The following is a 72,089-nucleotide window of genomic DNA, read 5'->3' on the forward strand; positions in this document are numbered from 1 at the left end:
CCAAAGTGCTTAGATTTAGTTGAACGTTCAAGAACCTCAGGCGGTAGAAATTTCCGGAGCCACGCTCTACGGTCTCTCGCATATTCGTACAGTGGTTTGGGGACGTTATGCCCAAACAAATATAATGTGGCTGATTTCAGTAACGAGTACCGGCACCTGTTTGCCAGACATGCAAGACATGTAATTCATCTGGAAGGAGGAACAGGATGCAGCTTTCCCTGAACTACGGGAGCTTTTGCAGACACCGTGAGTCCTCGCTCACTTTGACCGAGATGCTGATACTGAGAGTCATATTGACGCCAGTAACATGAGTCTTGGTATTGACCTCGTCCAACTACAAGAGGGCACGGAGCAAGTGATAAAACTCTTTCTCGCGCTGACGTAAACTACTCCACGTCAGAAAAAGGGCGCCTCGCTGTTGTATGGGCCACGATTAAATTTAGGTCTTACCATCATGAACGCCACTTCAAGGTAGTAAACGACCATCATTCGTTGTGCTCGTTAGCCAACCTACAGGACCCGTGTGGGCGACTGGCAGGATGGCGTCTTCGTCTTCAGAAATTCAATTTCACGATCACTATCAAATTGGGCCGCAAGCACAAAGATACGGATTCGTTGTCCCACTCTCCTGTCGAAGTTTGTGGCCACGACAACGAAGATGACGGTAGTACTACAACTACGCTTACTACAAACGATCTGATTACACGACAGCACGCGGGAGACAAAATACGCACAGTTGTTGAAAACTTGAAAGACGTAACTTTTCCATACCTCATTGTATTTCTCGAAGTCTGTCGTCATACTGCCTGTGAGATGGGGCTCTGTATTAGAAAAACTCCAACGGCATTGAGAGAACTTATCTTCTTGTCGTGCCAACTGACATGCGTGACGACATCCTTATCGCCTGCCACGATGAGTTCACATCTGGTCATTTTGGTTCCTCTCGAACTCTCGCTCGACAAGCGTAATACTAACCTAAGCTTTACGCATCCGTTAAGTGATACGAGAAAATCTGCCAGGATTGTCAACGCCAAAAATCCCCGCCACTGAAGCCCATTGGCTTCTTTAAACAATCGAACCACCTAGTGTGGCGTTCGATCAGATAAGAATAGATTTACTGGGGCTCTTTCCGCTGACATCTGCCGGCAACAAGTGGACCTTAGCAGCCACAGACTATTTGACGAAGTAAGCCGAAACAAAGGCACTACAGCGCGCTACAGACGAAACGTAGTAAAAAAGGGCGTGCGTGGGCTTCGTATCCTTGGCTGTGCTGGCACAGAAAGTTGTCGCCGAGTATAGTGAACACTCATTCAGCCCGTTTGTCTGCGATAGAGAGGACACCAGAAAGCTAGCTGCTTCGCCCGCCGGAAGATGCGCCGAAGTGATTTGGCCAAGCCCGGGTGTTGTTCGGCATTGCGAGGGTTAGCAGAGCTGATCGCGCACGCGAACAGCGACGTCGCGCCTGGAACATCGATGACGCGCGGGCCAGGGAAGCCGAATTCAAGCGTCGGAGGTGAAAGATCAATGAAAGTGACGAGGTGCGAGTGCGAGAATGGAGACAGCTCGCGGGTAACACCGACGAGACGCAAGCCAGGAAAGCCAAGCGCAAGCGTCTTCAACGCGTAGGCAACGCCGACGAAACGCGAGCGAAGAAGCCAAGTGGAAGCACCGAGAGCGGAACGCCAACGCTGATGAATCCTCGACGTTGTCGTCGTTTGGAAACTTCTCGAAAGTGCCATGCGCCCTCCACGTAAGCACCCACCCACTAGCGCCAGGCTCCGCCGGGTGAACAGGAGGCGACATGTAAGAACAATCAGTACCTTCTCAAAGACACTATACTGCTCCGAGTGCGTTGCCGTGCGCATCGGTGATGTCTCTATCTTCGTGCTGTACGTCACTCCCAACCTGCCGAAGGAGCAGGTTCAGCGCTGTCTGGAGGAGACCCTGACCCATTGAAGCGAGGCGTGTCGATGTGCACCTCTTTTAGACGCGGGATACTTCAACGTTTTCTTCAGCGGAGAAGACATGAATGGCTGGTCGATTACATGCTAGACTTGCGTGTAAGTGCGTGTCGGCAGAACGGAAATCACCCACCACAATAAAAGGAATGCGCATCGATCTGGCCTTAGCCAACTGCGACGCAGAATGTCTGCAGGAACCTCTCAGCGTGCACTTCACCGATCACAAGGCGGCGATAATCAAGGCGAAACGCGCGCCTGCTCCGGTCCAGCGCCCGTGTCCACTGCGAAGAAACGACTAGACACACGCCAGCCATCGCTTCAAACGAATCTTCCAGCGCCCACCACAGCACCCGCGTTAGCGCCTTTCAATCCGTCACGCCACACGTGCACAACGCTGATGCTTCGCACCCTTTCAGGATTCCGTTCGGAGAGATCGTTCAAATTTTTTATTATTATAAATTCGAATCTCTAGTGCTTCTTCAACGTCCACCTAGATTAAATACATTGGCCTATAGCTTTTCCAGCTCAATCGGAAATGGGGCCGATGCAGAGGGGATAGGATCGCGAGACCTGCTGCTGACACTCGAACACCATAATTAATAGACCACCGTGGCGGGACTCAGGACAGCTGCTATTACTAAAAGCGTCTAAACAGTCTCTAAAAGGCCTTGTTGGCCGATTAGTGTTGTTACTTTGGTGTACTGACCATAAAATAGACAATATCGACAGACAAGAAATATTTGCGACTTAGGAATGTGATAGAGTAATAACATCCACTTAAAAATTATACCTGTACCTAAGAATTTTCCCTGTGTTTTTCACAGCATTTCTAGCTACCCTTTTTATTACAATGAACTTCCAGAGTCGCCATTGCTTTCGCGGCATTTTAGGTATCGCTACTTCACTAAAAGAAGAGTTGATTTCGTAATACATTGTGAGAGAGCAGCGTTTGCCTAAAGATGGCCTCTTGCTCATGCATGTCATAACCTACCTCTGTACCTTCTTGTTGGCATTTTTACGTATTCATTGCTTTCAATTAGCACTACTACACCCTAATTCTGAGCTCTTACTTTACATACCTCCCTGAAGGGCCTCTAAAGGGTGAAGGCCGAACATAATAAGCAGAGCCTCGGGGAAATTTCGAACGGCTAGAAAACAACGTGCTTAGATCAAGAAATTCTAGGTTACCTTATAGAGTATATGATCCGGATACTTAGAATATGAACAGGGCGAATTCACTAGCGAGTATTCTTTTTTGTTTTTCTCGCCTTTCTTTTTATTCCGCTGGTGAAGTGTTGCATGCAATTTGTCTCTTGAAGCGTCTATCTAGGAGGCATCCGCGTCGCTTCTCGCACTCATGATTTCTGAACGCCAAACCTCCCTAAGGACAACAACAACAAATATAATAATAATATTATTAATATAATAATAATAATATAATAATGATAATATCAATAATAATAATAATAATAATAATAATAATAATAATAATAATAATAATAATAATAATAATAATAATAATAATAATAATGAACTGACTCGTGACAAACTGACAGCTAAAGTGAATCCCCACATCCTCCATCCCTAGTGCACACGCCTCAGGCTGGGCTTAAAGCGTCATGGTTACCGGTGGGCAGTTACAGCACCTCACCGTGACTTCTTGTTCAAGGACAAAAAGCATCAAGCCTGCGCGGGCCGTGCAGCACTGTCACCGCGGAAGCAGTCAGAGCGGAATTTCTGAAGACTTCTTTTTATATGCATTGTGTAACTGCTACGAGCACACACGTAGGGTATTGATTATGCCATAAATAACAATTTTTTGTGGCAGGAAGGCATTTACTATGCCATTATTGGTTATAACGCAATTAGCAATGTGTGATGCCAGGTTGTTTATTTGCTGGTCTGGAACACTTTATTACTTATAATAACGCGATTCTTTTCTCGACATGAAAGTTGCCTAGTGTTAATATGCAACGAAGTTTCACGCACGAGGTTTAAAGCACCGGTGTAGCTTAGCGGTAAAATACTGGGCTGGCAGGCAGGGGACCCAGTTTCGGATCCCAGTCGGGCCTCGGAGTTTTTGTTTACTTCGCTTGTTTCTTTTTCTCCACAACGCACGATTGCGAATACGGACACCGGCGACGGACAATTACGGCACGAAGGCCCTTGCGCTCTCATAATATCTTTCTCTGTAATACATTTAACTGTCCGAAAACATGAAATTTACTAACAAAGTTAATGTATAGCTACAGGAGCCATTACCGCGGGAAATACTGAACTGAAAATTACGAACACAAAAGATAACAACATAGTCATGCAAAAAAACCCTCTAGCTGCGCTGAGCAGTAGTTATGTAAAACTTAATCAGCGAACGCAGAAAAACGGACGCAACCATTCACCTTTTGGCGCTCTAGAGTGCAATTACGAGTTTCTCAAATAGATGGCGCCAACGACTCGTGGAGGGTCAAAGTGAGTCAAAGCCATGGTTTGATTCTCTCTGAAAGCACGTCTTATTGTTGGTGCTTAGGCTGCGCAATTCTTCGCCGGGCTGAACTTAACCAGCACCGGATACAATAAAAAGTGATTCCGTACATGTCTACGCTTCAGTTTTATTGCAACCTATAGTTCCACTTGGTGATAGTTATCTGTACTTTTTTACCTTAATTGGAACATAGGCTTGCCAGTGCAATATTTATTTTTATTTACCTATTTATTTAAGTATACATCTGTATATTTATTTACTTATTTTCTGATTGATTGATACTGTGATCAGGTACACGATGTTGGCAGCTTGGTACATTATAAAGGTGCATCAAGTTAAAAAAGATAACACGGGAAAGACTGGTTTTGTTAGCACGTGTGCTTTGATAAACAAAACTAAAGGGCAATAAGCGTTAGTCCAGCATTCTTAGGCTCTAACAGGCGAGTTAGCACGAGGTGAAAGAGAAAAAAGAAACATACAAAATTATTCTAGCCAGAGAAAACAATTGCTTCCAACCGAAGGTGAGATTCAAATTGCGAGAGTTAACCTTGCGTCAACCTTTTACCGGGCTATTTGTTCCAATCCACTACCGTTAATACTGATTGATGTGTGGGGTTTAACGTCCCAAAACCACCTTATGCTTATGAGAGACGGCGTAGTGGAGGGCTCCGGAAATTTCGACCACCTGGAGTTCTTTAACGTGTACCCAAATCTGAGCAAACGGGCCTACAACAATTCCGCCTCCATCGGAAATGCAGCCGCCGCAGCCGGGATTTGATCCCGCGACTTGCAGGTTAGCAGCCGAGTACCTTAGCAACTAGGCCACCGCGGCGGGGCTACAGTGAATTCTAGGAAAGAAAGAATTAGGAACGTGTCGTGAATACAGTTGCAGCTAGTGAGTTCCTGTGTCTGGTATCATAACCTGACAAATATTGAAGGTGCGGCGTGTCGATCTTGAATTGACCTTTGATCAGTTGAAAGAAAGAATTTTAAATGGCATATACGAGAAGAAAGGATGACGTAATTGAGCCACCTTTGCAAAGCTGACCCGTTTTGAAGCCACCAGTGTCTGCCCAGCATTAGACATTTCACGCCAAGATCAAGTACACAACGATCCTTGCCGATACTGCGGCGCACTGGGGAGTATAGCACGCGGCAGATTTAATTCTAAATCCTTTTGTTCGGTGCACACCAGCCGGCCCACGCAGGAGGTTCAAAAATGAAACGCCACCGAAGTCATTAAATCCCACCGCATGCTCTGACATTTTGATCATTTGTTGGGCCGACAAGGTGGGCTTCACTCGTGTGATGATGCTCCCTCCTTTTTTCTTCCTTCCTACAGGCCCCGCCGAGACCGCAGCTTCAGCCATGAAATAAGGCGTCCAATGCTAACGATTTGAACTAAAGCAGCAGTTGTCCTCCTGTCTACTTTATCGGGTGTATTTGTGCGTCGACACCTGGGAGTGTTTGTCAGCGCTGTTCGTAGCCCTGATGGTTGCGTGCGGAATACTCATGTTTTTCCTCCTGTGTCTAAACAATAAGTGAATCCTTCGCGTTTCGTAATTACGCAACATGGTCGGTGGGGACACACCTGCCCTAGCGATGCACCACAATAGGCTGCGAAGAAGGTGATGGTCATGGAGACCTTGCCGAAGCGCAGAATCCTAGAGAGCACGGCGAACAGCGTCTGGCCGGGCACCACGACGCCGACGAGCACGTAGGCAACGTTGGCCATCTCCCCACCCTGGTAGTACATCTGTAGGGGCCCCACGCAGACGTGTTCCCCGAACGGTATGTCTCCCAGTGGCGTCAGCCGGTTCAGGTAACTGGACAAGCTGCAGCTGAAGACGGCTGCCAGGTTGCCGCCCAGCGCTGCAATCGGTAACCATCAGACACGCGGAGAATAGTATTTCACGGTTGGTTCGATCGCGATCCGAAACGAACTTCTTACACGTAAATGTTTTACGCTGGGATACACCACCGCTCTACTCACGCCTTTCTATCGAGGGTAATACGTTGTGAAACATACACACACAGATGACCAAGAAAAATTCGAAAAAAAGAACAAATTGTTCAGTCACCACTAGTCACACCTATGACACCTATATATAGCTCCGCAATATGCGGAGTGAAGCGACTCTAACACGGAACGCGCATTAATCAGCACACTAATGGTGAGCTATTTGTGTACGTTATTTTCTGTTGACGGTGATCATAGCTCGGTGGCACTTCAGCGTGTTCACATTTAATAACTGGCGAGATAGCGAGAAATGTGCGCTTTAGATATAACTTTAGAAGTCATGGCTCTTCCTCTGAATGTGTTCTTATGATCCGCACGAGTGAGCACGCCTCTGCAATACGTTAATTGCCGCTCGTGCAGGCGTGACCTTGATGCGGGTGGTTTAAACGTTTCACCGCTAGTTTCTGTTGAAGTTACGGAGAGCAAAAATGCCGATTCTCTCACTGCAGTGGCCGTCTTTACGGAAATGGTGCACTGCTCAAAAATTAAGAAGCAACAAATGTGAGAGCTGCTGATTCTTACTGGTCCTGTGTATACTTGAGCGTTCATTTTGTGCGTGTTACTTTGTGTCTGAGCAGCTAGTGAGAAGCTAGTACACAGTTCTTAGTTGGTGCTCGTCCTGTTGTATGTTCGTTTCGTGCGCCTGTTCTGCTTGAGCAGCGCGCGGCAAGTTTTGAGCTGCATGCCATTCTTCAAGTTAACCTAAATTAGCTGCTGCCGCCTTCATTCCTTCCCTGTTGTGGAATTGCGCAGTAAATGTTTAGATACCTCTGTCAAGATAAGTTTACCTTTCGGGTAAAAGCCTATTCTATGAAGGAAGGAATGGCCAATGCCTCCTTCTTTTCTTTCATAGCCAGTGCAAATGCGCGCTCCTCAACGGAAGCCATCGGTTTACCTTAGTTCGGAGAATGTTCGTGGTGTGTCGCCACACGTGCAGCTGCTGGCGCCACAGGTGCGTTCAAGCACTTTTCCTCGCAGGTATAGTGGACACCTTTATGTCTCGAATAATATATTTCTATCATATTTGTTATTGCTCCTAGGTTTGTGGCTCAGAACCTTGCCGATGCCACCTCATGGTACTCTTGAAGTCAGTGCATGAAGTAGTCTCGTAATGATGCTTCCCCATTGTTTGCTTACATTGCGCCATGAACGCCGACATGCTACCTCAGAACACCGTAGCATTTACAGAAGCAGCGTAAGCGCCAACATTGTGAACACCAGGAATGTAAGACACCACCCCGGGGATCTGTACACAACCGAACAAAACAATAGAGAGTTTTAGTGCTGGGTACGCATTCTCTTAGGGCGTTGCGGGCTTGGGAGGGCGCGGCGTTGCGTACCCAACCCATACCCAACTAAAATGCCTTTTAGTTGGCGCCACGGTTGCGCGCACGCAAACGCGTGCCGCACGAAGGTCACACGCGTTCGTTGCAACATAGCGTCCGGTCACGTAAGTATGTTTTAATTATTTTTTTACAATTTAAAGTGGTAAATTTGACGTGCATAGGTAAATGGAGTGAATTACTTTCAATAAATTCTTTTTAATTATTTTGACAGCTTTCAGCACTAAATACATTTTTTTTGTGTTTGCCGTAGTTGCAACTGAAGCCGGCACCGTCGAAGCCAAGCAATCCGGATGGCCGGTCGTAGTCCCACAAACGCGACAACAGAGCAATGGTGTAACTTTTAAGTTTGTGTAAATTTTACTTTGTACGTATACTTCTTTACTTTAACGTGTTACCGGATACCGGTTTGCATTTACCGTGTTACCGAAACGCGTGTCTTCCAACGTTTTCAGCTCCTCATACTTAGATGTTTACGTACGTACGTAAACATGTATGCCTTTGCGTTTTCGCGAACCATAAATGGTGATGCTAACTGCATTTAACTTACATATTTTGGATCGCCGATGCGACAAAATCACGATACTTTTTTTATCGTGTACAGTATCCTGGTATATGCAAAAAGATTAAAAGTACAAGGTTACTGTAACGATGGTGTCGACATCTTGTGACACTTTATCCAACCACAGTCTCAAACACGTTGGCTTACGCGTAAATTTTTTCGGCCTGAAAATGATTAAAAAGGTAACTCTATTTTAATCACGCTGCTGGCGTTTTTTTGCACAAGACGTACAACGCACAATGTTTCTGCAGTAACAGTTTTGTGATTGCCTACTTTACTATGCCCCCCGCTAGATTGCGCCACCTATTAAGCTGGTTGGGGGCTCGCACGTTTTTGGCTTCTATGTACTAGCGCATTCTAGCTTTGGTAATCTGGCTGAAACAATTTAATCACTATTGATCTACCGCCAGTACCTCACGCAACAGAAAAATGTCCACCTGGGGCGTGAAGTAAAAACTTGCACTGCTTCACCGTAGGCGGCATCTTATAAGGCGGCCGATCCATGCTGACCAAGATTTAGCGCCTTTGTGCTATAATAATTGTGTCAAGCTAGTGGCTCTGGTCAGTCTCGGCTTGGCTCGCCCTAAAGGTGAGTTACATCACGGGTAACATGATGCGCCAGGGCAAGTTATCTCCGCTGGGAGGCCATTGGTGACAGCGTTGTTTATGGCAGCACGGACGCATCGCCCCAGCGATCTTGCGACGCATCTGTTTGGGGGTTCACGCATGCGCAATACCGCCGCCCCAACGTCCTGGGTACGCAAGCCGCTTGGGTACCCAGCACTAAACAAACAGATGCGTCGCAAGACCGCTGGGGCGATGGGGCCAAGCGTCCGCGCGGCCATAAACAACGCTGCCACCACTGGCCTCCTAGCAGAGATAAGCTGCCCCGGCGCACATGCTGGTGCATCATGTTACCTTCAAGGCGAGAAAAGCCGAGGCTGGCCAGAGCCACCACTTTGACTTCTAAGTTTTAAGCACAAATATTATAGTGGCTAGCTGCTAAAGAAATAGCATGGCACAAAGGCGCGAAATGTCGGACGGCATGGATTGGCCACTTTCGCAAGAACTCACCGTATCCGCACTGCGGATACTCTGGACGTCGAGTTAAAGTAAGCCAAAGTGCGAGCACTTATAGCGATTACACGGTTTCAGCCAGCTTACCAAAGTTAGAATGGCCTGGAACATAAAAACTAAAATTATGCGAGACCCCTGACCAGCTGAATAGGTGACGCCATCTATCAGGCCCATAGTGAAACAGACAATCTCAACATTGTTATTGCACAAACATTGTGCATTGTACATCTGGCACAAAAACTGCGCAGCGACAATATTACAAATGAGTAACCTTTTTATTCTTTTCACCTCAAAAATATTACGCGTAAGCTAACATGTTCATGACTGTGGTTGCACAAGTGTCACAAGATTTCGACACTGTCGTTACAGTAACCTTGCTTTTTATACTTTTTGCGTCTACCAGGATACTGTGCACGATACAAAAAGTGTCCTGTTCACTAAGTATGTTTCATTTAACATTTTAAATCATAAAAATAATTCAATAATACTTACGCGACACAACGCTATGGCGCTGCGACCGCGTGTGACCTTCGTGCTGCTTGCGTTTGCGTGTGCGCCTCTATAAGGCATTCCAGTTGGGTATGGGTTAGGTACGCAATGCCGCGCGTCCCCAAGCCCGCATCGCCCCAAGAGCTTGCGTACCCAGCACTAAAATTTCCTATTTCGTATGCTTTACGTCGTGAGGCGCTACATGATGGGCTATCTCCCCCATAACCGCATAGCACAGGCCGAAGCTTGGCGATGGGCAAGAGCTGGAGATGGCAGCGAAGGGCTAGACCTGGCACATCTGGCTGGCCGATTGTAAAAATACAAGAGGCACTACATATTCGCTATTTATTTATTCAATTATTTCCCTCTCAAGTTATCACTGGGAGAGAGTTTCAATTCAAGCCCCGAACCTATGGTGCAGCCTCGTACACGGCTGCGAAAGTAGTTGTTTAAAGACATCGCGTAGAATGTGGTGGATTCCAGTGTTTGAATAGCCTGACTCACCATTTACGGCAGACAGGTGCAGAGCGATTGGCGGATAAGCGAAGACTGCGTAATCCAGGATGTACCCACCGAAGCTGCAAAAACCCATTGGCAATAAATGTTGCTAGCAACTTCTATTAAGGAGGTTTCGTACGAAGAGCTTTGAAAATTGTCGGGTAATTAAACTTGGAGTCTCTTAGAATAATTCACATTGCCATTACGAAATTCTATTCAATCATCCTTGTTTACAACACAGTATTAGAGGTGACAAGGCAAATGTTGAATATCTGAAATGAGGACTGCTTTTACTTTTATTTACTTTTATTTATTGTGCTTTTATTGTTTACCCGTTTTGTTTAGTTATTTCAGGGTTTATTCATTTATTAACAATTTTTTATCGAATTCCACATCATTGCAGGTAGAAGACACATTAAATTGCTACATACAATACCTAAACAGAAATAGAGAACAAAACAACATAGAATGAACCCCATAAAATGGATTCGTACAGAATAACCTAGAGACTGCTGCAAATGCTTGAATGATATGTGGTATCCAGAGCCCCAAAACCACCATATGATTCTTAGAGACTCTGCAGGGGAGGACTCAAAAAATATCCACCACCTGGGGTTCTTTTACGTGCATAGAAATATCAGCACGTGGGCCTTCTGCATTTTCGGCTCCACCGACAATGCAGCCACCGCAGCCGGCAATCGATCCCACGACCTGCCAGTCAGCAGCCGATTTCCTCAGCAACTAGAACTCCGCAGTAGGGCCTGCTGCCAATGCTATGCAATGGCGTTGGTAGACAGAATAGCAAGAGTAACAGCAAGGAAAGCCGATTTAGACGTAGTACGGGGAGAAATTTCACCTGAATTAACGCAAAAGCTTCGAGTGTAACACTCGCTTTCCTAAGGAGCAATGGGTGCGTTCTCTGCTCGCTTACCTAGAGACCGTGAGTGCGATAATAATTGGCAGCCACCCGACGCGCAGCACTTCCCGGGAGACGGTGTTGCGTCGTGCCAGAACTATCCACATTGGCAGCAGGAGCAGGCACAACGCGATCACCAGCGGCGCCAGATCTGCGTATGGTCGTCAAGCGCATATTGTATGCAGAGGTGTGGGAAGTTGGGTCAGTCGGTGCTGCCTCGTGGTGCAACCGCGCATGAACAGACGGGAGCACACAATAAAAAGAGATGAAAGAAAGCTGTATTGTACGTAGATAAAACCAGTAATATTGATACGGCAAGACTTTTGAATTTATGCGCAACTGATGCACACAGCTTTTAGTGAGTAATTGCTGGCCTTTGTTTGCAACAATTTCTTGTCCACTAGCTCTGGCACTTTTAATTATATACTATCAACGTCAAGTGGCCCAATCCACCCACAGCTCGTGTTCTGAACGCACGCCAAACTTAGCATAGAGCGGTCGCACTTGTGTCTGAAGCCTACGCGTATAATATCACAACTTGCACCATCAGCACCAATGGTGTCAGTATAGTAAACATTGTGATCAATTGATATCAACTATTCTTATAGCAAGTGGGCCCGAAACTTATTCGAACACCTGAAGCACGGCGGCAAGCACGTAAGCGTGTGCGCAGTGAACAAGCGTAGTGTAACTTGCACAAGAACGCATATCAACAGGCTTTACAATACTTTTGCAAGACCTGGTCGTTACATTGCTGATAAAAGTTGGCCGATCCTACGTACAAGGGGAATTGATGAAATGCGAAGCATGAATGAGAAAGGTTAATATGTCACTTTGAAATCAGCACAACGTGACGAGTTGAAGGCAAATGATGCCTTCTATGACTTCCGTGTCATGACTATCATGTTTGGTTGTGTCGTTTACCTTCGTCATCTATTGACGTCACAGGATACGAAATTTAGTATATGTGGAGCTAGCGAAACGGTGGCGAGCACGCTATGAGCGTGGTAGGTTGTCATGCTCTTACATGACACGCCGGTCAGGCTTATTATGTTTAGACCAGTCATATATTTTGTCATTCATTGACGTCACGTAACACCAAATTTGGTATATTTAGAGCTAGCACAACGACCGCGAGCGCATCATGAAGGGCACATTATACTCCATTGTAGCATTGACCCGAACCCGATGGGTACAGCGACGCTACATTAGAAAAACGCTTGCAATCTATAGCCTAACTTCCAACAGCCGATTCGCGGCTCTGGGGGTACACAACACCTTTGCAGAGATGCGCGATGCTCATCGCGTTAACCAAATCAATCGACTGTCGCAGACGCCTTCAGGGCGCCGTCTTCTACACAGACTTGGCCTTAACCCGATATCTGACTAAGACCCTCTGCAGCCAATACTAGAGCTCTGGCGTCAAAAGCTATGGGTGGAACCTCTACCCCGTAATATGAACCCCGACCTTCATCCCGGCCGTAGACTAGCACGCGCCGTGGCCCTTCGTACGCGACACTCCGATCGCCCTGGTGTTTTCAACGAGGACGTCTCGGGTCCCTCCCCCTCGGGTCACTTTACGGCTGCCGTGATTACAGAGGGCAAACACGTTTATGGCCTCTCCTTTCGAGTAGACACAGTAACGCACGCTGAAGAGGTTGCCATAGCTTTGGCCGCCTCTCACCCTGCCTCACGCACCATCCTGACGGACTCGCGCTCGGCCTGTACTCAGTACCTTCAGGGTTCCATTGCCCCGCTGGCGGCTAGCCTACTACAGGCAGCCTCTTGGCGCTTTAACCCTCATCCCATTCGTATAGTCTGGACCCCAGGCCACTCGGACCTGCCCGGCAACGAGGCGGCAAATGCCGCTGCCCGCGCTTCTCCTGTCCGGCCCGTTGCCCCTCCATGTCCCGAGACGGAATCTGGCAATACCAACCTGACCCGCTTTCGCGAAATTTTGGCTCATTTCCGGGCTTCGCGCCGCCTCAACCCGGACCCCGCACGCGGTTTGGAGAAAACGGACGAACGACTGCTACGCCGCCTGCAGACGAACACCTTTATCAGTCCGGCCGTCGCCAGGCACTTTTTGCCGGAAATCAATGACACCTGCTCGACCTGTCATGTCCTCGCCGACACCTATCACGTCGTAGCATCGTGCCCAATTGATCACGTCCCTTTTTCATCCCCTTTTCCTATCCCAACTAGAGAGGCTTGGGAGGAGCACCTGCTAGGCTGCTCTACCTTGGCTGCGCAACGCTCCTTGGTGGAGCGCGCACGGGCAGCTTCCAGCTCCACTGGCGTCCAGAAATAGGGTCTGGCCACTCTAGCACGCCGATGGGCCACGTCGGCACTCTCTAGATAGACTTTTTCTGAAATAAATGTTTTTTACCACCATCTATAATCTGACGCCAGGCGCGACCGGCGCGATCAGCGTCCGTCAGTGCGGCCCGACGGCAACCGGTGTAAAATGCGGCATGCTGCATTTCGTGCCGATGCGTTATCTAGACAACACTGCGTCTCCCTATTTTTGTGACGGAGGGATGCCGAACACGCTGAAACGCACATGCGTCAAAGCGATACAACGCGATGCGTGCCTGCGAGCATATGGCAGCACCAGTGCCTGGCGTGGCAACGCCGGCCTGACACGACGAAATGAACGCCAGAGAGCACGCGCACCGCTTCGCGTCGAAATGTATTGGCGCCTTCACTCTGGCATCATGAGCGTGGTATATAGTCCCGTTGTTACATGACACACATATGTTTTCATATTAGGGCCTGTCCCTTGTGTTTGCCATGCAATCATGTCATGCCATACCAGTTTTGCAAGAAGCCATGTGAACGAAACCACCGCAAGAGCTGCAGGACCATGAAATGTAAATCCTGATATTCATGACACACATGATATGATTTTCATGTTATGGCTATTCAGATAAGTTCTTCTTATAGTCATGTTATGCAATACCAAGTTTGGTATCGATACTCGAAACGGCCAGGAGAGCTAAATGTCGTAGATGGCTAGATAGATAGATGGATAGATAGATTGATAGATAGATAGATAGATAGATAGACAGATAGATAGATAGATAGATAGATAGATAGATAGATAGATAGATAGATAGATAGATAGATAGATAGATAGATAGATAGATAGATAGATAGATAGATAGATAGATAGATAGATAGATAGATAGATAGATAGATAGATAGATAGATAGATAGATAGATAGATAAGCTCAATGTCACCGAGTTTCGCTAAGAAATGCTTCGCATTTAAAGTGACCGTGGCAAAGACGCACACGGATGGTACAGCATTAAAGACGAGTAGCCGGTGAGCAGGAAAAGCGTGGTCAGGTCGCCGAACGAAGCCGCGATGGCCGGCGCGATGTTGTCCGGGTTTTTCTCGCACTTGGTGGACAGCACCACGACCATGGACATGACGAAGCCTGCGTGAACAAAAAAAAACAGGAATTGAAAAAGTGCTCTTTCGGAGTACGAAACATCAGCTTGATATATTTCATAGGGCAGCATGTAGATGAATTTTCGTAAATATTTCATTTGCTAACAATGTGACTGAAGCGAGCCGTTGTTGACATTTCCTTGTTCAAGTAACTACTGTGCTCGGATGAGTTTATTAAAAATCAGTGAAGGGAATCTCTATGTCGTGTGATTGACTTAACCCTGCACCCTTGCGAAGCAATATTTCTAAAACAAAAAGCTTTCCCTACAGGTATTCAACGTTTTTTTTTTCATTTGTTCAGTGATATGTAGTTGAGCTCACACTGTCAAATCCACGTGCTAAGTTTATTTTCAGAAAAAAAAAACATTCTAGTAAAAGTTCGGTTATATATATATATATATATATATATATATATATATATATATATATATATATATATATATATATATATATATATATATATATATATATATATATATATATATATATATATATATATACATATATATATATGGGTCCCCCTAAAATTTCATGAAAAGGCGCTATTTGCTCGCTGTCTTCACAATTGGTATTTCTGTAGCGGCAGGCAACTCAAGAGGGTTGAAGATAATTATTTTTATTTTTTTATTTTTTTTTAATTTTCGGATATACTGCCAGCCTTTAAAAAAGGCCTTTGGCAGGAGCGGGCAGAACAAATAAACGAAAGCGAGAACAGACGCAAATACGTCCACAAAACAACCGCAACAATGAGCGGGAAGAAAATAAAAATAAAAATATACAATTACGCAATCAACAAAGTGACAGCAGGTACTACTAACAACTTGTTTGGTACCAAGTCAGACCTACACTGATAGAAACAATTAATAATATACAAGACATGACTGGAAAGAGCAGGAGAATTCTGGATTGTTCAAGAGGACACTGTAATTAATAACACCACCGAGGTGCACCACTAAACAAAGCAGAGTTACAATGTGACACACTCAACATCAACAAAAAAAGAAAAAAAAGACATCAGAACGACATTATTGTTTCACAATCACATATCAGTTGCAGAAGTCGCGATACTAGGAAAGCGGAGTGACGACCAAGATACCGAAAAAATTATATTATTTGAAACAGTAAATTGGCAATAAAATTATTTGCTTTTTACCTACTGTAGTTGGACAGTTAGGCCAAAAGGCAGAATTTAAGCCCTTTATCCAAAAAGCCGATGGCCGCATTGAGATTTTACAAGAATAACCTGTAATATTAACTGCAAATAAATGAAAATATTCCCGATTCGGCGGGGAAACCAAATCCTAATCGCGAAACAGTGAAACCGAAATGAGGGAGCGGTATATCAACCATCTACCGACATCTTTGTGTGGGTATGTGACCTGCATAGTTATTACAAGAGGCCCTTTTTTCGAAATAGCAAAAGCAGCAATGAGCTATTCACATCAAGGACAATTCATCCAGTTCACCTAACTGCTTGAGTCCGCTAATTGAAATGGTGATTAATGTAAGTTTCCTAAGTACTGTTCCAAATGATGTTTTCAACCCTTTTAAAATACTTATGGCTACAGAAAAGACAATGAGCAAATAGCGTACTTTGCGGATATTTGAATAATATTGGACGCACTTTTCAAACGTCCTGCATACATACGTGAAGTATTGCAATATTAATGGAATCCACTAATTATGTGCACATGGATATTACAAAATATACACGCACATATGACAGAACATGGATGATTAACACTTTACTCTATCATCTTGAGGAAGCGTGACCGTTTGTACAGCAAGAAAGCTCCCGATAAAGTAAGCCATTCGATTCATATGCCTCTGTGAATAATGTTCAAAATATCAACCTAGTGTGTTAAAAGCCGATTGTCGAAATGAGTCATAATACAGTTTTTCGTCCTTATAATTCAGCTCCTATCGTGCCTTCTAGTTTTATAAGTTTTAAACGCCTGCGGTATACAATTCTGTGGGCACCGAAATAGAGCACCGCAATATGTATGTGCATTTTCACATGTGTGTCATCACAACAATATTCCTCATTTCTTGATGCCTACGAATTCGCTCGCTTTTAAAATTTGTTCATGTTTTGTAACACACCGTGCCTATTTCTAGTTTTGTCAACTCAATATTTATGTGTGAATTTCTAAACTTCTCAAGAATATTTTTAAATGCTTCACAATCGCATTACTTGTTTTTGTCCCCTGCTCCCATATGCAGTTTTTCAGTGATTGATGCTACGTAAAACAAATACGCAACTGAGAAAGAGACTGGCGGTGTTGACAGCGGCCAGCGCTCCAGCGTAGAGGAGGGCGATGTGGGAAGGGTCCCAGAGACCGTCAATTGCCAGGCCTTTCAGGACGGCAAGTGAACATGTCAGAAATGTCGCCACTGTCGACTGGCACTGCACGTAAACATAGATTGACAAAACAAGGTGTAGCTCATACAGTGGGAACCGATGACATGCGAAGCACTAACAAGGAAGGTCAATATCTCACTTTAAAACCAAACCAACGTTATCAAACGGACGTAAATTATGCACTACCCGACTTCCATCCATCATTGCTATATTTAGACGTCTCATTTACCTTCGCTGTCAATTCACACCACTTGATACCAAATTTGGTATATGTTGATCTAGCTTAACGGCCCTGAGTGCGCTATGAGCATGGCAAGTATTCATGTTTTACATGACACGCATGTCATGATTATCATGTCTGGGCGTGGCATTTACTTTCGTAGTCTGCTCACGTGGCGTGATACTAAATTTGGTATATGTGAAGTAAGCGAAACAAGTGCGAGTGCAACACGAGCGGGGAGTTTAGCCATGACTTTCATGATATGCATGTCACGATTTCCAGGTTAGGATCTTCGTCATGCAGTTATGTCATACCCTACCAGTTTTGCAATGTGTCATGTGAACGAAACCACCGCAAGAGCAGCAAAAGCATGTAATCTAAATCATGACATTCATGACATAGCTATAGGTTTTCATGTTATGATTAGTTATATATACTTGTCATATAGTCATGATATCGCATACCAGTTTTGGTATTGATACCATCATTTAAACTGCTTGGAGAGCTAAAAGTCGGAGATTGTATAATAGATAGATAGATAGATAGATAGATAGATAGATAGATAGATAGATAGATAGATAGATAGATAGATAGATAGATAGATAGATAGATAGATAGATAGATAGATAGATAGATAGATAGATAGATAGATAGATAGATAGATACGCTCAATGTCACTGTACTTTGATAAGAAATGCTTCACATTAAAAAAGCTTTCTTATTCAGGGCTCACTAGAACCTGGACTCACAAATTTTTTTCTCAACAGGATTACCTTGGACTCAAGCTCATGGCCAGAACAGACTATTATGAGTCTGAATGAGTTGAATAATGAATGAGTGATTCAACCCCTGCACGTAAACAGGTGATTAGTAATGACCTCACTTTCTAGCCCAAACAGCACTGAACGAACAAAATACTAGTTACTGTAGTTATGATTTAAATATTTTCGCGCACTATGTATGATATGGCGTGAATCTCAGGGTGATACAGTTATGAACGGAGGAAAGTCAAAGAATAGGTTACATAGTAGAATAGTTATCGCGAGTGAAAACTTGACAACATTGTCTGAGACCACTGTTTATGCGATTTCTTTATGTGGTTGAGGCCCCGTGATAAGCGCGCAAGCGACATTACGCTCACATAGAGCGTGCTTGCGGAAATAAAGACGAAAGCGCTGGGTTCATGTGACCTTAATCTTTTACTTCAGTTCCCAGTTGGTGCTTCTCATGTGTCTAGATTCGCCGAAGAAAATGTTTCATGTGTGATCTTGCTGGACTAATCTCAACATACTCAACTTTTAAATTGATACGCATACTCCACTAGTACACTTATTTCCCGATTTCTACTCTGCCCACTCATCGATTTCAAGCTGTACTGGAATAGAACTGCAGCAGCAGCAATCTTTGACAATAAGAGGTTGTCGCCATGCTTTTCCTTTCAAGTAAGCGTTTACTATTAGGGTTGTTTTTTAACACAAAAGAGTTTTATGCCGGGGTCGACTAAGATTTCAGTGACGTATTTACGTCACGGAAATGACTTCGAAAAAAATATTCACAATCAGAAAATGAAAAAAAATATTCTTTTATTGACAATTGAAACCATCACCCCTAGGTTTAGGACAACATATTCTGGGCACACTATCCCCTGTGCCATAGTCATATGTTTTGTGCGCTTTTAAAAATACGTCACTTATATCTACCACTGTCCTTTCATGTTCTTGGTGTAGAGCAGCAAGGCAATATGGCCATCGCATCTGCCATTAGTTTTTTCAACGCGTCGTTTCTAAGCATTCATACCATTCAGTGTGTTCCGTTGAAATGCGATTTTGTCAACGCCTTAACACAACTCTAGGTGACGCCCTTACCCTTACCCCACTCAGTTTGGACTGGCACGGTGAATGGACGTGTTTTTTGGGGCGCTCCTGATTGACTGCGCCGATAAGTGGTTTTGCATGTTTCGAGCTTGCTCTTATAACTATTAGGCAACAGTTAAAACCTTTGTAACACTTATAACATTTAACGGCGTTTTCGGAGTTAGTCTCCAGGTATTTACTTGTTTGTGTGTGCGTTTGTGTTTTTCCTCTTGCCACCTCGTGGGAGAGGTGCAGGTACATCGAACACGCAAACTTGTGTAGTAGAGCTTAGACTTCCTTTTTTCGTGGGGCATGGTATGTCGTATGCCGTGTTTAGTAATTATCGATTGGGACAATTCATAAGGACAATTGGTGTCAAAAAGACATGGTTAAAAAGACTATAAAATGTTCACGATGGGGAGTGGGTTTGAAAATAGACCCAAGTGCAGACGCGAATGAATTCGAGGCTGCCGCCAAGTGTAGACAATGTGAGATCGAGAAAAAAAATGGAGAAAATGATGGTTGTCCAGAGTGAACTGCTGATGAGAATCACTGAGCTGGAGATCGCGTTGGCGACAGAGTAAGAGAAAACGAAGGCTGAGAAAAAGGCTCAAATCCACCGAGAAGGCACTAGCGAAGGAGGGGCCGACGGAGAGAACGGTAGGGGACCGGCAACCAGAACGGCGGAGAAGAAAGAGCAAACAAGTTTGGGGAAAAAAACAGCTTCTGTCGATGCAATGGTCACAAAAGCTAGCTTCAGCGAAGTAGTAGTGGGGCTGGGAGGGGACACAGCAGCTGGCGTCACTGGTGCAAGAGACCCCCCCCCCCCGGTGCAGGATGCTCCAGCTGAAAAATCACAGCACGTGATAATCGCTGGGCACTACAACTGAAATCGATGCGCAGAAGCAATCAAAGAAAGGGCAAGATGTGACAAAAAGGTCGCAGTAGGAACGTTTCCAGGACGCTAGCTGGAAGCAGTCATGAAGCAAGCGAGCGCAAGACTGAAGACTACAGCTGATAGACGAAACCTCGTGATAAAATCGGGTGTTTTAAGTGATGTCTTAAATGAAGATATGGCAGGACTAGCGACCACACTGGCAAAAGGATTTGATGATATGTGCACCATTTCCCCTCAGGTAGAGGTAGTGATATGCACGATACCGGAGGTACCGGTGCGTGACGGCAACCTGCAAAGAGTGGTTGTCAACGCAAACCAAGAGATATGACGGATGAGTCGAAAGAAAGGCTTTGAGGTTGTGGAAATAAACAGAGAGATGCATAGATGGGGTGGTTTTCAACGAGACAGATTTCACTTCGATAGAAGGCTAGGCCATGAGGTGGCTTAGTGACTTGCAAGACGCGCAGTAGCTTTTTTGGGGGCACGCAGGCCCTTAGGGGTGCAGGATAGCTAGTATCGAGGAAAACAACCAAGAGAGTTCTTTTACAGGTGGTATAGACACAAATGATTCCAAAGACGCATCAATATTTAAGACACGTAGAGTCCGGGGCAGAAGTCGACGTAAACATGAGTGCCGAGCCAATTCGCACGTAGGGTGTATTAACATGCAGGGTGGCAGGAATAGGCTGGAGTGAGACAAGGTAGAAGAACAGCTAAGGAATGAGAGGCCGATGGTATATGGTTTTGCAGAAATACATCTTAGGGGCATGGAACAACCTCCTAACCATCTGGACTACAAGCGGGAGTATCTTATTAGAACAGATGGGCGCTGAAAGGGGGGTGGTATTGGAACGTTCATTCATAAAAGTACAGACTGGCAAAGGGTCAAGCAGGCATGCAAGGAACATTTATGGCTAAAAGGAAAAGTGACAGGGCAAGTGACGCTCCTCGGTTTTGTATACTTGTGGAGAGGGGCAAAAGGCAGAGAGGAAAGTCAATAAATGATGCACTGCAGAGGAAATGACTTTGACGAACTAGGAGAAGAGTTTGAGGTATTTATATGATGAGATATTATTGCACACATAGAAGATATGGTTGGATATACTGATCCAACAGGCAGAATGCTAATAGTTGTGTGTGAAAGGCATGATTTAATTATTTGCAACAGCACCGAGAAATGCGAAGGGCCGATAAAATGGGAGGTGGGAAGGCTGCAGTCGACGATAGATTACGCAATAACTTCACATAGGATGTATGATCGGCTAAGGGTAATGAACATAGACGAATTTGGGTCACGAAGCTTAGGCAGTGATCACAAACCTATCAAGCTGAGTTTTGGGGAAAACAAGAAATTGGAAAGGTGGCATTACGAGCAACCACATGGTACTATTTATTCAGAAATGCAAATAGAAATAGCAGCTAAAGAGATTGAGAAAATAATCACCGAGGATATTAAAGCAAAATGGACGTACACAAATATAACTCGATAGTTTGAGTTAGAGCTTGCTAAGGTACGAGTCAAATCAGCCGGGAAAAGCAGACACAAGCCCAAGAGCTGGCGTGATGATGAAGGTAAGGGATCCATAGTAAGACGTCAGGAAGCTTCCAGGGAACACAGGTATGCTAACCAGAGGTGTGAACCGGAAGATGATGTGAAAATAAAGTGGGATAATGTTTTCAGCTCCAGAAGGAAGCACCAAATTTGATCAGTGAAAAGATAAAAAGGGGGCCGAATGATTGGCGGAAGTAAACAGGAAGGTTAGAAAAGCAGCTGCAAACTTTTGGAACCATCTCAATTCTCTGAGTAATAAGACAAGCATAAAACAGAGGTATTTAACTACAGTTAAAGGGGTCAGACTAGAAGGGGATGAGGCAATAGAATTTATAATAACAATGATGACAGAAAAATTTAAACACTAAGACAGCGCTGCATGCACCGTACCAGATGAGGATGGACCAATTAGCTGAGTGGCTTCCCTGGGACAACGAAAGTGGTAAATGGCAGAAAACAAAGAGTTCCTAATAGCACATCAACAAGCCCTGACGGCATCCGAATCATGGATAATAAAGAAACTAGGACCAAACTCTAAGCAAACATTAAGAGAGGCAGCGAGCAAAGCAATAATGAATGGTGAGGCCCCCGATGGGCGGAAGCTAAGCAAGATGAGCATGATCTATAAAGGGGGCTAAAGGACGCTAAAGCCGATATATACTACTACCGTCTCATAACAGTGGCATCAGTAGTTTACAGGCTGGTGATGAAGACAGTAAAGAAAAGTTTACAGCCATGGGTGGACAACGACGGTGAGCTGAAGAACTACAAATTGGGTTTTGTAAACGAAGAAGGTTGGAGGACAACCTGTTTTCATTGATGCGTTGTAATAAAATAGCGGAAAAAGAACATATGCCCCTGTGACTCACTTTTCTAGATATCAAGAGAGCTTACGATAGTGCGATTCAAGAAGACTTGTTGAGAATATTGGACACACTAGATGTGGAAGATGGAATACCTAATCTTCTGAAGGGCATTTTTAAAAGTATCATAGTAGTTATCAAATGGGAAGAACAGGTATGTGAACCTATTCAGATACGACGCGGGCTTAAACCGGGATATCCCTTGTCAACTTTGTTATTTATGCTGTATCTCCAGAGACTAGAAGCCAAGTTAGAGGAGAGTCGACTCGGATACGGCCTCTTTTTTGCCAAGCAAGGGAAACACATTGAACAGTCATTACCAGCATTGATGTATGCAGAAGATATAGTAATAACCGACAACAAGGAATATCTGCAGAGATTGATAGACATCTCTGATAATTAGGGAGATAGGTTAAATTGGAAGTTGCGCAGGGAAAATTTTGCAATCATTTTTATTCATAAGAAAGACAGTGATCATAAGATACAAGAAGTCACGCAAGAAATAGTGGATAATTCCGAATACTTGGGCATATCAATAAATAAAGGGGCTAAGTACCTAACAGAGCACGAAAGATACACAGTAGCTAAGAACACCAGGAATAGAGCTGTAATGAAAAATAGGGCACTGTGGAACTACAATAGGTATGCCGTTGCGAGAGGAATTTAGAAAGGTGTCGTGGTCTCGAGTTTGACGTTCGGCAATGCGGTCATGTGCATGAAACCAGAAGTTCAAGCAAGATTGGAAAATAAACAAAGTGGCATTGGAAGACTTGCTTTGGAAGCATACGGGAATACTACAAATTAGAGGGTACACGGAGACATGGAATGGACATCGTTTGAATGCAGGGAAGCTAGCAGCAATGGTAGAATTTGAGGAGCGTTGAGAAAAATGGGAGAGGGGCGTTGGATTAGGAAAAATTTCAGTTACTTGTACATGAAGAAAGTCGATACTAAATGAAAGAAACGAACTCAAAATTGTCAAGCAAGTATTTAGACAACAGCAGAACACAACGGTTAAAAAGAAGGGGAAAGAAACAGAGAAGGGACATGTGAAAGATGGGATTGCTTACGAAATCATCGCTGGAGACCTACAGAACTTTTAAGAGAGAAATTGCAAGGGAACAGTACGATAATTCTAGAGGTATTTCTCTGCTCTGCGAGGCTAGAACGGGACAATTGCGGACCAACATGTACCCATTATATATGAAGGCACAGACACGGTATGTATTGCGTGTGGAGAGCAGGAGGAAACGGCTGAACATTTGATAATGTTTTATAAAGGACTTCGCCGTATAGCCGAAGATACTGGCGCCGATTTTTAAAAGCATTGGGGTTTAGCGCCAGTGAAGGCAAAATAGTCTTTAAACGGGTAGAAATAACCAGGAGGTGGCTACGTGATTGGTAGCTACAATCTAGGCGCGAGTGGAACTCAATCCTTAAACACACAGTAGTAGTACTTAACTTTATGGCTAGGTGGCTCGAGCCACCGCCTGATCTAATGGGTACAGCTGGATACAACCATTCATCCAGCCACTCGTCGGCGTCGTTCATAGCATCCAGCTATTTCAAAGAGATCTGACAGGCCCACCGACTTCACCTGGCTTTAACAACGCGTTCCCCACGAACGCTCACCCCGCGAACAATCGCCGCATACCGAAAGTAACTGGCGACGCGCGTTGCGTTTCTCTGTCGCCGGGCCAGGCATTGGTCTGTAAGTGGTGTTTATAGGTGACCTTAGCGAGAGTTTCTAGTCCAATCAGTCACACTTTACCGGCTGTCACATTCTATTCTCTAGTAGTGCTCTCCCCCATAACTACTTCAACTACCACAAGCATCTGTGGCTACAAGCGTTTGTTTATTCCTTAATTATGGGTGCCAGTCGTGGGGAAAGAGATGTATGACTAAGCGACAACGTGGATGCATCCATGTTAACCAATGGGCATTGTGCAAGCCCTCTTACCTCAATGTACTATTAACTTTAAACTAGTTCCCTAAGGATGCATATTACTTTCGTGTTTTACAGACTCCTATCGCGGAGGGATCAGCGATGTTTTAGGGGCGAAGCTTCTTATTCTGTGGGTCGCGCGTCCGTGATGTATGTAATAGTAGTAGGTAGCCACCTCTCGTTTAGTCTTTGGAATGTCCGCTGGATGGTGGTACTTTTATTGATGAATGTGTGATGAAAATACGCAAGATTGCAGTACTTAGAACGTTTATTTGATGGACGAACGAACGAATGGACGGAGAGATACAGATCCATGAACGGACACACGTATGCACAGACGGACACACGCAGGGACGCTCATATGAACGGACGGACGCACGGAATAACGCATGGACAGACGCACGGACAGGCAGACGGACAGACGCAGAGACGGATTTACGCATGAACGGGCACATGGACGGAGGCATGGATGGACGGACGTATGCACGGATGGTTGCAACGGTGGACGCGTGCACGGTCGCACGAACGGACGGAAGCAAGAACAAACGGATGGATGGGAGCGCGAATGAACTGAAGAACGTTTCGCCCCACTCATCATCATTCATTCTGTGGATGTGCTGTGATTTTTCAAGAACCATGGCAAGACGATTGTAACGCATTGTAGTATGGTGGTACACCTACAAGTAGCTTTCCTATCTCATTTTCACGGCAATAAAGTTACTTTCATACCAACAACGTGTAGTCTTATTATAAAGGGCTCAGTTGGCCTATTATAGAGACAAAAGCGGAGACACTTCCTGAACATTTACAGGAAATCCACGCAGTAACTGATGATGAGTGGGGCGAAGCGTCTGTCTGTCTGTCTGTCTGTCTGTCTGTCTGTCTGTCTGTCTGTCTGTCTGTCTGTCTGTCTGTCTGTCTGTCTGTCTGTCTGTCTGTCTGTCTGTCTGTCTGTCTGTCTGTCTGTCTGTCTGTCTGTCTGTCTGTCTGTCTGTCTGTCTGTCTGTGCACCCGCTTCTATTACACTAGAACGTGCATCATACAACTAGGCGCTTACGTACCACGAGAGATATACAAGTGATTAATAGACCCACGGCCTTAGGAGCTTCGTCTCTAAAACGGTATCCAAACTACTCATGTAGTACTTGTGAAGCAGCGGTTCCAGAGAAAACAAGGCTCCTGCGATTACAAGGAGCCAGAGAAGACAAGCGAACGCTGGGACACTTCCTATGCGTGCACCCAGCAAACCCAGCGCAATGGGCACGCAGATGAAGCTCATGAAAGTGTTTGGAAGGAAAGAAAACGACAATGCCACAAGCCAGCAGTCAGCGGCTAACAAAGAGGTCACATGGCCTGCAGGATTTTTGGCAAGCGCAGTGGCTGACAGGCACGTAACCTGCACACGAGAGAAGTATGACACAGCCAATAATTCTGTCTGTCTGTATGTCGGTCGGTCGGTCGGTCGGTCGGTCTGTCGGTCGGTCGGTCGATTGGTGCATCCATCCATCCGTCCGTCTGTCTGTGTGTCTTTCTGTCCATCCGTTCACTGCTATCACACTAGAGCACGCGTTAGATAAACAAACAGATGGACCGGCACTTCACCCCCACTCATCATTACGTATTCCGTACATATGTTGTGATTTTCTTATTATGAATGCACAATCTATCCTCTTTATTCATAAACTATATAAAAACTGCTAATACCACCTGGTGAGATTTCTGTAGACACATATACAATGCCATCTAGTGAGCAATTTTTAAAACTGGCTAAAAGAGGCTACTACAACAGACTATTAGAGAGGAGGGATAGACCCTCAACCCCAAAAGCTTCGCACCTAAAATATGTAATTCTACTGTTTCCAGCAATGCAAACTTTGCGCTAATGGTACTAGAAAGTACCACAAAACAGGAAAAGCTTCATCATTACACTTGGAAAACTGCTATTTGTAGAGTTGTGGCCGTTTGTGATTCTATAATAAGAATGTAAACTTTTCTGCTGATGTTCCGTTTCATGTTTTAATTTAAGTAACGTGAACTTTGTTATCGAATTTATTCAAGACAGCTACAGCGATTATTTACCATAGATGATAATTTAGCCTTTTTTGTCTCAACGGCACACTGAAGCCTTTATGAATTGCCAAACCACAATAAACCTTAGAACTTATACCAGTCAACCTACGTTTGACAAGTTCTTGCGACTTTGAAAAATAACTTTTTGCATATATCTCTCAAAGTGATGATTCTACTCGAGTGTGGCCTGTGTGAATACTTGTCAATTCTATCGTGCTCCCGAATCAAACTCTTTGTTGATCTTTTTGTAGAAAAATATTGCTGCAAAGTTTTACTGAGACCCGCGTAGTAAATATAAAAGAATGCGATTTCAACCTATATACTGAATATTTATAACACTGTTATACTTATTTTTATTGCTTATAAATTATTCTGATAGAACAACACGACGAGACAAACTGTACTATAAATGGTGTTTTTGCATATAGTTAAAAAAAGTGCGTCCGCAGATTGTGACCAATTAAGTGAGCAAATCAGTGTTAGCGTGCTTAGAGTACTTCGCGTGCTGCCTACCCAGCGAAGTCCTCGCACAAGCACTCTCTCCCTCCGGGAAGGTGCTGCACATCACCAGAGGACTCATGGGATCGCGCCCAACCGTGACCACTGGGACGCGATACGTCCGCAAGGAAATGAAGGCTTCGTCACTGGTGCCCAACTACCTCAAGGTCGCGGGCCATCGAGTAACCTGTGACTATAAAGGCATACAGCGAGTTTGCCGTCGATGTGGAGACAGTGGGCACTTCCGCATGAACTGCACAGCTCCGTTTTGTGGAAGGTGCGGCGTTTATGGCCATGACGGGAAAGGCTGCTCGTTGCCGTGTCGCCGTTGTGGGGACCCGCATGCCACCGTAGCCTGCACCATCAGGCCATCGTATTCGGAGGCGACATCCTAGGATTTCCCTCCACTTCAACCAGGAACGCCTTCTAAGAACAAGTGCGATGATTCGTCAGCGCGAGCCGCGGTAACCGACCACGACCAAGGTGCGCCATTCGCGACGCTGCACCAGACGCTTACTGCGTCCCCAACGATTCCGGACTTGGTAATCCCTCCAGGTACTAAAGAATTCAGTTCCCAGCGTCCCGTGGCCATTTCTGAGAAATCACAGGCCAAGCCCTCGTCAGACGAAGCGCCTCGTGAGGACGGCGTCTCGGATGGAAATATTGCATCTGACGCTCCTCGCATTGCTGCTCTGTCGACAACAAGCTCAGGTGTCATCGAGGAGTCTACATCTCAAGACGACGCCTGCATCTACGAGGACTCCAACAGCACCGCGAGTGAGGCGCCCCTACAAATTGACGAAGACACCAGCCCCAGTGACATGAGCCCGGACAGTGGAGACGCCTTTGTACCATCCTCGCTCAAGAACCTGGACTCCAAACGCCACCGGATAACTACTCGTGACTTGGAAGCCCCCAGCAGAGACAGAAGTCCCCTGTGGACTTCGACGCGATCCCGGAAGCCCCGAGCCTCCAGTGGATCGCCTGGCCGGAAAAATGACTCAGCCACTTGCGGCGCACCGGCTCCCGCCGTGATAAAGGTACCCCTGCATTTGCGTGATCCTATACCATGTTTTCATTTTCCCCATGGCTCTTACTCTAAAGGTTACTACTTTTAACGTTCAAGGTTTCCGTAATCCACCAAAACAGGCTGAGGTATTGGCATTTGCGCATTCAGTGCACTGTGATTTGCTGTTCGTGCAAGAAACAAATTTTTTCAAGCTTTCTGATGTACTCGCTTTCAAGCGCGTGTTCAATATTGATTGTTACTTTTCGTACGCCAGCACGCGTTCGACTGGCGTCGGAGTCATTATCTTTAACCGAGGTCTTTTACGTGACCATCATGTTTCTTTCGATGCCTTCGGACGCGTGCTGGCGTTCGACTGCACCTTTTTTTGTTAAGATTAAGATTTGTTGCTGTATATGCCCCAGCGGCACGCGTGAACTCAAACGCGTTCTTCCAATCTCTTGACGCGTCCCTTTTAAATTCCCAACATTTGGTACTTTTAGGGGATTTCCATTGTGTCTTAGACTCACACGCAGACGTTCGAGGTCCGGGTCGCGGCTGGTCAAACTGGAATGCCAGAGAACTCGAACGTCTAGTGCAGCAATTGGCACTGAGTGACATTCATCAAAGTGTGCATGGCAGTAATTATGCCTACACTTGGTGTCGAGCAGCATCGAGCAGCCGAATCGATCGCGTGTATGCATCCCCCAGTCTCAGTACCTACGTTCACGACACCGGGGTAATGTCATTGCCACCGACACCAGTGTACATTTGCGACCATCGGCCGGTTATGTTCTCTCTCCGCCTGCCAGCGGGGATGCCAACAATTCACAGACCATGGCGTCTCGATTGCTGCGTCCTCCAGCACTCTCAGGCTGCGGAAAAATTATCCCGAGTGTTACGCGCATCGCTCATTGGGGCGGATGTAGCTGATTGGGATCGCCTCAAATAACAGTGGCGCCATCATTGCAGTGTGTCGGGCAGAGGACTTTGCACCCATATGTCGAAAGATGCGTCATTGTTAATCCAGAAGATACGCATTGCCAATCGAGATCCCAGTCCTTCCACTGTAATGAGGGCATGGCAAGAGGAGCTCGTTGAACGATACCAACGTATCATGCGCGCTTCTTCACTCTCGGCTGCAGCCTGGCGCTTCACACGTGCACCATGTGCGCACCCTGGGGTGCTAAGGTATGCACGAAGAGCTCTGCTTTGTCCACCAGGCTCACTTGCCCACTCGCTGAACTCTCCCACCCCAGCTGCTGCGGGTACGCGCGACTTTCAGGAATTCACTCAACACTTTCAGTCACTTGCTCAATCTGGTGCTAATGTCTGTTACCCAGAATTTGTTTATTCGCATCCTCTGCTAAAAGATTTACCTCATAATTCCAACATGTCAAATGACATCCGGCTATCACCGCCATTCGATGACGGTGATAAAACTCTGCAGGGCCTGACGGACTCCCTGCAGAGTTTTATGTACAGTTCTGGCCCATCATTGGTCCAACTATGTCACGCGTCATTCGCAAGTGTTTCCAAGATATTACACTTCCAACCTCTTTCCGCAAAGGCCTTATAACACTAGTTCCCAGGAAAGACCCAATGTCCACGTGACCAGACGATTGGCGTTCTATTACCCTGCTCAATGTAGATTACAAGCTCTTGGCTAACATTTTGGTGCGCCGAATAAGTCCATTTCTTGCAACATTATACGCTCCCCACCAGGTCTGTTCTGTTCCGGTCCGGGAAATACACACTCATACGTGGTTAACGCGTGACATCATTCAATACACCATTAGCCAATGTGCGCAAGAACTGTTGGTTTCATTAGATCAAGAGAAAGCTTTTGATTTCATAGAACATGGCTACATACTAAATGTTTTACATGCATTCGGATTCCCGGATAAGTTCATTGACCTCATCCACGCGATGTATACTAATTTAGAAAGTACCCTTTACTTAGTTTCCCGTGAGAGTCACGCATTTAGAGTCCCGCGTGGGGTCCGTCAAGGGTGTCCCCTCTCCCCAGTGTTATTTATCCTTGCATTAGAGCCCTTCTTAAGGGCCGTTGAACATCACCCGTAGATTCGCGGCTTACCTCTACCCGGTAACACTCAAGTAAAGGTGGCTGCATATGCAGATGATATTACTCTATATGTACATAATGAACAGTCGCTGCAGCATGCTCTTGATACATTCCATGACTTCGGTATTATCTCCGGTGCAAGGTTAAACTTTTTTAAAAGCCAGTATTTTTTTATTGGCAACCCCAGCAGTCGTATCAACATCACGTCGCCTTTACAGTGGTCTCCTGAGATATCTAAAGCCGGAGTTACTTTCACTGTATTTGGTTTACAGGATAGCATCTGGTTATCTGTTCTACAAACTCTGCTAAATGATATCAAAGCAGCCAGGTACTTCGAATTCCCCCTCTTGGAACGCCAATACTTAACTCAAACGGTGTACCTATGAAAATTTTGGTGCCTTGGCAATTCTGTTAAACCACCGCTCCACGTCTGCAGGAAAGTGAAAAGCTGCATCAGTTTATTTTTTTTTGGTCTTCTGGCACAGAATTATTATCGCGTCCAGCGCTAGCTCATCCGCGAGATCAAGGCGGTTTTGCATTCCCCGACGTTTCCGTGATGGCTTCTACATTGTGCCTCCGCACTCTATTGCGAATACTAAGCAATGATGACATGCCCACCCAGGCACTGGCTCGCTACCATCTGGGGCCATCACTACGTGTCTTCTTGCCGGATAGCCAAATAAACAAAGGTCCCCAATCAACTGAATTACCATCTTTGTATCGAGCCCTTCTGGCATTTCACTGACGTTTGAAAGCTACGTGCCCAGAGATAGATGTGGCCGATTATAAAGTGGTGGACACAATGGCCGCCCTTCTACGGCTCTTGGTGCCCCAGCATCGTCAATCTGTATTGAACCGCGCTTGGAAACCAATAACTGCCGCAGTGTTGCCAGGGCATCTCAGAGACTTTGTCTGGAGGTTGGGCTGGGGCTTGCTCCCCACGCGAGATCGGTTGCAGCGATGGCAGGTGGTTAGCACTTCCACTTGCCCCAACTGCGTCATGGTAGAGACCAATCGACATGCGACGTTTGAATATATGGTTTTCCGCCTTTTCTTGCGTGCGGTTAATCCTGGTTTTCGGGGACAGGGTGTGCGAACTTTCGTGTCCAACGGCCGATTTCCGCGTAGCCGCTTCGCCGCTCTCTTAATAGTTGCGGGGCTGTTCAGCATTTGAAGAAACCGATGTGAGGCCGTAACTGCCAATTGCCGCCGGCATGCCTTGTGGCCGATACTGGGGAGAATGAGACGACAGACCCTCGCGTTCCTTTCCGTGAAGCTTTTCTTCCTCTGGGAGCAAGAGTTTCTGCGGCATTGGTCGTGTCCTTTCGTCAAGGTGGAACACGAAAGGATACAACTCATTTTTCGACCGACTTGGTGCTAAGCAGCGCCCGTTGAGTTGTTATATATGACTTCATTTGTTACAAATTGTGTTTCATTTAGATTTATTGTATTGTTATACCCTTGTATCGTGATCTCACATTGAATTCTTGTGTACATTAATGCCAACATAATCATGTATATTGGAGCAAATGTCTTCACTGTAACGTAGTGATGTTAGTCTTGAAAAATAGATGTGCCCAAGTGTATGTGCCCTGTTACTGGAATGATATGACGCCTTTGTGTTCTGTTCATGCTGTACATAAATTTTTTCTAAACAGAGTTGCATTTTTGACGATTACAATGGAGAAGTTTACCCCTACAACCTGTGCCACTGCCACACTTGTTTTCTGTTTCCACAAAATGGTGAGAGCTCTGCATCTACATGAGCAGCTTCCACATTCATCAACCTGTAGTACTTCCAACGAAACTACCCCATCCATGTCCCCTGTGTATTCCTACTTGAAATACTTAAAAAGATATACTTTTTTCGATTCTATAGTCGAACGCATGTTTTTAGCGTTTATGTTTTGATACACGCGAACTACTTTAGTGTCAGTACTGGCATAACAGACCACAGATAATTACTCATTTGTTTCGTACACCAGACAAGTTATCACAAGAAGTTATCATCATGCAGGCCTTTTTCAAGATATCGCACAGGCAGGAATTTTATAACCACAGTATGGAATGATAGATAGAAATGCTACACGGAATACCTACTTACACTAAACTAAATCTAGCAAAAGTAGTGGTTTTCAGTGACAGCAATGAACATCGCATTGTAGAACGAAATGGTAAAACTATTTATTTGGTTGGTTTGTTCATATATTTATCCACCCTATACAGTAATCTCAATTATGACCACATAATTATTCATGTGAAATACACTCACCATACAGTTCACTATCAAAAGCTTTCGATGATTGTATCAGTAATTTAATGAGCGAAAATAGGTACGTTACCTGCAAGAGGGCGATGTTTGCAAATATCATGGGTAGTTGTTCGCGAACCCGGTTCAGGTTGCCCAAGTTTGCCTGCGAGATCAATAAAGTATACCTTGTAGTATATTGCATTCGGAAACAAGGTTGAACTATTTCAAGTATAGGATATACTCTACTATAAAAGAGCCTCAAAGGGGGCCTGTGACACTATTTGAACATGTATTTATCATTAGTTCTTCTGGTGCTGTGGAAAGCACCAATATCGTTGCACACACGACAACGTCAAAATCGACGCAGTTTTAATTTATTGCACGGGATAAACTACTTTTTTCAGGCTACCGCGACACACAGCGGCTATTTTTATTATGAGAAGTGACTTCATGTTATGTGGCGTGACGACAAACACGGTACTATTTTCATTAGCTTGATGCGAGAAATAGCACGCCATATTCATATGGTGGTAACTAGGCCTGCGAGTGAATGCTAAAACAGTAAAAATCTTTTTTATACTTTCTCAGAAAGAAGTCATTCCTCTTTCGAAATGATGTGTTTTCAGAACAAAGAACACAACACTTAGCCTGCGAACGATGCTATGGTACACCGGCAACTAAAAGTGGAAACTTGTACCAAGATTTTAGCGAGCCAAAAATGCAACAGGCGGTGAACGCCCGGGTTGCCGTATGGAACGCACCTTGCATGCAAACTGAGAACTGACCTTGCCCAAAGCGCATGTGTGTATTTTACATAGTGTGACCATGGGAGCATCAGCTACTCGACGCATGTGGTTTGTAGTAAGCACGCCATCACGCCCTCAAAAAAAAGCGATCAAGAGGTATTGTGTGAAAGCCACCAAGAAATGACATTTTTAGAATGTCCTTATGAGACGTGCGCTGTGATTGGAAGTGGTCTTTGACGTCATCAGGTAGTAACTTGTGAAAGAGAACGTTTCTCGTTGTCGTCTGCTAAAGTATTGAACTTTGAGGACTCATAATTTCACTTTTTGTGCACTAATTTTCATCAATCTTATTGCATACGTTTCAGTAATCACGGCTACACGCGTTTCAGTGCTAAATAAGGCTGTAGTAAAAGTGTCGCGGGGCCCTTTAAGCCATCTCAGTACATTTTCAGTCTTACGCCCGTATTCATACAGGCTCTTTGTCTTGAGCTTGACTTACCGCCACCTTCAATGCCACACAAATGCGTTTACGACAGAATACTACCGTTGGTGGCCCTGAAGGCGGCGCCAAGGCACCGCCGACGCACGACAATAGGTGCAGTCTCGTGAGCCTCATATAAGGAAAAAAGGCCTACCTTCCCCCAATACCTCACCCCTAAAAAACTATAGTTTAGTATCTGAAGCAATGCACAACAGGCAATGTGTGCTCCCACGAAGTTCCAATATGGAATACAATGTACACCCACATTTTATTATACCTCAAGGCAAACCTATGCACTCAATGTGCATCTCGCGCTTTGGAAGGAGTATTTTGTTCTTGCTGAAGCACAAGAAATTCGTTTTTGAAATATATAATTGGGAAAACTCTGATAAAAATTTCGGTAAAGCAGTGTGACTACGTGTGTTTGACGGGTTCTCGTTTTCCTAATGGTAGAAAAATTTTATTAGTTCTAAGATTCGTTATATTTTTATAAAATTTAACGACTTATAAAACAAGAAAGAGCAGAACCGAGTGAATATACCATTAAAATTTGGCTCGCTGTGACATTCGGCATTCTAAATTTTAGTGAACAAGTTCAGAATATTATATTCAGTACTTTCTATTCCAGAAAATTCAAGTGTACTTTGAAAAGTACGTTCGGTTATAATGGGTTCAAAGCGTAACGCGGGAGCAAATTCCTGTCCTTTAAGTGTGTATTTCAAAAACTTCGGTGAAAATGTTTTAGGTGTCATGTAACCCGAAAAGTTCAAATCATGGAATACTTCAAAGTAAGCGATAAAGCTGAAAGTAGCTTGTGTCAATGAAGTTTTTGCATATCACTGTACTCTCTGTAGAAGGTGGCACACTTTCAACCAGAAACATTTCTGCGAACTAAGTATCTGTTTTTAGCTTTCTATGCACCTACTACATGGTAGCAAGGGGATACACGCCTTAACGTCCGTGATTTTTGTCACCTGTGGCCGGCTTCAAACCACGACGTCATTATGATTATCGGGTGTTATTACACCCAGTGGCAATGTACTCCTGTACCACGCGATTTTTACAGCGCTATACCACGTTATATTATGAAGCTTGTATACAACGCTCTTGTGTTTGTAAAGCGTGAAAGTTGTTTTAACTGCATTTCCAAGCATCAACGTGGCTGTGTGGCTAAATACTTGCTTGAAATGGAAGTGGCTGGCATTCAATCCTCACTCGGTCCCGGACATGTTTATTGTTAATTCATTTCATTTGACTCTTGTGTCAATCATGGACAAGATCATAATTTTTTGCTCCCGACGAACGATACCGGCCCCGATGCAGACGCCAGCATATCTGAGAAACAAGCTTTCTAACGTTATCGCATGAAAAAGTGTGGCTCATCCACGGGAACATTGTAAGGATGTTGGGGCAGCGTTATCAAGATGTGCTCGGACTAGAATTCGCTGACGTGTTGCAAGACCGCGCTGCCAGGACGACTTACTTTTGCGTCCGGATGACTCTTTCTGCAGCAAAGCTACACGTTTATTCCTCATATGCCTGGGCGCAAGCTCTAGCTCTTTGTTAAAGTGAACCTTATAAGACTACGTCATGTTTCACCCTCTCGCCTCCTCATTTCCCCTGTCATGCTCACAAGACTCCTCCACGCCCTAACTTCCCTTCCCACCTTCTTGCTATGCTATGGAATATTATGCATGGTTAAGAAAAATTCCTGCATTCAGTATGCGCTAGAGCCGTCATTTCGACATCTTGTCTTCAATTCTGCACTACTTTCTTCAGTGCTTTTTTATGCATGCTTCATACCCTCTCCTTCAAAACAAGCAAAAAGTAGTAGAGGGCAACTTTGAAAGCGGGCATGGTGGCGATAAGAAGGCCGCCATTTCGAATTGGGTTCTTCAAAGGGAAGCAAGCATTCCCTCAAAACGGGAAAAAAAATGCGCGGGCGGGGAGTTGGAGGGGGAGAGGGGTAGATGCATCACTGAATTATGAAATATATTATGATTATGCTTAATTCATTCTCAATCTGACGGAGGCCACACGTGTAAATTGTACGTCAGAAATTGATATAAGGGCTCCACTGTCATCAGTTTTTGTTGGGCATGTACTCCGTCATATTGCATGAATTCAAGAACCTCCTTGAAAAAGTTCATAACTAAGTTATGACTGCGTATTTTCTTTCCTAGTGATTGGAAGTTTGCTTTGGCACAACGCTTTAACTTAGCGGGTCATGACTTCGATGAACTCTAAAGAGATACTAAAAGCAACTATTAGGTCAATGTTGACTGTTATAAATATTAGTTCATAAACCTCGTGTGTTACTTTTGTGCCAAGGAAAGGCCTATTTTGAAATAAAATCACGTTTAAGTGGTCCGCAGCAGGTTAGCGCACTTCAAATTACTTGCCTCAAAAAGTGAACTGCTCATACCAACTCACGTCACCGTTGCAATGTACAACGTTGCCCGGCTTTCTAGCAGCATATCGAAAGCAGTGGGAGTCACAGCAGAAAATACGGCCATAGATCAACTTCCCACCATTGGCTCCAAGATCGTAGACGTTTTTTGGTTCAACTGTGACCCGCTATGTGGCACCATCTGTCCAGTTTAACTACGCGGAAATTGCATTTTTGAACCACTCGCGCCATTCCCCATAGTTACGTCTTACGGTTCTTTTTTTCATTAATCAAACAGAAACAAAAAGCAGCAATTTATTGCGTATTTTGATGCACGGAAGGTTTTTTATTTAGTGCTGTTAAACAAATTACTAGAGAATAACATTACGTGGTTCATCTGATGTAATCGGGATATTTTTAAGAATGTCTGGCTGCGGCGCTTGTGTTCTTGTGAATCTACCCTAATTTTACGGTAAGTAGCGCACTGTCTTTGATAAAATTGTCGTTTTAGATGCTGTCATGCATTGAGCTTTCTTTCTGGCGGAAATTGTTATGTTACTTTAGTGTCCCTTTAACTTTACAAACATAGGTTCCAGTATGCATGCCAAGTTGTGTAGACGAATCTGTGTCTATTGCATTGTTTTTGCGATAAAAAGTGACTAAAGTTATGATATGTGGCGATAGTAGCATCAAAATTGAATAACTTTCAAAGCGTTACCTTTATTTTGTGCCTATTTACAGAGTGCTGAAGGGTTTCACATTTTTATTACCTTAACAAGCACACCTGAATTAGTGAACTTTGCTTCTCTTTTAGGCCACACTGTTTTAAATAATGACTGCATTTTGTCTGGAAACTGTACTTAACTAGCTTCAGGATACCATCTTATAGATGATTCCTCTTCACATCTTCTGAAAATTGTGCGGAATAACAGTAGTGAAGCGGGGAACACGCTTATGGACAAGGCTTAAAATCCGTGAAACTGCGAGTATTAGGGTGAATCAGATACTTCAGTTAGGCGTCTTAAAAGTGTGCCTAAACAAGGAACAATGGGTTCGTTGTTTTATGAGATGCAAAACATCAAAAGGAGCTTATGCTATGAAAGACGCCATCGAAAATCAATAAGTTTTGTAATTTAGGTGAGGGTGTGATTAAAATTCAAACATGATACTCTACAGAGCAACTGAAAGCTACAGTCTGACAGGCACGCATGAAAACGTACATTCGAATAGTGCAAGTGGAATAGACAAGCGAGGACATGGATGAGTTCTGTATTATGTGACACACTGAATACGCACCTGGGTGCTAAGCCTCGCAACCAGGGTCTGCTCCAAATTACCGCTGAGACCCAGCAAGGGTGGAATGACCACGAATATGTGGTGCACTATCACATACACCGGCCACTCCTGCATTGTTGAAATGAGAACATATAGAGAAGGCTCAAAGAAGGTCCAAGAAACTTGTCTCAAGCTCTTATTACCATCGAAGAAGGCGTAGTCGAAAAACAGAATGCGGTGGTCGCCAACACTAATAACAGTCCGAACCGCTTCCTCTCTCAATTCTTTACATTTTATCACAGAGGAGCTAAACTAAACAAGCGCCTCTTAAGCTTTCCTGCGAGCAATCAAACGAGATTGGTATCATTTAGTGCAGCTTGAAAATTTGTAGAAATTTTCGGTTGTGGTCAGTAAGACCCAACTCCAAGTGTCGTACTAGAACTTGAGCGACCACCTCATGCTGCATAGCGTGTATAAGCAAAAGCTATATATTTTTATTTTCAGTATGGGTAAAATGTGCTTTACTAATCATTCTACCAGTACACGTAAGGATAGCATATGTGGTCACTTTTTACATTAAAAACAGATTTCGGTTGTACCATACATCAAAACAAAGCTTTATTTAGAACTTTTAAAACAATGCGAATAGTTTTTATCAGTTCAATTTGACGGAACTCTATTTAAAAAGACCTAATTATGGTTTATATTGGATAGCTACTGAACCCAATAAGTCCGCCTAATTTTAGAAGGTTGTTGCTTTTGGTCAGCCCCTTTGTATATATAAAATACGTGGCCGTCAAAAACAATAACCACAATCTGTTTAGTCGTGCTTTAGGAGGCAAAAAGTTCGCTGCGATTTCCTTACTAAATTCATAAGTTGCAACTAGAACCATTCACTTTGAAATACGAGGTAATACAATTACTGCGAATGAAGGATACTGGAACTACGCAATACAACAGTTTATATTCCGCACTACTACCACAGGTCGCGCAGTGCAGTTTCAAAGAGGCGAGGGGAAAACATTTGTCAATTTGAAAGTTTCGAAGCTTGACATTATGCGAATAATCAAATCAGGGTATGTGATTAGGACTGCGACGGGGAATATCTTACACGTTACTTTTTTTTTTTGCCGAAATACTTGAAGGAATTGTTAAAAGCGACACGCACACGGCCAGTGCATGAACATGAACTCAATAGAGTGTCTAGTGTCGTAAATACGGGTTGCTCTCGTTTTTATAGAATAAAGTGTTTTGATACGCTCCATTGCGCTAATCCTGCAGTGAAGGCACGTCAAGCATGTAATAAGGCCTTATTTTTTAGCAAGTTTCTTCTGTGGAAAATGCTATGGTGCTGGCAATGTGTGATATATATGCAACACATTGGGTTTAACCGCCAGCCATCTGAAAATTGAGTACTGCTCGAATGTTATGATGAAACTGCAACAAATTTGTGAACAAATCTAAAAATGATGTAGTGCCTCAAGTCAGTAGTCGCATATATAGCATCATAAAAGTGCGTACAGGAGAGACACAGGGACGCGGCATTCCATTACTCACTTAAAAGGGTGTTTGCAGAGTCTGCCTCATACGTTTGTTCAATTATGAATACACAGGTATTTTAAACTATTGGCAAGTGAAGACACCTGACGTTGCATTTCAGGAACTGCCTACTTCCAGTCTTCAACACAGGCCAGCCCTTGGGCGAAGGAAGTCGCCGCATAATATCCAAGTTCCTAACCCATTGTAATGCACGTTGTCGTTTGGATTTTGCCAACGAAGAGGGAGGGGGGGGCGAGTGCGATGAAAATTGACTATCACAATAAATGGGCAACCCTAGCCACGCCCACAATAGGATTTCTAGATTTATCGGTTTTACCACAAATGTGTTTTTGCCGAGGTGCACCACAACAACGCTGACCTATTTCCGTCATTAATATCGCGCAGAATATATCCTAACCGATGGCAAACTTCTCCCCGGGTTTCAAACATACAACCTCCCAATGCACAGCGGGCGGCACAAAACCATGGATTGTACGTTGTCCAGCTTTTCATATACATGATAGGCCGTTCAGCGCGTTCACAACTGTAGCGAAATGGAACGAAAGACGTGCATTGGGCCTGCGGTAAAGGTCGTCGTCCTGTGTCTGAAGATGCGCGCGCGTCTAAAAATGTGTGGTTGCTCATGCACGCCCACTAATCTCGCGACTAAGGCGCTATGTACCTCTTGCACTTCCACGGCAAGATTGCTTTTAGGTTGCAGTAGATAAGGAGAGCACGAAGGTTGCCTCGCTAGCTACTCGAATTGAGTTTATCCAAAGCTGCTCACACACGAATGAGTAAGAATTCGATCCGCGACAGTTGTTACTTCGCACGCGTCCTGTGTATGCTCTTTTCGTGCGTGCTTTCTCCTCGAGCTGCTTGCCGTACTTTGCGTGACACTATAATTTGTTTCTGTAGCATATATTCCTTCTCCTTTGCGCACGTACAAACTAGAATAAACTGTAAACTCCTTCTGTTCTGACACGTTTCTCTTTCCTGATATACTGATTACCAGACAGAGAGATCAGCCATGTTTTCTCACTGATTCTACTTTTATTTGTACTCTCGTTTTCTTCCTTTTTTTCTCATGGAGTGGCTCCGATTGCTGCCTTACGAAATATTCACCATTGAGAGATTGCGCCTACTTGTTTCTGTCTGTTTTTTTTTTGTTTCTTCATTTGTGAGTGTCTCTCTTGTTACAACAATGCATTTTAATATTTCACAACGTTTATCGAAATTGTTTATGAAGCTCTTATTTTGAGTGACTCAGTAGTTCACTGTTACACTCCAGCCATTTTTACCTTGACCACGTCGAGCAGGATGCCAGCCAAGGTGGAGCCGAAGCCAGCCAGGATAAAGGGCACGAAGACCTGAAGCGCCGTCGAGGTCAGCTGGGCGTTCATAGTTCCTTCACTAGGCCTGGCGCTCCCAATATCCGTGCGTGGCACACTTGCACGGCCGATAAGGGCAGTGCCAACGCAGGCGTCAATCGAGAGGGGTGCACCCGCCTCGGACGGACAAGGATCCGGTGTTGGTGAAAGCATGAACGACGCCTGGCCAATCTCACGAACAGGCAACGACAAGCTTACGTCGTCGTTGCGAGGGTCCTGACGGCCTTCCTCCGAGGGTACCATGGTGGATGGCCGCATCGAAGCTACAGTGCGTAAGCGTTGCAAAAACTGTAATCTTCTGCCTTCATTTTACGCAATCTGCCGCTTTGTGGAGACATCATTGGACTAGGTTCTAAAACGTGTAGGACTTGGTTTAGTTGCTTGCGGGTAGGAGCGTGTAGGCGATGTGCTAAAAATATTAAGACATTCCGAATTGTGCCTAAAATAGACCCTCTTCAAAATTGTAAAGTTTGCTTTCCTGCTATGTGCCTTGAGCGAATATTGGTGGCTTGTCAGTCCGTCCGAATAGCTTGTTTAAGCGGGTCTCGCGTACGCAATAATAAGAAAAATGTTGAGTCGCCTCTCAAAATTAAGCACTCATAATAGACAAGACCGAGCACGTTCAACTAGGACTCAGGCGTGCGCACGAAGGGGGCAGAAGGGACGGCGGTGCCCCCTAGTCACCCAAGAGGGGGCGCAAGATCTGCTCCTTACATTGACTCGGAAGCGGGGCACTCTGCTAGCCACACAAGAGGGAGATCGTAAAATTGGCCCCCAATATTTACCTAATAGAGAGGGTGGTGGGCGCAGCAATGGACCTCCGCCTCCCTGACTACGAGCGCTACGCATGCCCATGACTGAAATCTAGGACCACGTCTCCGCATGAAGCACGACAGGCAGCACCATTACTAATTGAAAAGAAAAGCAGTTCAGAGGAAGCGCACTTGCGAATTATGAAAAAGGTCCATTGGGTCTTGCGGTTGTACATCAGAAACGATTTGAAATGCAGGCGCAAAGTAACACACGAGTAACACCAGCACTTACTATGCCATCTGGTTTGCCATCTCGTGCCTTATTTTTAGTTTGCGTTGCTCGCGCTGCATTTCCTTTCAGTTATAGGATGGTCAAACGCTGTCAAGCCTAAACACCGACGTACCGCCACCAGTTTAATGAACTCTCGCTCAAGCGTCAATGTCAGCAGTAGTTAGCGTCTCAGGCAATGTATCTGTTTTCAACCACGTGATAGAAACAAGGAGGCCTCAAGGTGCAATATGGTGGTGGGCTCAGCGGCTTTATAAAAAAAAACAGTATTATGTATGAGCTCAAAAACAACATGAATAGAAAGGGAAAGCCTATAGAAATTCGCTTTTGGTTGATCTGTCGTAGTAACACCATGTGAAATGTTTCAGTGCACATGCTTGATTTTGTGTTCTTCCTTGAAGGAATAACCTGTCATTTTCTTTCAGTTCATTCTGTTTTCCTGTTCATGTTATCAAAAAGTGCCACGAGGTTTTCCTTTCTTATGAGTGCGGTCAGAAAAGAGGTCATCATCTGCTCCCCGTAGTTGGGACTGGATTGTTATTCTAAATATGTAACTTCATGCAGTAGTCTAAGACGCACACTTTCGAAAACACACAGTGGTGATAATTCACGAAGCTATAGCGTAGGATGCGTTCACTGGTCCACAATTCCCGGTGGTCAGGAACTGCGTCCACAATAAAAGAGCGTGCTTTTTCGATAGTGAAATGTTTCGTAATGTGTAAGGATTGAAAAAAGCGATGTTTGTGATGTAGATTTTTTTTCATGAGTGAGCAGTTCATTGTGATCCTGAAACGCCGTTTATACGGGAAGAGAGGGAGATATAAAAATTTCTCTCAAGGAACGCGCGCTAACAATGATGCTGTCTCATTCCACTTCATTGAGATAAAAATTTGCTCTTTAGCCTACGCGATTTGCCAATGTAATGGTGAACAGTATACTTATGTTGTTGGTACAAAGAAAATACGTTAAATTGGGCGTAATTGCTCAAGATTAGCTTACCCCCCTTTTACCTACTTCTCGTGATCCTGGCAAGTTTGATCAAATAAAGACTTACTGGCGTAAGCGTGTCAATTTATGGAGAGCGCAGTTTTATAGCAAAAGACTGTAACTCAGACTATAGTACAATAGTAAGTGCCACATTCTAAATCATTGAAAGGAGGGTGGACAGAAAGTTCACGAGCGACATTCGTTTTCTTCTACCCTTACGCACGCACGCGCGTACCCAGGGCCACACTTACCACAATAAAATACACACACACTTAACACATACATGTACATACGACACATACACACTTCTTGGGAATAAATAAATTATATTTTACATGCGAGGCCGTATCTGCCAGTTATTATTGCCAAATATCAGTCACACAATCCACCTTCTTCATTTGCTGTGCTGCCCTCTGGCGTTTTGGTAGGGCTTTTCCAGAAGTGAAACCTCTTAACGTAATGTTTAACGACATTTCAACTAGAAGAAGGGTACGTGCGATGTTTAACGACATTTCAACTAGAAGAAGGGTGCGTGCGATGGAGCGCCGTAAAAAAAGTCCGATTCACAATTGTAGAATTACGACGAAGAGAGATGCATAACCTTTCATTTACGTGATGTAGAAGCGGTACGTCCCGTAGCACAAGTGAACAACAAAATTGTAGGACTCAACAAGACCATCCTTTGTTCGCTGAACATCGTAGGTTCGCGCTTACTTTTCCTAAGCCAGTTATGAGCAAGCGAGAAACGTGTGTTTAACGGTAGTGGTTCCCAAAAGCCACGTGGATATATTGTGAATGATTACTACCAGCAGCCTATCTAAAGCCACGCGAATTTGCTGTGTAGAGTGAGATTTCGATAACGGCATTTGCAGTTGTGGCGAACAGTGCATTTCCTGGGAAGAGTTCAAATGTGTGAGCTTATTACCATTTGTACCCAGTTTTGAATCGTGAAAGCGGAAGACGTAAGCACGCAAAGCCTGACCGTTACCTCGGTTGGGTTTACTCGATCGAGTTTACTTGTCCATGGTACCACTAGCAAGCGGAGAGTACAGCATGTGTCAGCGTAGTCGTGCGTTTAAAAATACTGACCGGGAAGTGCTGTCCTGTAGCATGGTTCATAAGGGGGATCAAAGTTAAATGAGATTTCGAGTGATATTTCATTACTTGTGAAATTGTAAACGTTACAGATCATATTTCCTCGCCTCTTTAGACTGCCCTATGGTATGAACATAGCATAAAAAGTGACTGCTTCGAGAGACTTGCAGGGAGGATAATACGGTGTCTCTGATCCGGCAAAAAAGGACCATTGTTCAGCCCCTAATGCCCAGGACATGAGTGTCAGTAAGGCAAAATATAATCACCTTTTTAAAGCAATGGCTGAGCCTCTTCTGGACAAGAACGCTCCTTGCGACGATGCGGGAACGGAACACAGGTGCTGGCACGGACGCAGTCTTCTTCTTCTGCGTCTGCTTCCTCGTGTAACGCGTGTCTTTATCGTGATTTGTTCTTCACGTTTTAGTGCATCCATCACAGCACGTGCTCTTCTTCTGCCAAAAAAAATTGCTCATCTTAGACAGAGTGGGCAACACTGGTTAACAGCACAGGTGGTGAACTGGTCGTAGATTGGAGCAGTAAATTCAATATGTCTGTTTATTCAGTTTGACACCACATAATTTACCCACCATTGTTATTTTATCACCCTGTGTACAAGTCGAAGGAAACGTTCCGTTCGGACAAGATTAAGTTGAACTACACGATCGAGAGACGAGGTGTGGATTCATGAATGTTGCAGCTTTTGTGCGCCACACGGCAAACTATACTTACATTGCTCTACGAAATGTAATTATGCTTTTCTCTTTTCGTTGGCTCTCTTTTGTGTGTTTATGTGCTTGTAAGGTCTGATGATGTTGATGCTAATCTTAGATGAATGGCAATCACCGACAAAGGGGAATAGGCCAAGAACCGGTTGGCAAGATACAAAATTAAACTAAAAACTTTGTGAAAACTTACTTCAGAGATAAAATTGCAAAAAAAAACCTTTCTCACTGCATTTTTTCCTTTGTCTCTGTATTTTTTTCACTCATCAATCCTTCTCTGTTTTCGCTTTCTTGGCTCTCCTTTCAATCATTTATTTTGGTCTCTTTTTGCTTCTCAGACACTCGTCTTCTAACTTATGAGCTATTTCTTCTATTTGTTTTTCTTTCTTCCTCACTTTTCCTCACTTTTTTTCCCTTTTTTGACCTTCAGACTCTCGACTTCTATCTTTGTCTTCATAGCTTTTTATTATTTGAAATATTTGCGCTTCTACTTGTTATCGCACTCTAACTCTCTATTTTTTTTATCTGTACCCGTCCTTGCCTTCTTCTCTCATCCCTATTGTCACTTTTCTTTCCTACCCGTTCGCCGTGCTCTACTATTGACCGTGAGATCGAGTAGAGTCACCGCCTGGCGGCAGCTGTCTGAAGCGCGCAATTATCGCCGTTTTCATTTATTCAGAAAAAGTGCACTAGGACCACCTTTTCAAGAACTGGGCTTGAAATTATCAGAACCTGCTCTTTTTTTTCTTTTGGAGCCTCTACATTCGGGTACAGCCAAGGGGATGTTTTATTCGCCATTCAGGAATACATCACTGCGATTAAACGATTTTATTGCTAAATAGGGGGCTCACTACATATTTTTCGAATTCGCAATTGGCACTTGAAATCATAACTAAATAACTAGCGTTTCCAGGAATGAAGCAATGCGGAAAGTTTTGGGCGAATTCACCTTATAATCGGCCAATATCCTCCATTGGGTACGAGTGATGAGCAAAGGAAAACAACAACAACAAGAAGTTTAAATTGCTCCGTGCGTCGTCTGCTAGCCATGTCGTGTTTCCATGTGTGCGTACGTTATGCATTCTCAAAGGGTGATTTGTCTGGTCATGTTAGTGCGAGTGTAACTGCTTGATTGTATTACTTTAAGGACGTACGAAATAATATGGCCTTCTTCGGCTGCTAATACATAAATCGATGATTGATAAGTGGGCTCGAACGTCACAAAACCAGCATATGATTAGGAGAGACGCCGTAGTGGAGGGCTCAAGAAATTTCGACCCCTAGGGTTCTTGCTAATGCATTGTAATTAGATCAGCGAGTGCAACTTTCCACAGTGCTGTTGATTGTCATCGTGCCGTCCATTTACTGAAGTTATGTCAGAATAGGTGCCACTTTCCACTTCAAACACAATTCAAAATGCTCCTGACATCCTCTCAAACATTTGTACTAATAAATGGCGTGTGCATGCAGTGTTTTAGGGTCTTGCTTCTTAAGAAAAACGAGGCTCGAGGCTACACTTCTGCATGCTCTTTGCAGGTGCACAACTACAGCACTGTAATTTATCGAATATGCGAGGTGCCTTGGATGAGCCTATATGTCCGTGGTGCCCCTACACAGAAATATTACAATCACAAAAACTGGGGCCCTTTTGTACTTTCACTGTTCTTAAAACGAAGTTACCATAAGCAACCGTGTGCTTACACTTACGAATGCGTTAAAAAGCCCAAACAATCAAATTTAATTCATACGGCATTACTTACATTTGCTATCGCAAAATTTCGCTGAAAAACTCATCTTTCTTTACATTGTCTTGAGCGTTTGTGTGGCAATGTTATCGGCCGACGGAAGGCAGTGGTGATTTTTTTTTTGAAAAAAAGGACTTGTCCCATAAAATAAGAAGTGTTTTGATGTAGCACTATTATGCAGGTATTATGCATCGATGAAAGCTTTCTGCTGAATACTTATGAGGTTTTTATATCGACTGGTGCACGAACGCGTGCATATACGTGGTAAAAGCAGTGGGGCGCAAAACACTGTCACCCACTAATCTTTGCTGGACAGACTAATCGACTGTATCACATATGATGGTGTACAAAGTGAGCAAAAATGATCATTTGCGTATAAGTGCAAATAATGATACTGAACTCATCGCACAGATATGCGTGCTTTCTACTACCTTTCTTTCTTTTTCGTTGTATGCAGATGAGAAAGAGGTAAGTAAGTAGTTCCGTCCTACTACAGCAGAGTGTAGCATGTGGCACAAAAACTAAACACAAACGAACAACACAGACAAAGCTTGATTTAGTGCGAAAGAGCACCGAGAGTCACCCAGTGCGAACATCCTTTTTAAAGGCAGAATGTGCTTTGCTCGCTGGCAATAGTAACCTTGCATAGGCTTCGTGTACCGATTCAGTAGAAAGGAGCGTAGATATTACCAATCAGCTGCAATCAACACACTCTACTCGCAGACAATCGTCTCAGTCCGCAGGCAACAAAGCGCCACTGCGTGTATGTATACGCGCCACACACTGCCTATGCAAACGTGCACAAAGGTAGCCCGATCTCCCCACGTATGCAAGGATAACTTCTGCTCTACCATCGTGCCTGATATCCAATTATAAACGAGGAAATAAAGAACAAGAAGCCTGGGTAGACAAATGATTGAGACGCTCCCCTACTCATGGTGCATGCGCCGGTTCGAACCTCGACTCAGCACAGAATTTTTTGTACTTCAGAAATTACCTCTTTGTCCTTGCTTCCCTATCCTTCCCTGGCGTCCTTTCTTTTTTTCTGTCTCTCTTTACTTGTTTTGTTTTTCATGTAGTTTACTTTTCATGAAACGGTACTCGGTATGGGTTAACTCATACACCTTTTACAGAGCAACTTCTTTGCATACTCGTAGTCTCAACATTGTTTTGTAACGTTGCTGTCGCGTATACCACCACGTAACGTACAACGGCTCAAAAGATAGAGTACCCGAAGTGTTTAAAAATAGACTCCAGCAAATATATGAAACTACAACAGAAGAGCTGAGAGTCGAGATTTTAAGAAAAAAAATGTCTTCTTCATTTAGTTTACATTTCTTTTTCATGCATAATGCAAGGTATAAGCATGGGCAAGAACTCAAAAAGCACAAGGGGGACAAGGGTCCTGCCCTTCGTTCATCATTCGAAACTTTGGCAGATCCTACTTACTTAGAAAATTGGCGTTATGAGAAGGATGCTTATGGAAGAGCGTTAGCTATACACGCTCGACATGTAGCGCCACCATGAACTGTGGTATGTTGAAGTGTTCCCTAAGCACGCGATGTTGGTTACGTGGCACACATCGCCAACGAGCGTACATCTGCCACGCATCTGCGTCGTTCCTGTGCCAATGGGTCATGAATACACGTCCAGTGGGCTGTTGACACCTCCTTAGTTTGGACCAGATCACTGTGAAATGTCAGCACCATTAGCGGAAGTACAGTTGTTCCTTTAATCGTTCATTATTGCGCCAATAAGAGACCTATGTACACTGAAGTATGACATATAGTTCAGTTGCTTGGACTTGTTCATGTCTGTTATAAAAAGGCGGTCATTGGCACCTCCATTTCTCGCCGTGGGCACGAGATCTTGGGAGGCTCTGTCTACGTAGCAAACGTCTTTCATGTTTTGTGTGAACCAGGTTTGGTTATGTTTTGAAACATCGACATTAAAGTTGCTCCATTCCGCAGACGTGCACTAATGGAAGTCTTCAGAGATACAGCACTGACAAACATTGCTGAATATTGCCATTTGTTACATCCCTGGCGAAGAGCCTTTTGCCAAACTTCTAAACAAGAAGTAACAAGGCTCCGTTGCGGAGTACCAAATCTAAGTTTTTACAAACACAGGTCCGCTCAGGCACCTTCGTCACTGTGCACGTTCTGTGGTTAAGTAGAAACAATAGACCATTTCTTTTTGACCTGCAGGTGGTTTAACACACAAGGAAAACCCTATTTAGAAATACTTTTACGTGGTATTGATATGGATTTTTTGTGCATGTCATTTTCTCTTTTGGGGCATCCATTTTGGAGTTCTCCAGTGAGGCAGTATGCGCGGCTGTCCGGGAATATAATGATGAAAATAGTCAGTTGACTAATTATTCTGAAATATTAATCTAACGTGTGTACAAGACTATAAACGTATCAAAATCAGAGTATTGCTCTCAATCAACAGAAATGTTTTTGCTTAAACAATTATATGCACTAGACTAAGCGCCACAATTTTCTAGGTCATCGAAAATCTTTTTATTTTATATACCTAATTATTCTTAAACTGCATAAAATTTTATAAGAACACTCGATTCTCGGCCAATCCCCCACCGTGGGTATGCGCCAGGGGCAAGAAGTGAACCAGAACACAAATGATGACAAGCGGAAAGCTGATAGGGTCTACCTGAGAGCCAGTTCCGCGACGTAGCATCGCTTTGTTGTAGAATACTTGGTTGCAACGCAGAATGTGGGGCTGGGTCCCCTCAGAGACAATGACAATCATTCTGTGCACACGTTCCACCCTTGCTGCTGGTTCCAGCTTCTAGGGGCGAAGCTCCTCAGGGCAACACACACACACACGCACACACACGCACACACACACACGCACACACACGCACACACGCACACACACGAACCGAGAACATATGTGTAAACCCACGACTTTGTGTGTAATTATCCATATGACAGCGCAACAGATGACCACCCGCTCTCTTCGTTCAACCATCCATCTGTCCGTCGGCCCATTCGTTGGTCTATTCATTTGAGTGTCCTACCGTCCGTGCACCCGTGCTTAAGTCTGCCTGTCCATCGGTCCGTCTATATGAGCGTCCTTTTTACTAGTCGGTGTCTTCAACATAGACATCATGAATTTCGGGACCTATTCCTTCACCCATGAGTTGCCATTCACTTCGTGAAGGTGCACTGAATTTTCTTAACGCTCTCGAAGTAAACCTATTGTCTGTTCGCGCCACATTTTAGTTCATTTAAACTCTCAATCACTTTCGGTGCATTGCGTTTAACTACAGCTGAACTTAACGCAATGTGAGGGCTGTATCGTCGGAGTACATATGTATTGGTAAAAATATAGGTAGCCATCCCTGCATTCCCAATTCACGCTTCTCGAAGATTACGATCTATCTGGATAGCATTTGCGAGACCTGGCGTGGCTCTGTAGTAGAATACAATTTTACAAGCAAAATACTGGGGTTGCATAACTTCTGGGAGCCTGACATTATTTCTTTACATTCGCCGCTCCAACGAAGCCAGTGCCAGGTTTTCCTTGAAGCTCACCCGTTAAAACTACTCATGTGTGTTCTCGCTGCTCCTAGGTAGATATGAAATGCCAATCACCTGTGGCACGTACACACCCACGGGTGTGTGTCATTGTGCAGCGACAAGTGTTTGACAACTTCGCGATAGCATAGTAGCCTAATATTGTTCATGACCAGTCAGTCGTATTTGTGAAACCCTCCTACACCCACATGCAACTTTTGGCTTAACTCAAGGTAATGGGGTGCTCGCCGCAGCACCCAAATGTAGGCGGATAGATAGCTAGATAGATAGATAGATAGATTGACAGATAGATAGATAGATAGATAGATAGATAGATAGATAGATAGATAGATAGATAGATAGATAGATAGATAGATAGATAGATAGATAGATAGATAGATAGATAGATAGATAGATAGATAGATAGATAGATAGATAGATAGATAGATAGATAGATAGATAGATAGATAGATAGATAGATAGATAGATAGATAGATAGATAGATAGATAGATAGATAGATAGATAGATAGATAGAAGCCAAGGATGCTTGCCGTATTGCCGTACGCAAAGAAATCAGTCGAATTTAGTATTACATAAAGACGATGGAGTGCGTAGATCATTTTGCCTGTTGGAATCCTATATGCTCTTTCCTAGATGTGGGGATACCTGCTGTACGTTTTTTTCGATCATAATGACTTGATTATGACAAAAACGCTTTCTCTTGATTGAAGCCCGTGAGCAAACGCAGAGAGCAGAATCTTTCAAGGTTTTATTTAATTTCGGCCATCAGTGAAAGAAAGTGCATCATTGCGCGTAGGAAACCATTCTTTTGAGCTAGAAGATGAAAGAAAAAACATTATGCTTACTAAACGCTTTTCAATGCGTTCAAACGTTAAAGTAAAGCTAGTAAGCGCTGCTTCAAAATGTATGCAGTTGAAAAAAAAATATTTATAATACTGAAGGTAATTTTTCCCGCCATTCGGAAATATCCTCTTCTTGACGATGAAATTTTAACATGATATTAAATGTCACCAAGACAACGAAATAATACATTGGCATTATTGTATTGCGGTTTCTGACACTAAGTGATTTATGAGATGGTTAACTTTGCCAGCCCCTTTTGGAAAATAATCACTCATATACACAATGTCTAAATGATGGTCGACAATCGTTAGAGCAGATGATTGTGCTATTAAGGCAAGAATTATTGAATGAGTTTCCGATGTCTTCTCGTACGTCAAGCGCATAGCACCTTAATGTCCAAATATCCTGACCGCTTCAATACAACTGACTCGCTTCTAAATGGAACGCACTTTTTAACAGTTACATACCGTTAATAAGCGTTCTCTGTGGCAGCTTTGAATACATAGCGCATCTTAGTTTGGTTGGAAGTTAAATGTGTCAACCTGATTGCTTAGGCAAAGATCACTTTTCTAATGCCGCTGAGTAGGCCACTGGGTCATGAATTTGTCGCATTTGTATTTTATATTTTGCTAATTCGATAAACTTGCGCATTGTTTGTATGATTCGAAATGGACACCAGTCAAAAACTGGCCTTGCGTTTAAATAATAATTCACTAAACTACAACATAGCTCCGCTCCGCTTAATTCAAAACAGATATTGGGACGCGGCTGTGTCGATGAAAAAGACTGAATCTGTGGTTCTATACAAGATAAGCCAGCTTCTCGGGCAGCCCGAGATAACTCTATGGTCTAACAGTAGAGCTCTACGATCCCTATATGGTTGGGCCGAGCTCGCTCTACGGCGGTCACAGACGTCAGGCTCTGCCCAGGTGGCGCTGCGAAAAACGCCGCCATCAACGCCCTCACCACTGCGCTGATTCTAAATATGTTCTGTGAAGAGAGCCGTCCACAACCGAAAGTGCTTAAGCCATCTTTTGTCGATGTTCATGCATGGTTTTTTTGAAAGTTGAGGACCTGGCAAGCTTTTTTCGTCAACCGAACCTCGCTTCAGAAAATTTGCAAGCTCCTCAAATGAACTGCGGGTACATTGCAAAAGATGTTTCAGTTATTCCAGCGTGCAGCACCTCTCAATTTAAGGGCAATCCAGCTTCGAAAAAAAATTCCGCCATATCCACGAAGTGAATTATGATGAGTGGGCGAAGCTCCGGAGGTAAACCTGGTAAACCATGAATCCTCTGTACATTTTGCCCACTCGATTTTATTACATCACTCCCCCTAGCGTACGTCGCCGCACTAAATCGAACGATTGCCTTCAACCAATGACACGCGCCATATGTGACATCATTCCTATATTATAAGATCTCGCGTCTTTCATCAACTACAAGTACCGCTTTCTAGTTTATAACATCTTGCATCTTTTCATCATCAGCTACAAGTACCACCATCTAGTAAACACTACAAGAACTAAACGAGAGGTGGCTACATACAGGAGACGGTACCGCCATCTAGTGAACACAGCAAGAACTAAACTAGAGGTGGCTACATACAGGCTACAGGGGACGCACAGCCCACGCCCTAAGGAGCTTCGCCCCTAAAACATTGAATTCGATACAAGCACTGCGCCGTGCGTTCTGTAATGCCTAAACACGTTAAATATGGGCTTACGCATGACACCAATAAAAATCAACACGCGAGCAAAGTATCTTACGATCAGTGGTACGAACGTCGCTTTATCAGATAACCCCGGTGATTTCAGCCTTTGCAGTTACATTCTTTGTATACATATCTCGCTACCTGTGCCTTGTGAATATCGTTACACGTAGGCACGACACAATTCCTCGTAAAATATGTTGTAGAACTATACATGCAAACAAGGACCAACATGAGCGAAAGGGAAAGCAGGAATCTAAACTGAAATGCTGAGGTAGCATACATAATTTTCCAGCATGGCAAAAGCTCATCATGAAAGGGAAGGAAATTTTATATGTTTCAACGGCTGTCTCAACGACGAAACCAAAAGTTTTGAGTGCTGCTGCGTTTGAACTCACACACATAAAGCCGTCCACCCCAGGCAAGCGCTCATTCAGAACCGGAGCCCTAAAACAAAAAATGAAGAATAATTGCTTTGTTTAAATTCTTAGGGAGCACTTAAACCGTCTACGCATACAGCTTAGAAGACAGTATCGAGCCTATGCTGTTGTTTTGACGGACGGACGGACGGACGGACGGATGGATGGATGGATGGATGGATGGATGGATGGATGGATGGATGGATGGATGGATGGATGGATGGATGGACGGATGGACGGATGGACGGACGGACGGACGGACGGATGGACGGACGGACGGACGGACGGACGGACGGACGGACGGACGGATGGATGGATAGATGGACGGATGGATGGCTGGATATGGCTGTACCCTTTAGATCGGGTGGCGGCAAGCGCCATCAAGCCGTAATACCTAATGAACGAAAAGCTACATCTCTTTGTTTCCTTTAAATAGTGAGGTTGAGGATTCGTACTTTGCAGTGAAGCGTTTAATTTTCACTCGTGCCTTGACTTTAGCCACCAATCGGATAACTTTATTCCAGTTATTTCTACCCGCTTAAAGTCTATCTTGCCCTCCCTGTCCCTAAACCCCAGTGCTTAGAAAAACTCTGCGCTATCATCCTGAACTAAAGGATGAAGCCCTTCACAGAACATTAACAAGTGTTCGGTCCTTTCCTCTTCCTCTCCACACGCACTGCATACCTAGTCTACCTCTTCGTATTTGGCGCTATATTTCTTGGTTCGCAATACTCCCGTCCTGGCCTCAAACAGTAGATAACTACCCCGAGTATTATCATAGATCCTTTCCTTGGCCGTTTCCTGCTTAAATGCTCAATAGATCTCTAGTGCGGACTTCTTAATCATGCCAATTTTCCACATATCGGTCTCGAATTTCTTCCCTTTCTTCTTTACCGATATTTCTTCTTGGTTTGGCCCCCTGCGGTTTTCTAAGTATTTGCCAGTCAACTTTTTGGTTCGCTTCCTCAACTTTGTATCGACCTTCTTCATGTACAAGTAGCTGATTACCTTCCTAGCCCAACGCTCCTCCCCCATTTCTCTCAGTCGCTTCTCAAATTTTATCTTTTTGCTAGCTGATTTGGTGTATTCCCGTGAGCTCCTAAGGCAAGCCTACCTATTCCACGTTGCTTAATTTCTAATCTTGCTTGAACTTCTGATCTCATGCACAAGACCACATTGCCGAACGTCAGACAAGGAACCATGACTCCTTTCCATATTCCTTTCACAACATCATACCTATTGTAATTCCACAGTGCCCTGTTTTTATTACCGCTGCATTCCTCTTACCTTCAGCCGTCACATATATTTTGTGTTCCCTTAGGTACTCGGCCTCATTGCTTATCCATACGCCCAGATATTTGTATTTACCTGTAATCTCTAGTGTGACCTCCTGTATTCTAAGCTCACTACCTTCATTGTAAATAAATATCATGACTGCTGATTTTTCCTTACTGAATCTGAAATCTAACCTACCTCTCTGATTACCGCAGATGTCCACCAATCTCTGCAAATCTTCCTTTTTGTCGGCCGTTAGCACTATATCATCTTCGTACATCAATGCTGGTAGTGCCTGTTCAATGAGTTTTCCTTGTTTGACGAAAGAGAGGTTAAAGCCCAGTCCACTTCCCTCTAATTTGGCCTCTAATCTTTGTAGGTACATCATGAATAATAAGGGTGACAGGGGACACCCCTTCCTAAGCCCCGGTTTTACCTCTGCAGGCTTGGATACCTGTTTTCCCACTTTATAATTACCTTATTAGCTTTAGAGATATCTTTTGTGAGATTATTGACTACATCTTCCACCTCTAGTGTGTCCAGTATTCCCCACAGTTCCTCTTGAAGCACGCTAGCGTACGCTCCCTTGATATCTGAAAATGCTAGCCACAGGGCCCCGTGTTCCTTTTCTGCTATTTCGATGCACTGCGTCAGTGAAGACATAATGTCTTCCAACCTCCTGTGTTTCCGAAACCCGATCTGCAGTTCCCCCAGCACCCCTCGTCCTCTATTCATGTCTGCAGTATTTCCTTTATAATCTGCATTGCCAGCCAGTAGACCACTGATGTCACTGCTATAGAACGTTAGTTGTTTATGTCAGCTTTAACCCCCTTTTCTTTAGAGATCCTGCTCATCCTGCTAAACTTACATGCATGGCGGACTTCACCATTGATTATTTTTTTGCTGACTGCCTCTTTCAAAGCCTGCTTACACTTCGGACCTAATGTCTTTATCAGCATAATTGGAATGTCATCTGGGCCTGTTGATGTACTACTAGGAACCCTCTTCTCGGCCCTTTCCCACTCTCATTGTGAAAATAGAGCCATTGCGCCACTCGATTTATCGTTGTATATTGTGGTGCCTAAAGCACTTCTTTGGTTGAAAATTTTCTGTCACTCGTGTTCTTATATAATCAATAGCTTCGTCCCCTTCTAGCATAGCATCTTGAACTGTAGTTATAAACCTCTGCTCTAGGCTCATCTCATTTCTTAGGAAGTTAAGATGGTTCCGAAACTTCGCAGTTGCCTCTCAATCTTTTTTATGTACTTCTGCCAGCCACTGAGCTCCCTTTCTTCTTATCTTTTCATTGATCAGAAGGGATGCATCCATTCTACAGCTTAGAAAGCTTTCCCATTTTCATTGAACAACATCTGTCGGTTGACCCCACTGCTTAGGATGTCTGTGTTCCCTAAAGGCTTCCTGACCTTTTGCCACGGCTCTCTTAACATCCTCATCCCACCAACTCATAGGTTTGTGTCTTCTTTTCCGGGGTGACTTGTCACCTACCTCAGCAAACTCTAGCTCATACAGTCTAATTAAATTCGTGGATGTCAACACGGTTTTATTATCCTCAGTGATTACTTTCTGAATTTGTTTAGTAGCCAAATCTATTTGCATTACGGAACAAAGATTTTCTTATAGTTGCTCATATTATCTCACTTCCCACTTTCACTGCTCTTCTAAAACTTAGTTTAATACGTTTGTGATTACTACCCAGACTTCTGGAGCCACCTTCATCTACGTGCATTCCCCTGAGCATATCATACATCCTATGTGACATCAGTACGTAATCTATCGTCGACTGCAGCCTTCCTACCTCCCGTGTTATTTGCCCTTCACACTTCTCGGTACTGTTGAAAATGATCAAATCATGCCTTTCATACATAGTCTTGATTAATTTGCCTGTTGGGTCAGTATACCCATCTATATCTTCTTTGTGCGCATTCATATTACCTACTGTAATTATGTCGCACTCTCCTGCTAACTCTTGAATGTCATTTGATATACGCTCTACCATTGTCTGGTTTTCCTCTCTGAGGAAAGCCGGCTTCTACGCGACGAGGTGCCACCTCGCGTTGCGAAAAGAAAGCTAAAATAAGCCAATCTAAAGATTGTAATTTGTATCTTCATTCGTGTTCAAATTAAAAAAATAAACGTTACTCGCATTGAGTATGTGGCAAAGTGTCTATTTGTGTGCAGATGACCATTCCTGTGTGCAGATGACCATCCGACATATCTGAGCGAATTGTTGAGTCGCCACCTTGTTTAGACAGCAAAGTAGCCTGCATCATATTTGTCTACGATGCGGTCTTCTCGGAGCTGTGTATTTGCCTTCTACGAGAAAATTGGAATGGGACTTGAGATGGCTGCCGTCCATTCAGCTGTATATTTAACTGTCTATGGCGAGTGTTAAAACATACTCGGTGTTCTAATATTCAAGTACGAATCCCACGGGAGCCCACGCGCTGTCCGTTATTATTTATAATATGGCTCAGCAACGACTACCACAGAGTGCCCTCTAATAGAAATAATTAGGAAATCTGCGTTTCGCTTACAATTGAAGCACTGATAATTGCATTGCATTACGAACCATTTTGGCAGTAGATGTATGAGGAGACTTAGTCACCTATATGAGTTCAACTCTTTCTTTTTCACCTGTAATTTAAAATTTTGTTGGAGGCTGGTGTAAACTTGTCATCAATTTTCCATTTCGTGAGTTTATCATCCTCAATTTACTTTCATATATTTAAATTTACAAAAGCGAATTGTCGTTACGTTTCTTCTTTTTTTCAAGAACATTAAGCCATATGGTGAAATAGTGCGAGTGAGTGCTCTAGTGTTTTCACGCCATTTTGACCAACTGCTGTAAGCTTCACTGACAAGATTGTAAGTATTCCTAATTAAAAAGTATCAAACTGAGGTAATAGCGGAACGACCACATAAAAACAATATTTTCTAACTCATTACGGATTAAGGAAAGATTTGATTAAAATATAGTACATTGTTCGATGTTCTTCTTGAGAAACTAAAACATCCGTAAAGTGAATTGTGGAAAGGAACAAGTATTGGTAATGAGCCCTTGCCCCCATCAAGTTGCACGCTTTATAGAAAAAGGCAAGGTCTTCATTCTGGGAAGGCCTCTACACTAGCGTTCCTTGGAATTAAACACGCCAGGGAATATTTGGACAATTCTCTTTTAATTGGCCAATGCCCTCCATTGTGTTCAAACCATGTGTAGAGACAAAAACAACAACAACAAGAATAAGAACAACTCCATAAGATTTATTAGGACCCCCCAATTCTTCGCCCATCTCCCACAGTGGGTATTAGCCGCAAAAGAACGTGAACATGCAGAAGAAGGTGATCATTGGTTGTTGTAACTGAAAACTCTTGTTACGTGCAAGCGCTTTTTGAGCTGCAAAGCGGCTTCATTCAACGACGTTCTCAGCCTCATGTCTGAACAATCCAAAGGTCGATTAAGTGAAGGCACCAGCTCACTGAGACCGCCCGTGTCGGTGAGCAGCCTAGAGAAGGAGAAGACGGTCCTGCTTGACGTCAATCCAGCGGTGAGTTCATGTGATGTACACAACCTGCTCATATTGCAAGCTCACGTACAAGGAGCTGCTGACGTTGAAAGATAAACATTGGTTAATGAGCGACCCATCATGCTGCTTATGGCGCAGCGCACCTATTTGCAAAGCAGTGTGTGCGTATTCGGAAGTAACAGAGCGTCTGCTTTATTGGCAGAGACGGAATAAATAGCATAGAAATTCTGAAAATTCCTTACAAATATTTTCACACGCATTACGCATTGATATTGGGTACCTTCTACAATAACGCCCGTAAAATATTTCCTTTGAGAATTACGAAGAATATAAGGCATTGAAGAGTCAGAGTTTGTAGGCTTTATGATTTATTGCTAGTGTCCGTGTTTTCCTACCCTCCTATTCAGAATGAGTCGTAAGTGAGTACCAGAATGATGAATAAGCAGGAATGGCATAGTTTTTGTAAGCACGGGAGCATGAGCTTTTTCACCAGCTGGGGTATGAGCACATGGATGGGAAAATGACGCAGAGAGAAGCCTGCGCTGGTATTTCAGCTTAATACCTTAGGAAGAGACAAACTTACAGCGGCTCTAATTATTTTGAAGTGCGCCAAATGACGTGCATTATATCGTGCCTTTCTTACGTAAAACTAAGTATTTCTATGGTAATATGAATTTTAAGGTCTTTATGACAGACGCCCAAAGTTTTTTAAAATTAATACGAAAAATTGTTTTAAACACAAAGTGCTTTTAGTGAACTGTGGGCACTTTCAGTCTTTCTATCTATCTATCTATCTTTCTATGTATCTATCTATCTATCTATCTATTTATCTATCTATTTATCTATCTATCTATCTATCTATCTATCATCTATCTATCTATCTATCTAGCCGCCTTTGACTTCTAGCTCTCCTGGCCGTTTCGATAATGGTCTCGATACCAATTTCGGTATGGCAGACCATTATTGTAGGAAGAACATATTTGACTGATTATAACAAGGAAAGCATGGTATATATGTCATGAATATTATGATTCACATTTCATGGTCCTGTAGCTCTTGCGGTGGTTTCGTTCACATGGCATGCTGGAAAACTACTATGGTAAAGCATGATTGCATGGCGAACACAAGCGACAGATTCTAACATGAAAACCACGACATGCGTGTCATGTGACAACATGACTACATGCCACACTCATGATGCGCTCGCGGCCGTTTCGCTAGCGTCAAATATATCAAATTTTGTATTACAGTACGTGCATGGATGAAGGTATTTGACTGGTGCGAACTTGATAATCATAAGACGCGTGTCATATAACATCACTACTTGCCACGCTCATGACGTGCTGGCGGCCGTTTCGCTAGCTTCAGCTATACCAAATCTGGTATTACGGCACGTGAATAAATGACGAAGGTATGATACTGGTGCAAATCTGATAATCGTGAGATGCGTGTCATGTAAGAGCATGGCTACATTCTACGCTCATGATGTGCTCGTGGCCATCAAGCTAGCTTCACATGTACCAATTGTGGTATTACGTGGCGCGAACGGACGAAATTGATGAATGACACATCCAAACATGATAATCACCAGATGCGTGTCATGTTAGAACATGACTACATTCAACACTGATGATGCGCTCGCGGCTGTTTCACTAGCTTCACGTATGCAAAATTTAGTATTATGTGACCCAAATGATGACGAAGGTATGTGACTGGTGCAAACATGATAGGCATGAGATGCGTGTCATGTGAGAACATGACGGCATGCTACAGTCAAGGCGCCAGTACATTTCGACATGATGTGGTGCGGGTGCTCGCTGGTATTCATTTCGTCGCATCAAGCGGGCGTTGGTGCACGCCAGGCGCCGGTCCTGCCATATACTCGCAGGCACGCGCCACGTTGCGTTTCTTTGACGCACGCGCATTTCAGTGCATCTGGCGTCAATCGGTAACAAAAATAGAGAGACGCAGTGTTGTCTGGCTGACGCATCGGCGCGAAATGCAGCATGTCGCATTTCGCGCCAGTTGCCGTTGGGCCGCGCCGACGGACGCTGGTCGTGCCTGGCGTCAGACTATAGAGTGCTCGCGTTTTGCAAAGGTAGTGCTTCTGTTCCCAACGTGCGCGTTCTTCAACGCTACTTTAGAGTATATTGAGCCCTTCATGATGTGCTCGCAGTCGTTTTGATAGCTCCACACATACCAAATTGAGTGTTATGTGACGTCAGTGAATAACGAAATACACGACTGGTGCAAACATGGTAGTCCTGACACGTGTGTCATAAAAGAACCACTGAAATACGTTAGATTTCATTGGTCGGTTTAAGTTGCTAGCGGACACTTGGTCTGTAATTTAAAAGAGGTTAGATTTCATTGGTTGGTTTAAAATGCTAGCGGACACTTGCTCTGTAATCTAAAAAAACGATCAGTTCAGTTTTAAATTACTGCGGCAAACTTTTGGCAGTGGCTACTGCATCTTTCCTTTGCCTCAAGTCTACTGCTGTAGACTATAGTGCCAGTGGCACGATGGCTTACGACATCGCCCAACATCACATGTCTGCCAGTGCCGCCCCGAAGGATCTTCTTGAAGGAATAAAGCCACCATTTGTCTTCTGCAATTTCAGATAATTTTGGAGGCATTTCAAGAACCAACTTGTTAGAGGGAGCACGCTAGTCAGTGCAAATAGTTCTCGCTGTCACACTTGCAGGTGCGATACCCGCTGCTGCTTCTCAACCTTCTTCTGTGGTTTGTGGGCATATCCCTCATCTGGGCTGCATTGAGGATGTTCATGGATTCGTGGGACAGGGAAGAGGAGCACGTACTGGAACGCCTGGATATCTCAGGAATGCTGCTAACACATATGGAGGTGCTGCTCTTCCTATTCGGGCTTGCGCTGTTCACCATCAGCTCGTGCGGCTGCGTCGGGGCACTGCGGGAGAACACCTTCCTGCTCAGAGTGTACTCCTTTGCACTTACCATCCTTATTGTCGTCAACTTTGTCCTCGGCGTTCTGGTTTACTTCGTGCCGGGTAAGAAAGGCGACCTTTAGAACTCACTAGAAATAAGCACCAAGACAGTGACACTCAAAATGGAGCATAATGAAATAGCTTTCTAGAACGAAAAAAAACATCAGGAACATTTCGCAATCATAATATATATATATATATATATATATATATATATATATATATATATATATATATATATATTTATGTATGTATATATATATATATATTGTGAGCATTTTTTATGCGCGTCATCTTGTTATATGTGCATACTCATCATCATCAGTCTGACCTGTGTTGTGGGGCAGAGGCTTGGCAAGTAAAAGAAGTGGCTTGCAGCAAAAACGTTGCCTTACAATTGTGGAGAGTGCTTTTCGGTCCCCTGGTCCTCTCCCTGCAGCGCGTTTTCGTTGTCTTCGACTACCAACCATCCCTGGAGCTCCTGTCGGGTCACCGTTTGCACAGTCAGCCCACGGTCATGTTGCAAGACGAGCACAACAACAACACGGCTCCATCCACCCCACCTACACCCCTGGGCATGCCTTCATGGACTGTCACCGCCCCTCAAAAAGATCCCCCGATGTTCGCAGGCCTTCGCGGTGAAGACGTTCACGACTGGTTGGATGAGTACGACCGTGTGAGTGTGCCTAACTATTGTCATGATTCTGTGAAGCTGTCCCGCGTGCCGTTCTATCTGACGGGGGTCGCTAAGACATACTTTCTCAACCATCAGCTGGATTTCCCTGACTGGCCTACCTTTAAGCTGCAGCTCCGTTAGATATTTTCCAACCCATGTGTACACGCAGACATCGCCAAACGGAAGCTTGCTGAACGTGTCTAGCACTCCGGCGAGTCCTATACTTCGTACATTAAAGATGTCCTCGTCCTATGCCGCCGCGTCGACAGCTCGATGGCGGAACATGACCGCGTTCACCACCTGCTCAAGGGCATTGGCGCCGTCGCATTGAACGCTTTGGTGGCAAAGAACCCCACCACGGTCATGGATATCATGAGTACGTGTCAGCGACTCGACGACCTCCAACTTATACGTTTACAACCTGACACAAGAGATCTGAGGCCAACGCTTGACAATGAGCACCGTGCGTTGATGCGGTTCACGATTCGCGAGGAGCTGCAACTCCAGGCCACCTCGTCGTCTTGTGAGCTCCGCATAACACCTTCTGCAGGCAGCCTCCGCAACATCGTCAGGGAGGAACTGGCATCCATGACATGTGAGCAAGTCCCGAGCTCGCATACCACTCCAAAGCCGACATACGCTCAGGTGGTTGCAGCGTCACCTTCCCAGCAATCACCACAGTATGTGTCAACTACGCAGCCCTCCATAAATGTCCTCACCCCAAGGGCGCCGCCTCCTTCTTTTCATGCCTGGCATCCATCTCGACCGATTTGCTATTATTGCGGAATACGTGGCCACATCTCACGGTTCTGTCGTCGACGTCAACAAGACGAAAGGCAGAGCTATGGTGACTACAAGAGGGATGAGTTTGCCCCTGCTCCACAACATCGCCACCCATACCAACTGTACCAACGCCACTCACCATCTCAACAGCACTTCGATGCAGCCAGTACCTTCCGCTCTTCGCGCCGTCGTTCCCCGTCACCTATGCGCCGTTCCTCGTCACCGCTTCGTCCGGCTACCATGGCGTCTGATCATCGCCCGGAAAACTAAACAGTGCAGCTTCAGGAGGGAAAGCTGAATTTGGCGGACTGCATCGAACTCCTCCGGAACTCCCTCAAATGTACTTTCTGTGTGTGTTGAGGGTATATGTACTGAAGCCTTGGTGGACACAGGTGCATCGCTCTCAGTTATTAGTGTGGACTTGTGTTCTCGTTTGCGCAAAGCGAAGACACCGTATGATGACCCTCCCCTTCGCTGTGCTAATGCGGTTTTCGTTCAGCCTTCTGGTGTTTGCACAGCACGAGTTTTTATTGAGGGCATCCTTCACCATATACAGTTCCTTGTTTTGTCATCGTGTACTAATACGCTCATTTCAGGGTGGGACTTTCTCTCCTCAGCTACAGCCGTGACATCTTGCCGTCAGAGGGTCATTCGCAAGTCAGATACTGCGCTTTCGTCCGACAAAGATGCTCATAGCCAGCGCTTCGTCACTGCTGATGACTGTTTTAATCCTCCAGGTAATGAGCATATCTGACCCTGACATCAGATAAGATCAGTACTGATGATGTGTTCCTGGCACCGTGTGGATGCTACATCTCTGGTGGGCTTACCATCGCTCCTAGTCTGGTGCGCTTTCATGATGGCAGAGCATTAGTTACGGCCGTTAAACCCACTTCTTTGCCTGTTTCACTGCCCCAGGGCACCAGTGTGGTTTGCTTCACAGATACCGAACCACTTTCTTTGGTTCCCCTTCACGCAGGCGCACCATCTTTCTCTACAAGTAATGATGACGATGCTACAACGGCTGCTTTAACAGCCACAATAAATCCCGATCTCACGTCAGAGCAAAAGAAAGAACTTTTGGGTATCGTTCAAAAACACAGTGCTTCATTTGATGTCTATTCCAAGCTTTTGGGTAGCACTTCCATCGTCGTACATTGAATTGAAACGGAAGGCAATACAATTGTGCGCCGCCGCCCATACCGAGTGTCATCCGCAGAGCAGAAAATAATCAAAAACAACGTTGCTGATATGCTCAAACGAGATGTTATCCGGCCTTCGTCTAGCCCGTGGTCATCACCTGTAGTGCTAGTCCAAAAGAAGGGTGGTTCGGTGCGATTCTGCGTCGATTATCGAGCACTTAATAAGATCACGCGCAAAGACGTGTGCCCAATCCGATGAGTCGACGATGCACTTGACTCTCTGCAAGGCGCTGAATTTTTCTCGAGCCTCAATCTACGGTCTGGGTATTGGCAAATACCTATGCAAGAAGCGGAAAAAAGAAAAAAAACTGCCTTTGCAACACCAGACGGGCTGTATGAATTCAACGTGATGCCATTCGGTTTATGTGATGCTCCTGCCACGTTTGAACGCATGATTGACACAGTTATACGGGGCCTAAAATGGAAAATATGTCTCTGTTATCTAGATGACATCGTCATTTTCTCGTCTTTTTTCTCGTCAGCATCTTGATCGTTTAGACGAAGTTTTGACGTGTATTTCTAATGCTGGACTTTAGCTAAACACAAAGAAATGCCACTTCGCCAACAAGAACATCAAGGTTTTGGGCCACCTTGTCAGCAAAGATGGCGTTCGCTCGGATCCTGATAAGCTTGCTGCAGTGATACGCTTCCCTCGGCCAGAAAATCATATATACCTACGAAGTTTCCTGGGCCTGGCGTCCTGCTTCCGCCGCTTTATTAGCCCTTTTGCTGCCATCGCGTCGCCACTGCATAAGCTGCTGACATCCGGATCAACTTTCGCTTGGAACGACGACTGCGAGCGTGCCTTTCAAGCCCTCACGCATGCATTAACATTCGACCTTGTACTGTGTCAATTCGACGAGAACGCACCTACATGTCTCTACACCAACGCGAGTGGCCAAGGCATTGGTGCAGTTCTTCTACAGCGGGTGCCACTTCACGGGAAAGAGTTATTGCGTATGCTCGTCGTGCTCTTACGGCTGCTGAACAAAACTACTCCATAACTGAGCAGGAGTGCCTTGCTGTCGTCTGGGCCATACAAACATTTCGACCATATCTTTACGGACACCACCTCACAGTTAATACAGACCATCACGCCTTGTGCTGTCTATCGTCACTGAAAAACTTGTCTGGTCGCCTCGGTCGTTCGGTGCTCCGCCTACTAGAGTACGATTTTGACGTCATCTAAAGTCTGGCAAAAGACACCAAGATGCAGATGCTCTCTCTCGCTGCCCCCTTCCACTGTCACCATCGAGTACGTCAGGTGATTGCTCGTCTGGTGGGCAAAATACTGCTCACCCCTCACATTATCACAACTTCCGGTTATCGACATGCCAGCTTCAAATCACTACACCGAGTTCGCCACACGCCAGTGTGATAATCCATATTTCAATAGCATTATTCAACACCTAAATGGTATATCACCTACTCCTAATGCTAGATTGCGCCGACAACTACGGCAATTTAAGCTCGATAACAATGTGCTCTATCGTTACGTTTACACTACTGATGGACACAACTGGGTTCCAGTACTTTCGCGTTCTCTACGTCACCAATTCCTCGAAGCCTTTCACGACGACCCATGTGCAGGCAACTTGGGATTTCACAAAACACAAAGCCGCATCAGGAAACATTTCTGCTGGCCTGGCATCTCTAATTTGAGGCCAAGTACGTTGCATCTTACCATCTGTGTCAACGGCGGAAGCCACCAACTTCGTCTCCTGCTGGCCTTCTGCAACCCATGCTGTGTCCCGAGACAAATTTCGCCATCGTTGGCATAGGCCTACTAGGACCACTTTCCATCACGCCAACAGGTAATCGTTAGATTGTGACTGCTGTCGATCACCTGACACAGTACGCAGAGACTGCTGCACTACGCACAAGTTCTGCTTCAGACACCGCAGACTTCTTTCTCAACGCCATTGTATTGCGCCACGGTTCACCTCACGTCCTCCTGAGTGATCGCGGCAAGACATTCCTGTCCACCATAATCGAAACCCTGCTCACAACCTGTGGTACAGTACATAAGACAACGTCAGCCTACCACCCCCAAACTAATGGACTGACAGAGAGATTTCATCGGGCACTAATAGGCATGCTATCGATGTACATCGCACCAAACCACGACAACTGGGATACGATTTTGCCTTTTGTGACGTTTGCCCATAACACCGCTGTTCAAAGAACTACTGGCTACTCGCCTTTCTACCTTGTGTACGGCCGTACACCGACATTCACCATCGCCGTCTCTTCTCTAAATGTTCCAACTGACTCCTCGGCAACCGTATCAGAGCAGTTCATCACAAGACTCGACGAATGTCACCAACGGGCTCGCCTTAATACAGAAGCCAATCAGCAAGATCGCAAGCAACGCTACGACAGCTCTCATCGCGACGTCTCCTTCAGTCCGGGGGATGAAGTGTTGCTTTGGAAGCCCATTCGTACTCCAGGATTGTGCCATAAATTTCAGTCACGCTTCATGACCCTATACAATCAACAAACAAATGTCTCCAGTGAACTACCGTGTCACTCCATGCGACCTTTCTTCGCATCGTCGCTGTCGTGGTTCGGAGATTGTCCTCGTATCGCGTCTGAAGACATTCGTTCGACGTTCCGTTTTCGTCTAAGACGCGTCCGGGCTGGCCGCTCAAGCGTGGGGGGGGGGAAATAAGTGTGAGCATTATTCATGTTCGTCATCTTGTGATATGTACATACTGATAATTATCAGTCTGACCTGTCTTGTGGGGCAGAGGCTCGGCAAGTAAAAGAAGTAGCTTGCAGCAAAAACGTTGCCTTACTATATATATATATATATATATATATATATATATATATATATATATATATATATATATATATATATATAGTCTAGTAGATCCTCCGTGAGCGGTCACAACGTGGTTTATTTCGACGTTTCGGCCTAGAGTCTGGCCTTCATCAGGAATAAAGATACAGTTTGTTGGTGCTCAGCTTTTTACAATCTCAAACCAGAGGGCAAGGAAAGAGGGAAAAAAGGGAATAAAAAAAGAAAAGAAAAGGAAAGAAAAAAAAAGAAAAAAAGAGAAAAATAAACCGTGGACGCCCCTCGGGTGCCCCCCTTCCACTTTTCCCTCCACTTCCCCCCATCTCTCTCCCCCCTCTCCCCTTCACCTTTCTGATGTCAGTGGTCTGTGTATGTTTCCGTTCACTAGCGCATTCCTCCCGATCAGACGGCCCCTCCTGGCACTGGCGGAGGGGCGGATGTATATGTATATATATATATAATATATTATAAATATATATATATATATATATATATATATATATATATATATATATATATATATATATATATATATATAATGGGTATGAGCCGTAACTGTAGCGTGAAATCGCTACGAAGTAGAGAAAGAAAAGGACTTTTGCTTCCTGGTCTGGGCACGAGCAAGACGTCGATTCGTTGCTGTCTGTTATTTCGTCCTTGGCACTGGTACAGGAGTGGGGTAAATGTCCCTCGGCTGCAGATCTTCAGCCGAAACACCGAGCTACTTGGAGACAGCTACAGCTCCCACTGCAACAAGCAGTCACGGCCTGCGAGGACTGTCCTGAATAAAGTCCTCTCTCTCAGGACGAGATGGCAACTTCGACTACCATCTAGGCGAGTCAAACCAAGGACGCCTATTTTTTTCTCCCGCATGTTTTTCATGCACCGCAAACACCACGCTCATTTCATGGGAACATTTATGATATGTTAATGACAGGCTTGACCACTTCAATTGATTTGCCAACATGAACGAATGGGATGAAGCTCGCAAGCTGCGGAGAGTTTACTTTGCGTTATATGACTCTGCCAAAACGTGGTATGAGAATCACGAGGGTTTCTTTGCGACGTCACAAGAGTTCAGCCGGCAATTTCAAGATGCGTACCGCAGAACTGATAGGAAAGAGAGAGCGGAGCAGGCTATCTCGTCTCGGAACCAACGACCTAACGGGAGAATTTCGATGTTTGTCGAGGACATGCTTGGACTCTTCAAGCGTGCCGACCCTGCAATGTCCGAGGAAAAGAAGGTGCGGCATTTATAGCGTGGAGTAAAAGAGCAGCTCTTCGCCGAACTCGTGCACAATCCACCGACGACTGTAGCTTAGTTCGTAAATGATGCAACCACAATGGAGTATACTCTCCAGCATCGGTCGTCACAGTATGTACGCCAGGACGTGACCCCTGCTGCATGCTCTATCAGGCTGACAGCGAGAAGCATGCCCTCGCAAAGTAAATAAGAAGCGTCGTGCGGGACGAGCTGCGCCAACTCCAAGCAGCGGGACCCCAACCACCCGTAAGTGCTCTCGAAGACTTAATCCGAAACGAGATCTGACAGGTGGTCACCCCACTCGCGCCAACAAGGCCTGAGGCCCCCGTGCTGACTTATGCGGCGGCTCTGCGATCTCCTGCACACATGCTCCTGATCACACCATACGGACAACGGATCAGGCTAGCCATCGATTCCAGGGCACTCCGCCACCCGCCTCAAGGTTTCCGAGTACACCAACTTATCATCCGTATGGATCGCGACAGAACGCCGCAAAGGCCAGCGTGTGGCGTACGTCAGATAACCGTCCACTCTGCTACCACTGTGGCGAAGCGGGTCACGTCTACCGCCATTGCCAGTACCACCAACTTGGTCTCCGTGGCTTTCACCCTGATGCTCGGTGCCCGCGTTACGGTGAGCGTCCCCGCGACATTGAAGCGTAGCTTACGGCCATCAAGCTCGTCGCCTTGGTCAACGCCCCCAATCACAATCACAATCACCTCGCCCCCTCACGTCACCTAGAGTTCCCTCGTCATCTTATGCTTCTTTCAGAGGCAGGTCCCCGAGTCCCCACAGGGCAAATTAGAAACCGGGTCTCCTGGGGGTGAAGCCGCGTCCCAACGAACTGTCAAAAGGCCTCCCTCGGAGCAAAGACCCGACGAAGACTGTTCTGACTTTCCAGTACTTTCTGAAAGTCATAAGACTGTTTCCGCCGACATCACAGTACACGTCGATAATCACGTCGTCTGTGCCCTCGTTGACACCGGCGCCGATTATTCGGTTATGAGCAGCGCTATTCGGTTATGAGCAGGAAGGTAACTACCCCTTGACAAGGAACCACGTTGCGCACGGCAGGGAGGCCACCTCGTGACGCTGACGAGAATGTGCACAGCCCGTGTTCGAGTCCATGCTTCGACGTTCACAGGGTCTTCCCTCGTATTACCTGTGTGCTCCCGTCCACTCACTGTGGGACTGGACTTTCTTCGCGAACACGGTGCAATTATTTACCTACGAGACTTGCAGGTGTCGTTCGAGGACCCTTTTCATCCTGAGCCAAAAAACGCCCACTTATCGAAGGCTGCGCTACGCGTATCTTCCGAATCTGTTACTATGCCTCCCTGCAGCAGCCTCTTCATGAACGTTGAATGTGACTAAGACGTTCCCGATGCTGTAACTGCAGAAGAAAATCTGTCTCTACTTTTGCACAACAAATCTGCATTGCCCGAGGTATTCTTCAGCCCAGGAGGAAGCAGGCATGTCTACTAGTCACGAATTTCAGCGAAGAGTATCGCCATCTTAACAAACACACTGTGATCGCATACCTTGAGGATATTGCCGACGTTCCTGGTCCCTCAATATTATCTGCTGTTTCGTCGTGCAATGATTCCGACATGACATTCGCAAGCACTGTCGTCGTAAACCAGGGTCTACCATCACACAATGGAAAATTCTTTTGAAGCTACTCGACTCATTTCGGGACTGCTTCGCTACGACTTCGAAAGTGAACCAAACACCGCTTGACAAGCATCGTATCATCACCGAGCATACCGAGAGACCCATTCGACAGCACGACTACAGAGTCTGGCAAAAAAACAAGACGTTATACACCAACAGGTTCAGCAGATGCTCAAGGACGATATCATCCAGCCATCGACCAGTCCCTTGGCGTCCCCTGTTATGTTGGTAAAGAAAAAAGATGGTACCCAGCGATTTTGCGTCGACTACCAAAAGAGATCACGAAGAAAGACGTGTATCCTTTACCACGAATAGATGACTCGCTGGACCACATTCGCAACGCTCCTTACTTTTCTTTCATGGATCTACGCAGCGGCTATGGGCAAATTTTTGAAGATCAGAGCAACCGTGAAAAGACCGCCTTCATTACTCCTGATGGACTCTACGAGTTCAAGGTCCTTCTCTTCGGCTTATGCTCGGTGCCAGCTACTTTTCAAAGAGTGATGTACATGGTTCTTTCTGGGCTAAAATGGCAATCGTGTCTTGTGTACCTTGACGATGTGGTCATCTTCTCTGACACGTTTGAGCAGCACATCCAGCACAGTTCTTCAGGCAGTTCCTCAGGCAGTTCTTCAGGCGATTCGAACAGCTGGACTTACTCTAAAACCTAGAAAATGCCACTTTGCTTTCGAGGAACTGATGTTTCTTGGTCATGTTGTCAGCTACGCCGGTATACATCCAGAACCTGAGAAAACGAAAGCTGTTGCCGCATTTCCAGTCCCAATGAACAAGCGTGATCTCCGCCGATTCCTGGGAATTTGCGCATATTACAGACGCTTCGTCAAAGACTTCTAAAATCACTGAACCGCTAAATGAACTTACAAATAACGGCTTATCATTTGTCTGGGGTCTTGATCAGCATCACGCCTTTGACACGCTACGAAATCATCTTGAAGCCCCACCTGTACTCGGTCACTTTGACGACAACGCTGCCACAGAGCTACACACGGATGCCAGCAACGTCGGACTTGGAGCTGTATTGGTTAAATGGCAAAATGGTGTAGAGCGCGAGATTGCCTATGCAAGTCGAACACTATCATCCGCAGAAAAAAATACTCTGCAACAGAAAAAGAATACTTAGTCGTTGTTTGGGCTATAACAAAGTTTCGCCCTTATTTGTACAGTCGACTATTCAGGGTAGTTAGCGACCACCATTCTTTATGCTGGCTCGCCAACCTCAAAGATCCTTCCGGTCGTCTAGCACGGTGGAGCCTTCGAGAATTTGACGTTACAGTTATTCACAAGTCCGGAAGCAAACAAACTGCCGCTGACTGTCTTTCACGTGCGCCGATTGGAAGTATGAACGCGGACGTTGAAGACGACGATACATTCCTTTTCTCTGTATCAGTAACCGACTTGGCTCAACAACAACGCTTCGACATGGAGCTAAGCCCGCTGATTGACTACATCGAAGGCCGAAAAGGCTGCCTTCCTCAAAACTTTGCAAGTTCGCTGGCCTCGTTCTGCATCAGGGATGGAGTCCTCTATGAGGAAAATTTCGACCATACCCAGGCTATTTACCTACTGGTTGCGCCGACCTCGCTTCGGGACGATATTTTACATGTTTGTCACGACGAACATCATCCGGACACCTTGGCTACACGCGCACATTGGAAAAAATTCGCCGCTCATACTACTGGCCACGCCTCGCGAAGACAATCAACAGTACGTCCGCACACGCCGCGACTGCCAACGCCGTGAGACTCCACCTATCCGACCAGCAGGACTACTACAGCCTATCGCCTCGCCGAAAACACCATGCCATCAAATTGGCATTGACTTGCTCGGATTGTTTCCACGTCTTCGTCTGGAAGCTGGTGGATTGTGGTTGCCACCAATTATTTAACGCGTTACAGCGAAACAAAGGCCCTGCCCAGAGCTACCATAACAGAAATCGCCCAGTTCTTCGTCACCAGCATCGTACTTCGTCAAGGAGCGCCAGCTGTGGTAAGTACTGATCATGGTACAGCTTTCACCGCAGAAATGCTTCAAGAAGTGCTGAGACTAAGTGATAGAGAACATCGAAAAACCACGGGTTCTCACCCCCAAACAAACGGACTCCCTGAACAGCTGAACAACGTCATTGCAGATATGCTGTCAATGTATGTGGCCATTGATCACAAGAACTGGGATGATATACTCCCTTACGTAACTTTCGCTTACAATACAGCATCCCAAGAGAGTACAGGTTTCACCCCATTTCGCTTAGTTCATGGTCGAGAGGACACTACAATGCTTGACGCAATGCTCCTTTCCAACAACCTGGGCTTGTTCAACGCGGACACTGCCTTGTTCACTGAACGCGCATAGGAGGCCCGTCAACTGGCCCTACGCCGTATTCAGGCTCGCCAAACTACCAACGCACGCCGCTACAACCTTACACACCGAGAGGTTACCTTCCAACGAGGTGATAAAGTTTGGGTGTGGACCCCTTTTCGACAGCGTGGTCACTCTGAAAAGTTGCTGCGGCGCTACTTCGGCCCATATAAAGTTCTACGCCGACTCAGTGACGTTACTTACGAAGTTCTCCCTGAGGGCACCTTAAGACGTTCCCGTCGGTTTTCACGAAGTGATGTGGTGCATGTGTCAAGGCTCAAGCCATATTTCTCGCGTCAGAAATCGAACGTGGACTGACTTACCATGCAATAACTTTTTTGCCACTTGTGTTTCTTTTTGACTGTCTTCTGTCCTAACCCTTTCTTTATTGAGTACTTCCATGACACCAGCCCATTTTTTTTTGCCTTACGACGCTGGTGTTAGATTCCGTGTGAGCTCGTTTTCTTTCTCAATTTTTTTCAACGCTCATCACCAGCATCGAAACGATGCTTTTCGAGGAGAGGGAGTAATGTCAAGGTAGGGTAAGGGGTATGAGCCATAACTGTAGCGTATAATCGCTTGGATGTGGAGAAAGACGAGGACTTTTGCTTCCTGGTCGGGGGCGAGCCAGATGTCGATTAGTCGCGGTCTGTCATTTCGTTCGAAGTAATATATATATATATATATATATATATATATATATATATATATATATATATATATATATATATATATATATATATATATATATATATTACCTTATATATATATATATGTATTACCAATACCTATATATATATATATATATATATATATATATATATATATATATATAGGTATTGGATATGACACAACGGGAGCGTTGTCAACAAAGATAAATATATTTATTTCCCAACAGTTTCGGGAGGGGTCCTCCCTAACTCATCCCCTGATGAAGGGAGGACCCTCCCGAAACTGTTGGGAAATAAATATATTTATCCTTTTTGAAAACGCTCCCGTTGTGCCATATCCCATACCTTCACGAAGACTAATTGGCCCATTGAAATATTACTCCCACTATATATATATATATATATATATATATATATATATATATATATATATATATATATATATATATATATATATATATATATATATATATATATGTGTGTGTGTGTATATGAGATTT

General features: G+C 44.7%; 2 protein-coding genes across 2 annotated transcripts in view; both read right to left on the bottom strand.

Moving 5' to 3' along the window:
• Nucleotides 1–7,622, bottom strand: part of LOC142784619 (solute carrier family 41 member 2-like) — an 8,325-nt gene extending 703 nt beyond the window's left edge. Inside the window, exons 1-2 of the mRNA XM_075883046.1 lie at nt 7,601–7,622; nt 6,035–6,315 (exon numbers count right to left, since the gene is read on the bottom strand). Coding sequence (XP_075739161.1) covers nt 6,035–6,315; nt 7,601–7,622 — 303 coding nt within the window. The remainder of the gene's footprint in view (nt 1–6,034; nt 6,316–7,600) is intronic.
• A 2,525-nt stretch (nt 7,623–10,147) lies between these two features.
• On the bottom strand, nt 10,148–40,242 carry LOC142784620 (solute carrier family 41 member 1-like). The gene is made up of 7 exons (XM_075883047.1): nt 40,141–40,242; nt 37,322–37,429; nt 32,501–32,572; nt 17,080–17,212; nt 14,645–14,791; nt 11,364–11,499; nt 10,148–10,512 (listed from the first exon to the last, which is right to left on the bottom strand). The coding sequence occupies exons 1-7, from the start codon at nt 40,240–40,242 to the stop codon at nt 10,332–10,334; spliced, it is 879 nt and encodes a 292-aa protein (XP_075739162.1). The 3' UTR covers nt 10,148–10,331.
• Between the last annotated feature and the right edge of the window lie 31,847 nt (nt 40,243–72,089).

The sequence above is a fragment of the Rhipicephalus microplus genome, unplaced genomic scaffold (genome assembly GCF_043290135.1).
Source record: "Rhipicephalus microplus isolate Deutch F79 unplaced genomic scaffold, USDA_Rmic scaffold_15, whole genome shotgun sequence".
In the NCBI taxonomy this organism is placed as follows: domain Eukaryota; kingdom Metazoa; phylum Arthropoda; class Arachnida; order Ixodida; family Ixodidae; genus Rhipicephalus; species Rhipicephalus microplus.

What these genes read in the sequence shown, in the direction of transcription:
- LOC142784620 (XM_075883047.1), bottom strand. Translation starts at nt 40,242, where the DNA reads ATGAACGCCCAGCTGACCTCGACGGCGCTTCAGGTCTTCGTGCCCTTT. An exon ending in TTGCGAGGCTTAGCACCCAG is followed by an intron (nt 32,573 to 37,321) that starts GTGCGTATTCAG and finishes TTGATCTCGCAG; the next exon opens with GCAAACTTGGGCAACCTGAA. An exon ending in TTTAATGCTGTACCATCCGT is followed by an intron (nt 11,500 to 14,644) that starts GTGCGTCTTTGC and finishes GACCATACGCAG; the next exon opens with ATCTGGCGCCGCTGGTGATC.